This window comes from Sceloporus occidentalis, unplaced genomic scaffold, assembly GCF_023333645.1.
Source record: "Sceloporus occidentalis isolate IW3139 unplaced genomic scaffold, rSceOcc1.0.p SCAF_253, whole genome shotgun sequence".
Classification (NCBI taxonomy): domain Eukaryota; kingdom Metazoa; phylum Chordata; class Lepidosauria; order Squamata; family Phrynosomatidae; genus Sceloporus; species Sceloporus occidentalis.
Window position 1 is genome coordinate 531,657 of NW_028317233.1, and position 72,089 is coordinate 603,745.

The window sequence follows — 72,089 nt, forward strand, 5'->3', positions numbered from 1 at the left end:
CAGTGTCCAGTGTGCAGTGCGCAGTGTCCAGTGCGCAGTGTCCAGTGCTCAGTGTCCAGTGTGCAGTGCCAGTGCCCAATGCCCAGTGCGCAGTGTCCAGTGCGCAGTGTCCAGTGCGCAGTGTCCAGTGTCCAGTGCGCAGTGTCCAGTGTGCATTGTGCAGTGCGCAGTGTCCAGTGTCCAGTGTGCAGTATCCAGTGGACACTGCACACTGGGCACTGGACACTGCACACTGGACACTGGACACTGCGCACTGCACACTAGACATTGCGCACTGCCCACTGGACATTGCGCACTGCACACTGCACACTGCACACTGGACACTGAACACTGCACACTGGGCACTGAACACTGCACACTGGACACTGCACACTGGACACTGCGCACTGCACACTGGGCATTGCGCACTGCACACTGCACACTGGACACTGCACACTGGACACTACACACTGGACACTGCTCACTGGATACTGCACACTGCACACTGGACACCACGCACTGGGCACTGGACACTGCGCACTGCACACTGCGCACTGGACACTGCACACTGCACACTGCACACTGGACACTGGTCACTGGACACTGCACACTGGACACTGCGCACTGGGCACTGCACACTGCACACTGGACACTGGACACTGCGCACTGCACACTGGACATTGTGCACTGCACACTTGACACTGGACACTGCACACTGGACACTGCACACTGGACACTGGACACTGCACACTGGACACTGGAAACTACACACTGGACACTGCACACTGGACACTGCGCACTGGGCACTGGGCACTGCACACTGGACACTGCACACTGGACACTGCACACTGCACACTGCACACTGCACACTGGGCACTGGACACTGGACACTGCACATTGGACACTGGACACTGGACACTGCACACTGCACACAGCACACTGGACACTGCACACTGCACACTGCACACCGGACACTGCACACTGCGCACTGGACACTGGACACTGCGCACTGCACAATGGACACTGGACACTGCACACTGCGCACTGGACACTGGACACTGCACACTGGACATTGCGCACTGCACACTTGACACTGGACACTGCACACTGGACACTGGACACTGGACACTGGACACTGCACACTGGACACTGCGCACTGGACACTGCACACTGCACACTGGACACTGCACACTGGACACTGGACACTACACACTGCGCACTGCACACTGGACACTGGACACTGCGCACTGCGCACTGGGCACTGGACACTGCGCACTGCACACTGGACACTGCACACTGCACACTGCACACTGCACACTGGGCACTGGGCACTGCACACTGGACACTGCGCACTGCACACTGGACACTGCACACTGGACACTGCACACTGGACACTGCACACTGCACACTGGACACTGCACACTGGACACTGGACAGTGCGCACTGGACACTGGACACTGCGCACTGGACACTGGACACTGCGCACTGGACACTGCACACTGCACACTGGACACTGCACACTGGACACTGCGCACTGGACACTGCACACTGGACACTGCACACTGCACACTGGACACTGGACACTGGACACTGCACACTGGACACTACACACTGCGCACTGCACACTGGACACTGCACACTGGACACTGGACATTGCGCACTGCACACTTGACACTGGAGACTGCACACTGCACACTGGACACTGCACACTGCACACTGGACACTGCGCACTGGACACTGCACAGTGGACACTGCACACTGCACACTGGACACTGCACACTGGACACTGCACACTGCACACTGCACACTGCACACTAGACATTGCGCACTGCCCACTGGACATTGCGCACTGCACACTGGACACTGCGCACTGGACACTGCACAGTGGACACTGCACACTGCACACTGGACACTGCACACTGGACACTGGACACTGCACACTGCACACTGCACACTGGACACTGCACACTGGATACTGGATACTGCGCACTGGACACTGGACACTGGACACTGCACACTGCGCACTGGACACTGGACACTGCACACTGGACACTGGACACTTTACACTGGACACTTTACACTGGACACTGCACACTGGACACACACACTGGACAGTGCGCACTGCACACTGGACACTGCGCACTGCACACTGGACACTGCGCACTGCACATTGGGCACTGCACATTTGACACTGCACACTGCACACTGGACACTGGACACTGCACACTGGACACTGGACACTGCGCACTGGACACTGCACACTGCACACTGGACACTGGACACTGGACACTGCGCACTGAACACTGTGCACTGCACACTGCACACTGGACACTGCGCACTGCACACTGGATACTGCACACTGCACACTGCACACTGGACACTGGATACTGCGCACTGGACACTGGACACTGGACACTGCACACTGCGCACTGGACACTGGACACTGCGCACTGGACACTGGACACTGCACACTGGACACTGCACACTGCACACTGGACACTGCGCACTGGACACTGGACACTGGACACTGCACACTGGACACTGGGCACTGGACACTGCCCACTGTATACTGCACACTGGACACTGGACACTGCGCGCGACACTGGACACTGCACACTGGACACTGGACACTGCACAATGGACACTGGACACTGCGCACTGCGCACTGGGCACTGGACACTGGACACTGCACTTTGCACACTGCACACTGGACACTGCACACTGGTCACTGGACACTGCACACTGGGCACTGGACACTGCAGACTGCACACTGCACACTGCGCACTGCGCACTGGACACTGCACACTGGACACTGCACACTGCACACTGGACACTGGACACTTCACACTGCACACTGGACATTGGACACTGGACACTGGCCACTGGACACTGGCCACTGCACACTGGCCACTGGACACTGCGCACTGGACACTGGACACTGCGCACTGGACACTGCACACTGGCCACTGCACACTGGGCACTGGACACTGCACACTGGACACTGCACACTGGACACTGGACACTGCACACTGGACACTGCACACTGGACACTGCACACTGGACACTGCGCACTGGACACTGGACACTGGGCACTGGAAACTGGGCACTGGAAACTGGACACTGGACACTGGACACTGCACACTGGACACTGCGCACTGGACACTGGACACTGCGCACTGGGCACTGGACACTGGGCACTGCACACTGGACACTGGACACTGGACAATGCCCAGTGCCCAGTGTCTAATGTCCGGTGTCTAATGCCCAGTGCCCAGTGTCTAATGTCCGGTGTCTAATGCCCAGTGCCCAGTGTCTAATGTCCGGTGTCTAATGCCCAGTCTCTAATGCCCGGTGTCTAATGCCCAGTGCCCAGTGTCTAATGCCCAGTGCCCAGTGTCTAATGTCCGGTGTCTAATGCCCAGTGCCCAGTGTCTAATGTCCGGTGTCTAATGTCCAGTGTCTAATGCACAGTGTCTAATGCCCAGTGCCCAGTGTCTAATGTCCGGTGTCTAATGCCCAGTGCCCAGTGTCTAATGCCCGGTGTCTAATGCCCAGTGTCTAATGCCCAGTGCCCAGTGTCTAATGTCCGGTGTCTAATGCCCAGTGCCCAGTGTCTAATGTCCGGTGTCTAATGTCCGGTGCCCAGTGTCTAATGCCCGGTGTCTAATGCCCAGTGCCTAATGTCCGGTGTCTAATGCCCAGTGCCCAGTGTCTAATGTCCGGTGTCTAATGCCCAGTGCCCAGTGTCTAATGTCCGGTGTCTAATGCCCAGTGCCCAGTGTCTAATGTCCGGTGTCTAATGTCCGGTGCCCAGTGTCTAATGCCCGGTGTCTAATGCCCAGTGCCTAATGTCCGGTGTCTAATGCCCAGTGCCCAGTGTCTAATGCCCGGTGTCTAATGCCCAGTGCCTAATGTCCGGTGTCTAATGCCCAGTGCCCAGTGTCTAATGTCCGGTGTCTAATGCCCAGTGCCCAGTGTCTAATGTCCCGTGTCTAATGCCCAGTGTCTAATGCCCAGTGCCCAGTGTCTAATGTCCGGTGTCTAATGCCCAGTCTCTAATGCCCGGTGTCTAATGCCCGGTGTCTAATGCCCAGTGTCTAATGCCCAGTGTCTAATGCCCAGTGCCCAGTGTCTAATGTCCGGTGTCTAATGCCCAGTGTCTAATGCCCAGTGCCCAGTGTCTAATGTCCGGTGTCTAATGCCCAGTGCCCAGTGTCTAATGTCCAGTGTCTAATGTCCAGTGTCTAATGCCCAGTGTCTAATGCCCAGTGCCCAGTGTCTAATGTCCGGTGTCTAATGCCCAGTGCCCAGTGTCTAATGTCCGGTGTCTAATGCCCAGTGCCCAGTGTCTAATGCCCGGTGTCTAATGCCCAGTGTCTAATGCCCAGTGCCCAGTGTCTAATGTCCGGTGTCTAATGCCCAGTGCCCAGTGTCTAATGTCCGGTGTCTAATGCCCAGTGCCCAGTGTCTAATGTCCAGTGTCTAATGCCCAGTGTCTAATGTCCGGTGTCTAATGTCCGATGCCCAGTGTCTAATGCCCGGTGTCTAATGCCCAGTGCCTAATGTCCGGTGTCTAATGCCCAGTGCCCAGTGTCTAATGTCCGGTGTCTAATGCTCAGTGCCCAGTGTCTAATGTCCGGTGTCTAATGCCCAGTCTCTAATGCCCGGTGTCTAATGCCCAGTATCTAATGCCCAGTGTCTAATGCCCAGTGCCCAGTGTTTAATGTCCGGTGTCTAATGCCCAGTGTCTAATGCCCAGTGCCCAGTGTCTAATGTCCGGTGTCTAATGCCCAGTGCCCAGTGTCTAATGTCCGGTGTCTAATGCCCAGTGCCCAGTGTCTAATGTCCGGTGTCTAATGCCCAGTGCCCAGTGTCTAATGTCCGGTGTCTAATGCCCAGTGCCCAGTGTCTAATGTCCAGTGTCTAATGCCCAGTGCCCAGTGTCTAATGCCCAGTGTCTAATGCCCAGTGAACAGTGTCTAATGCCCAGTGTCTAGTGTCTAATGCCCAGTGCCTAGTGCCCAGTGTCTAATGCCTAATGCCCAGTGCCCAGTGTCTAATGCCCAGTGCCCAGTGTCTAATGCCCAGTGTCTAATGCCCAGCGTCTAATGCCCAGCGCCTAGTGCCCAGTGTCTAGTGCCCAGCGTCTAGTGCCCAATTCCCAGCGTCTAGTGCCCAGTGCCAAGTGTCTAATGCCCAGTGCCCAGTGTCTAATGTCCAGTGTCTAATGCCCAGTGCCCAGTGTCTAATGTCCGGTGTCTAATGCCCAGTGCCCAGTGTCTAATGTCCGGTGCCCAGTGTCTAATGCCCGGTGTCTAATGCCCGGTGTCTAATGTCCGGTGTCTAATGCCCAGTGCCCAGTGTCTAATGTCCGGTGTCTAATGTCCGGTGCCCAGTGTCTAATGTCCAGTGTCTAATGCCCAGTGTCTAATGTCCGGTGTCTAATGTCCGGTGCCCAGTGTCTAATGCCCGGTGTCTAATGCCCAGTGTCTAATGCCCGGTGTCTAATGCCCAGTGCCTAATGTCCGGTGTCTAATGCCCAGTGCCCAGTGTCTAATGTCCGGTGTCTAATGCCCAGTGTCTAATGCCCAGTGCCCAGTGTCTAATGGCCGGTGTCTATTGCCCAGTGTCTAATGCCCAGTGCCCAGTGTCTAATGTCCGGTGTCTAATGCCCAGTGCCCAGTGTCTAATGTCCAGTGTCTAATGTCCAGTGTCTAATGCCCAGTGTCTAATGCCCAGTGCCCGGTGTCTAATGCCCAGTGCCCAGTGTCTAATGTCCAGTGTCTAATGTCCAGTGTCTAATGCCCAGTGCCCGGTGTCTAATGCCCAGTGCCCAGTGTCTAATGTCCAGTGTCTAATGTCAGGTGTCTAATGTCCGGTGTCTAATGGCCAGTGCCCAGTGTCTAATGTCCAGTGTCTAATGTCCAGTGTCTAATGCCCAGTGCCCAGTGTCTAATGTCCAGTGTCTAATGTCCAGTGTCTAATGCCCAGTGCCCAGTGTCTAATGTCCGGTGTCTAATGCCCAGTGCCCAGTGTCTAATGCCCAGTGTCTAATGCCCAGTGTCTAATGCCCAGTGCCCAGTGTCTAATGTCCGGTGTCTAATGCCCAGTGCCCAGTGTCTAATGTCCGGTGTCTAATGCCCAGTGCCCAGTGTCTAATGTCCAGTGTCTAATGCCCAGTGCCCGGTGTCTAATGCCCAGTGCCCAGTGTCTAATGCCCAGTGTCTAATGCCCAGTGTCTAATGTCCGGTGTCTAATGCCCAGTGCCTAATGTCCGGTGTCTAATGCCCAGTGCCCAGTGTTACAGGGTCACCGTACCCAAGGCTGGGTCCCCCTGTTTGAGGGCTGAGGAATCACCAGTCAGTCCCTCATACGGATAGCACTCAGCTATCCACGGATCATCCAGACCACCATTCGTAGTAAACCAAGAAGAACTCTCTTTATTACAAACACACAGAACTTATATACAATCTCAATGCAATGTGTAACGAACCCAACCCCCAATCCCATCAACCACATCCCATCACAAATCCCATCAGTATACAGGGGATGTATCAGGTGAGGGGATTACAGAATACAATGGGTTCCCCCACCTGTGTTATCCCCCCTGTAGTGCGGGTGCCGTCTGGGCAGACAGGGCTGTGTTGGCTGATTAAGAGCCCCAGCCAGATTATAGGATCGTCTCTTTGAAGGCTGGGGCTGAAGCCACATCAGTCTCTGGGCCGGTTACACAATAAACACAACATAAAACATTACCGGGTCACGGTATACGGAACCGGACACAAAAGTGCTCCATGACCCGGCTAAACTTCATATGACATATGAGCCAGCTAGCCTGGCCCTGTCACAGATCTCCCCCTTGACCAACGGTCCGGCAGACCAGGCAGATCCTCACGGGTCTGCTGCAGGCTGTCCGAGTGGACAAAGTTCAAAGGTGCAGGCCTTAGTTCATGGCCCCCTTTGTCAGAAGCATCCATTGAAGGTGGGCCAGGGCCCTGGTTGCCCAAACGGATAGTCAGTAGTCCTCTGTGAATTGGAGGACGGTCCCAGCTCAGCCAGGGGCACATGGCTATCCCCCTCACCGGGGTAACAGGGGCACCTGGAGACTCTTGCTCCCTAGTCTTGGGAACTGAGTCTGGGGCAGCTGCCAGGCCAGGGTGGTTGCATGGAAGGAAAACCCTGCTGATCGGGCCGGGGGCACTCGGGGAACCAGGGAAACACGTAGAGGTAGTAAGAGTGGCCTCTACCGGGACACTGGAGTGACCTAGGGGACACTCTGGGACAGGAACAGGTGCCCTTACAGGGTTATTGGGCGAGCTAAGCAGCTCTGCGGGGTACTCAGGGGACCCAGGGGAATACTCCGGGGCAGGGACAGGTGCCAATACTGGACCACCGGGAGGGTTAAGCAGACCCTCGATCTTCCTCTCTGGGACAGGTGCCTCTGCCTGGGCACGGGGAGAGTCAGAGGAACACTCTGGGACAGTGACCTGGGCTTCTAGGAGGACACTTGGGGAACCAGGGATCACTTCGGAGAACACAGGGATAGGAACCAGGGCCTGCGCCAGGCTACTGAGAGGACCCAGGGAACTCTGCAGCCCCTCTGGCGTCCTCGCTAGGTTAGGGAACGGTGCCTCTACCGGGTCACCGGGGACTTCAATGGGAACCTCTGGGGCAGTGACCCGGGCTTCTCCCAGGACACTCAGGAAATCAGGGGGACAGTCTGGGGCACTGGCTTCTACGGGCATAGCTAGGGGTTTGGTGAGGGGGGTTGTGCCACTTACTCGGGAGGTGGGGACAGTCATCTCTTCTGCCGGGGTAGAGCAGCCAGGGTTGTTGGTGAGGACTTGGGTCGGAGCTTTTGGCTTCCTCCTCCGCTTCTTCTTGCTGGCAAGGACCTCGGTTCTTCTCGCCAGGGCAGGGGCCGCGGAGTAGGTGAAGAGGACCTCGGTCCCACTCCCGCAAGTTGTAGTACCATGCTCCCAGTCTCCTTGTAACTCCTGGAGCTCCACTCTCCGCAGCAATTCTTTATAGTCCCTCTCGAGCTGCCATTCCTCTTGGACCAGGCAATCCATAACAGTCTCCAGCTCGGGGGGAATAGCATAAACCAGGACTTCTGCACGGTTGTCCCAGATTGTATCCCTGCGGTACTGGCAGGGGCTTCCGAAGGACGAGTCAAATTGGAAGGCATCATATATCAGTCCTGGGTCGACGGGGCTATACAGCATCAGAGGGTCGCTGTGGTCTTCACCTGCTAACTGCTGGGAGAATCCCTGGTAGCGGCTCTGGAGGTCGAGCTCTGCCTATATGAGACCCCTCAATTCGTCTTCCCACTCCGGCAACGGGTTCTCCCCCAGGAGTGGAACTCGTATATCCCACATTGTCCAGTACTGTGCCCAGTATGATTCGAAGTGGGGATGGGAGAAATCATCCCTCCAGTCTGCGGGCGCAGACTCTAACTGCCACTGCTGGTGTTCCAGCTCACACACCTCGGCTGTAACCCGGTCTGTCTCACCCTCTGGTTCTCGGAAGGGTTGGATATCCTGGTATGATATTTTGGGGGTCTGTTCCCCTAGTCTGGGAGATAAAGACCCACTCTGGCTCAGTTCCCGGTGACACATTTTAATCACCGCCGTCACTTGCTCCGATGTAGCCCCTCCTGGGTACAGGGATAGGTGCCATAGAATGTTCTTTTGTAGAGCACTCAGTCCGAGGCTCTCCTCTGGGGCATCCTGGTGCCGGTCCATCTCTCTGCAGTCCGCAATCAGAGTAGCCTTTCCTTTGCTACAAACCTCCAGGAGCTCTCTTGGTGTCTCTCGTCTGCAATCCCAGTTGGTGGTTTGGATTTCACCCAAGTCGTGGGATTCTTCCCACCGCTGCCAACCAATGTTACAGGGTCACCGTACCCAAGGCTGGGTCCCCCTGTTTGAGGGCTGAGGAATCACCAGTCAGTCCCTCATACGGATAGCACTCAGCTATCCACGGATCATCCAGACCACCATTCGTAGTAAACCAAGAAGAACTCTCTTTATTACAAACACACAGAACTTATATACAATCTCAATGCAATGTGTAACGAACCCAACCCCCAATCCCATCAACCACATCCCATCACAAATCCCATCAGTATACAGGGGATGTATCAGGTGAGGGGATTACAGAATACAATGGGTTCCCCCACCTGTGTTATCCCCCCTGTAGTGCGGGTGCCGTCTGGGCAGACAGGGCTGTGTTGGCTGATTAAGAGCCCCAGCCAGATTATAGGATCGTCTCTTTGAAGGCTGGGGCTGAAGCCACATCAGTCTCTGGGCCGGTTACACAATAAACACAACATAAAACATTACCGGGTCACGGTATACGGAACCGGACACAAAAGTGCTCCATGACCCGGCTAAACTTCATATGACATATGAGCCAGCTAGCCTGGCCCTGTCACAGATCTCCCCCTTGACCAACGGTCCGGCAGACCAGGCAGATCCTCACGGGTCTGCTGCAGGCTGTCCGAGTGGACAAAGTTCAAAGGTGCAGGCCTTAGTTCATGGCCCCCTTTGTCAGAAGCATCCATTGAAGGTGGGCCAGGGCCCTGGTTGCCCAAACGGATAGTCAGTAGTCCTCTGTGAATTGGAGGACGGTCCCAGCTCAGCCAGGGGCACATGGCTATCCCCCTCACCGGGGTAACAGGGGCACCTGGAGACTCTTGCTCCCTAGTCTTGGGAACTGAGTCTGGGGCAGCTGCCAGGCCAGGGTGGTTGCATGGAAGGAAAACCCTGCTGATCGGGCCGGGGGCACTCGGGGAACCAGGGAAACACGTAGAGGTAGTAAGAGTGGCCTCTACCGGGACACTGGAGTGACCTAGGGGACACTCTGGGACAGGAACAGGTGCCCTTACAGGGTTATTGGGCGAGCTAAGCAGCTCTGCGGGGTACTCAGGGGACCCAGGGGAATACTCCGGGGCAGGGACAGGTGCCAATACTGGACCACCGGGAGGGTTAAGCAGACCCTCGATCTTCCTCTCTGGGACAGGTGCCTCTGCCTGGGCACGGGGAGAGTCAGAGGAACACTCTGGGACAGTGACCTGGGCTTCTAGGAGGACACTTGGGGAACCAGGGATCACTTCGGAGAACACAGGGATAGGAACCAGGGCCTGCGCCAGGCTACTGAGAGGACCCAGGGAACTCTGCAGCCCCTCTGGCGTCCTCGCTAGGTTAGGGAACGGTGCCTCTACCGGGTCACCGGGGACTTCAATGGGAACCTCTGGGGCAGTGACCCGGGCTTCTCCCAGGACACTCAGGAAATCAGGGGGACAGTCTGGGGCACTGGCTTCTACGGGCATAGCTAGGGGTTTGGTGAGGGGGGTTGTGCCACTTACTCGGGAGGTGGGGACAGTCATCTCTTCTGCCGGGGTAGAGCAGCCAGGGTTGTTGGTGAGGACTTGGGTCGGAGCTTTTGGCTTCCTCCTCCGCTTCTTCTTGCTGGCAAGGACCTCGGTTCTTCTCGCCAGGGCAGGGGCCGCGGAGTAGGTGAAGAGGACCTCGGTCCCACTCCCGCAAGTTGTAGTACCATGCTCCCAGTCTCCTTGTAACTCCTGGAGCTCCACTCTCCGCAGCAATTCTTTATAGTCCCTCTCGAGCTGCCATTCCTCTTGGACCAGGCAATCCATAACAGTCTCCAGCTCGGGGGGAATAGCATAAACCAGGACTTCTGCACGGTTGTCCCAGATTGTATCCCTGCGGTACTGGCAGGGGCTTCCGAAGGACGAGTCAAATTGGAAGGCATCATATATCAGTCCTGGGTCGACGGGGCTATACAGCATCAGAGGGTCGCTGTGGTCTTCACCTGCTAACTGCTGGGAGAATCCCTGGTAGCGGCTCTGGAGGTCGAGCTCTGCCTATATGAGACCCCTCAATTCGTCTTCCCACTCCGGCAACGGGTTCTCCCCCAGGAGTGGAACTCGTATATCCCACATTGTCCAGTACTGTGCCCAGTATGATTCGAAGTGGGGATGGGAGAAATCATCCCTCCAGTCTGCGGGCGCAGACTCTAACTGCCACTGCTGGTGTTCCAGCTCACACACCTCGGCTGTAACCCGGTCTGTCTCACCCTCTGGTTCTCGGAAGGGTTGGATATCCTGGTATGATATTTTGGGGGTCTGTTCCCCTAGTCTGGGAGATAAAGACCCACTCTGGCTCAGTTCCCGGTGACACATTTTAATCACCGCCGTCACTTGCTCCGATGTAGCCCCTCCTGGGTACAGGGATAGGTGCCATAGAATGTTCTTTTGTAGAGCACTCAGTCCGAGGCTCTCCTCTGGGGCATCCTGGTGCCGGTCCATCTCTCTGCAGTCCGCAATCAGAGTAGCCTTTCCTTTGCTACAAACCTCCAGGAGCTCTCTTGGTGTCTCTCGTCTGCAATCCCAGTTGGTGGTTTGGATTTCACCCAAGTCGTGGGATTCTTCCCACCGCTGCCAACCAATGTTACAGGGTCACCGTACCCAAGGCTGGGTCCCCCTGTTTGAGGGCTGAGGAATCACCAGTCAGTCCCTCATACGGATAGCACTCAGCTATCCACGGATCATCCAGACCACCATTCGTAGTAAACCAAGAAGAACTCTCTTTATTACAAACACACAGAACTTATATACAATCTCAATGCAATGTGTAACGAACCCAACCCCCAATCCCATCAACCACATCCCATCACAAATCCCATCAGTATACAGGGGATGTATCAGGTGAGGGGATTACAGAATACAATGGGTTCCCCCACCTGTGTTATCCCCCCTGTAGTGCGGGTGCCGTCTGGGCAGACAGGGCTGTGTTGGCTGATTAAGAGCCCCAGCCAGATTATAGGATCGTCTCTTTGAAGGCTGGGGCTGAAGCCACATCAGTCTCTGGGCCGGTTACACAATAAACACAACATAAAACATTACCGGGTCACGGTATACGGAACCGGACACAAAAGTGCTCCATGACCCGGCTAAACTTCATATGACATATGAGCCAGCTAGCCTGGCCCTGTCACACCCAGTGTCTAATGTCCGGTGTCTAATGCCCAGTGTCTAATGCCCAGTGCCCAGTGTCTAATGCCCAGTGTCTAATGTCCAGTGTCTAATGCCCAGTGTCTAATGTCCGGTGTCTAATGTCCGGTGTCTAATGTCCGGTGCCCAGTGTCTAATGCCCGGTGTCTAATGCCCAGTGCCTAATGTCCGGTGTCTAATGCCCAGTGCCCAGTGTCTAATGTCCGGTGTCTAATGCCCAGTCTCTAATGCCCGGTGTCTAATGCCCAGTGTCTAATGCCTAGTGTCTAATGCCCAGTGCCCAGTGTCTAATGTCCGGTGTCTAATGCCCAGTGCCCAGTGTCTAATGTCCGGTGTCTAATGCCCAGTGCCCAGTGTCTAATGTCCGGTGTCTAATGTCCGGTGCCCAGTGTCTAATGCCCGGTGTCTAATGCCCAGTGCCTAATGTCCGGTGTCTAATGCCCAGTGCCCAGTGTCTAATGTCCGGTGTCTAATGCCCAGTGCCCAGTGTCTAATGTCCGGTGTCTAATGCCCAGTGCCCAGTGTCTAATGTCCGGTGTCTAATGCCCAGTGTCTAATGTCCGGTGTCTAATGTCCGGTGCCCAGTGTCTAATGCCCAGTGCCTAATGTCCGGTGTCTAATGCCCAGTGCCCAGTGTCTAATGTCCGGTGTCTAATGCCCAGTGTCTAATGTCCGGTGTCTAATGCCCAGTGCTAGTGTCTAATGTCCGGTGTCTAATGCCCAGTGCCCAGTGTCTAATGTCCGGTGCCCAGTGTCTAATGCCCGGTGTCTAATGCCCAGTGCCTAATGTCCGGTGTCTAATGCCCAGTGCCCAGTGTCTAATGTCCGGTGTCTAATGCCCAGTGCCCAATGTCCGGTGCCCAGTGTCTAATGCCCGGTGTCTAATGTCCAGTGTCTAATGCCCAGTGTCTAATGTCCGGTGTCTAATGTCCGGTGTCTAATGCCCAGTGCCCAGTGTCTAATGTCCAGTGTCTAATGTCCGGTGTCTAATGTCCGGTGCCCAGTGTCTAATGCCCGGTGTCTAATGCCCAGTGCCTAATGTCCGGTGTCTAATGCCCAGTGCCCAGTGTCTAATGTCCGGTGTCTAATGCCCAGTGCCCAGTGTCTAATGTCCGGTGTCTAATGCCCAGTGTCTAATGCCCAGTGCCCAGTGTCCGGTGTCTAATGCCCAGTGCCCAGTGTCTAATACCCAGTGCCCAGTGTCTAATGCCCAGTGCCCAGTGTCTAATGTCCAGTGTCTAATGTCCGGTGCCCAGTGTCTAATGTCCGGTGTCTAATGTCCGGTGCCCAGTGTCTAATGCCCGGTGTCTAATGCCCAGTGCCTAATGTCCGGTGTCTAATGCCCAGTGCCCAGTGTCTAATGTCCGGTGTCTAATGCCCAGTGCCCAGTGTCTAATGTCCGGTGTCTAATGCCCAGTGCCCAGTGTCTAATGCCCGGTGTCTAATGCCCAGTGTCTAATGCCCAGTGCCCAGTGTCTAATGTCCGGTGTCTAATGCCCAGTGCCCAGTGTCTAATGTCCGGTGTCTAATGCCCAGTGCCCAGTGTCTAATGCCCGGTGTCTAATGCCCAGTGCCCAGTGTCTAATGTCCGGTGTCTAATGCCCAGTGTCTAATGCCCAGTGCCCAGTGTCTAATGTCCGGTGTCTAATGCCCAGTGCCCAGTGTCTAATGTCCGGTGTCTAATGCCCAGTGCCCAGTGTCTAATGCCCGGTGTCTAATGCCCAGTGCCCAGTGTCTAATGTCCGGTGTCTAATGCCCAGTGCCCAGTGTCTAATGTCCGGTGCCCAGTGTCTAATGCCCAGTGCCCGGTGTCTAATGCCCAGTGCCCAGTGTCTAATGTCCGGTGTCTAATGCCCAGTGTCTAATGTCCAGTGTCTAATGCCCGGTGTCTAATGCCCAGTGCCCAGTGTCTAATGTCCAGTGTCTAATGTCCAGTGTCTAATGCCCAGTGCCCAGTGTCTAATGTCCAGTGTCTAATGCCCAGTGTCTAGGAAGCCTCCATCACTGGGGCCACTGGAGAAGCCTGACTGCCAGCCTCCTCCCTATTGACTATGGGCCCTGGGTTTGTAAAGACTTCTGTGGCTACCCTTAGCAGTATCATCTCATCACTGGCTGAGGGGATTATCTCCAGCAGACAGCCAGGATCTGCCACCAGGGAGTGACCACCATTGTTTCAGTTTAATGTTATATAAATCAGTCTCCCCCCCCCCCCTATTGTATTGTTAATCCCGTTACTGCCCCTGTTGTCTCTGGGAGGCAGATTAAGGGGGCAGTTTGTGTCCCAATATCTTGTTTTATGTTAATGTGTGTTTTGCTGGATATATCCAGTCCTGTGTGTGAGAAATAAATCAGTCTTCGTTTGGTTTTACCCTACACTGAGTCTCGGCTAGTGACTGGGGAACCGAAGAAAGTGTGTTGTCCCAGGCTAAGGGAGCACAAGACAGCGGAGGTAGTCGGTCGGGACTAGCCAGCTCCGTGACATTGGTGGCAGCGGTGGGATTTCTTCTTAGTCTGAGGGACACTTACTTTCTACCGAGATTGACCGACAGGACGGCAGACTTCGGTCGCCTTGACAAGGACATGGATGTGGTATCAGAATTCCAGGGGCTGCTGCGGGTCATCCTCTCCTGCTACACCACTGCTTTGCCTACAGAACAATACCAGAACCTGAGGCAAGTGGTTCGACGGTCAGTATGGCAGAGGGCTGTTATACGCCGGGGTCAGTGTCTTCCAAGCTCCGAACAAAAGATTAGAGACCAGCGGGAACTACGGATGTCATTCCTGGGACAGCAACCCCAGGAGCAATGGATATCTGAATTGGACAAGCTGGTCCAACAGGAGGTGGAGCTGGAAGATCACTATAGGGCTCTGCAGTGGTATACAGAGCAAGCATATTGGGGAACTGCGAAAGAATGTTCTCCAGAGGGCTATGACTTTGGTGGCCCGGGATTATTATGGGATAGTCTTCAAGAGGATCCAGACTTCGGCAGCACAGCGGAGTGGCGGATTGAGGACATCCGGGATTTCAGGGAGTGGGACCTCCCAGATGCGCTAGGACTTAAAGGTGATTTAGACTTTTTAATTACGCAGGAGTGGGAACTGGAAAAGGCGTATAAAAAACTGTTCGACCGCGTTCAACAGAATGCCCCGGTGTCCAGGGATTGTGTGGATGTTATTGAGTGGTCACCTGAGGATGTTGACTCAGGCGGAGTGGATGGGACTGCGGTCTCCACCCCTGAGTCAGAGGGATACTGGGCAGCTAATCCAGATCCGATACTGGAGCTGTGCGACTGTGCTCCACAACCAGATCCAGAGATTGTGGATCTAACTGATTTTACATCTGAGGATGTTAACCCAAGAAGGGTGGATAACACTGCGGTCTCCACACCGGGGGCCTCAGAATGCTGGGCAGTCTGCCCAGATCTTAGTCCCAGCTGAAGAGCTGGCAACAGGGCAGAGCGCTGCTGGCTTCTGCCCCACACCTGTAATGATTACAGGGATCCAGGGAGATGTGGCAGCCGGCCCTTCTCCCCAGCGGCAGCTCACATGTCCGGGAGCGGAGGAACTTGTTTTTCCTCCCCAGCGGCAGTGGGAGGAACCGAGAGATGTGACAGCCGGTCCATCTTCCCAGCGGCAGCTCACATGTCCGGGAGCAGAGGAACCGGCCCTCCCTCCCCAGCGGCAGGCCGACCCACAAGATTCCCTAACCCCAGCTGAAGTGCTGGCAACCAGGCAGAGCATCGCTGGCCTCTGCCCAGCACCTACCAAAGCTGCAGGAGTTCAGGGAGATACAGCGGCCGACTCCCCCCCCCCCAGCAGCACAACCTAATTCCAGGACCGGATCAACCAGAACTCCCTCAACGGCAACAGGCGCACCAGGGAGGGGATGCAGGCGGCATCACTCCCCAGCGGTACCCGGGAGATGGCGCAGCCGGCCCATCTCCCCAGCAGCAGCACCAATTTTGGGAGGGCATTAATGGGCCAAATAAACTGACTGACTACGGAGTCAACCCGTTTGGGGTCTCATCCTATGTCAGTCCAATTCGAAGGGGGGAGAATTGTGACGGAAGCCTCCATCACTGGGGCCACTGGAGAAGCCTGACTGCCAGCCTCCTCCCTATTGACTATGGGCCCTGGGTTTGTAAAGACTTCTGTGGCTACCCCCAGCAGTATCATCTCATCACTGCCTGAGGGGATTATCTCCAGCAGACAGCCAGGATCTGCCACCAGGGAGTGATCACCATTGTTTCAGTTTCATGTTATATAAATCAGTCTCCCCCCCCTATTGTATTGTTAATCCCGTTACTGCCCCTGTTGTCTCTGGGAGGCAGATTAAGGGGCGGTTTGTGTCCCAATATCTTGTTTTATGTTAATGTGTGTTTTGCTGGATATATCCAGCTCTGTGTGTCTAAAATAAAGCAGTCTTAGTTTGGTTTTACCCTACACTGAGTCTCAGCGAGTGACTGGGGAACCGGGTGAAGTGTGTTGTCCCAGGCTAAGGGAGCACAAGACAGCGGAGGCAGTCGGTCGGACTAGCCAGCTCCGTGACGCCCAGTGCCCAGCGTCTCACAAGAAGTCAGTTTTAATCATTTATTAAAAACTTTACAAACTACATACAAATTACAACAAACCATAACTGTTCAGTGATGGGTGGAGATATGTGGGGTAGAACTCAGATTCATTTTAGGGTCTTGTTGGCCTCATGCCTGGTGGTGGTGGACCTTTAAATAAGCACAGAAACATTTCAACAACATTCAGCAATTAGCATGGGAGTTTACACATTTCCAAATCATTGTTTACATAGAGAATTTCAAAAGCTCTGGAAAAACATTTGGAAAGCATACAACATTTACCCCAACACTCAACCAGCATCCTAAACAAACCCAAATAAATCAGCCCAATTTCATCATCTCATCCCTCTGTCAGAAATGGGATATTTGGGGGGGGGGATTCCAGGTGCAGACACCTTCATCTAAGGGGTTAACTTTAATCCACACAGCTCAAATCACAAGAAAATACTACTTGGATACAAAAATGGAGGGTTTTATGCTGTGATGATGCCTATGAAGGCTAACACACGGTTACATTGGTAATGATTTGGTGACTGCAGCAAAGGTGGAATAATTGAGACACAACTAGTGACATACAGGGAGTTCTTAGAGGGTGAAATCAAAGGTACATTCCACTTTACAATACTATCACCCAACATACAATTCACAATCCTATGGATTAACTAATCAAAAAGACAATACATACAATTTAAAATCCTATGGATACACAAATTCAAAGACAATACTAACACTTACACATTTACAAACAGACCAGACAATGTAATACACCATTTACAGTTGCTCTTTGATGTGGGCTTCAGGGCTACATTTGCACTTAAAGAAGTCAGTCTGTCCTTCCTGTGACAATGCAAATTCAACTGGCCAAAAGCTGGTTAGTCAGGTCGCTTTAACACCCATAATGACTGAAATTGATTTTTTATTATAGTTATGTTACAATGCTCCTATGGGGTCTGACAGTCTGCATGCTACCTCCACACCATCAAACAGACAACCAAGATTGCAAGAGCAGAGAGTTTGTCATGGACTTAGTTCTACCTCCTCATAACATAAGAGCGCTACAGAACCTGCTGGCACAATCTAATTCAAACAGAGTAAATCAATGACTTGGTTTCAGCAATGATCCCTCTTATTTTTTATTAGTCTAATACATTTATCATCTTTCACATTCAATAACCTTCAAGACTGGGCAATGTCTCCCCAAGTTAGCAGCCAACAACTACTTGTCCATCATGTCAGCCAAGAGCTACTCACCTCTCATTCCAGGGGGAGGTGGCCTCATACCAGGAGGAGGCATTCCCATTGGTCCTCCTCTACCTGGAGGCATACCCATTGGTGGACCCATAGGTGGCCTCATGCCTGGTGGTGGTCCCATCATACCTTCATGAAAAAAGGAAATGCTGAAATTTAATTTGCTTTGCAGCAGTACTTCTAATAGCAGCAACATAGGCCTCAGGGTAATCCTGCTTTTACACTCATCAGTGCAAATCAGAAACAGCATATTGTCATCACCGGCCTATTAGAGCACAACATTACCGCTTTATTCTTACCTGGTGGGGGCGCTCCCCTGCCCATGGGGGGTGGAGGGCCGCCTCGGCCTCCTGCAGAGTATTGCGTAGGTGCCCCAGCAATACTGGCTGTGGCAGCAGCTGCAGCCGCCGCAACATTGCCACGGCTCTGAGGAGTCATCACCTGGGAAGAGGTACAGATTTTGGAACTCAAAGTCAGAGCGCAGGCACCAAATAATCGGCCACACCAAACCAGAAAGATACCATGCAAAACCTGTATCCAGAAACCTTACACGCCACTTTCTCACACACACACACAGAGCGGCTCCATTCATGTCCGCAAATGCAAGCTCTGTAGCTGGCTCATTCTCCATATCGCTGAACTGCAAATGGTCTTGTAGAGTTTACCTGCTGAGAAGGTCCACCCACACCACGTACAGGTCCAGCCAAGCCAGCAGGTGCTTGAGGCATAGGAGTCCCAGCTGGAACACCTCTACCAGCTGCTCTGCCCACACCAGGTCCTCCTGCAGCTCCTGCCAATGGGACCCTTGCAATGCCAGTCTGGAGAAGTAGTAACAGTTAAACTTCCAGGCCAAGTCCTCCAAGCATCAAGTTGACATCTTTTCATTTAGAAATAGGACAACCATGTATAAATAAATGTACTCTATTTACAAGTCTTTCCTATTGAAACAGCAGACTCGCAGCTCTATCTGCTAGGACTTACACTAACAGCCCTTCAGCTACTTTTCAAGCTGACCAACAGGCAGAAATATAAATGCAGTAATGAGGCATTATTATGGTTTCAACACGATAGAGTGCAGGAGTGTCAAGATGGCCCCGCTGTTAAACAAATTGACCTTCCATATGCTTATTTACAACCAAAAGGTCGCATGGGAGTACTTGGAGTAATGGGTTAAGTGCAATGTACTAGAAAGCAAATAGTCTTCACAAAGCTCAATGGCATTCATGAACTCACATCTTTGGGTGGTGGACCTTCAACAGTCATGGATACCAGGTTCTCCCCACGCAGTAGAACAAGTCCCAACACTCGCTTCTCCTCCCGCTCTGGCTGCTTGGAGTTCTTGGGCCTAGAGAGGAAACAAAAACACAGGAGAAGAACTCCATGAGAAAGTTTACCTCTTAATAGGAAAGGGAAAACAGCTTCATCCGACATTTTACAAACCTTACTTTCCATTGCAAAATGTGTATCTAATCCACCGCTAGTGAGACACCACAAGCTCTCCATGAAGCCCGACACGCTACTATTTAGTACTACGCTACGCGCAAAAAGTAGCCGGATCACATGCCTGGGGAAGCACTGTTTTATTGGACGGCCTTTCCACGTAACAAATACTTACTTGATCTTTCTGAATTCATCACAGTCGCAAAGGATGAGGTTCATGTGTTTGTCAAAGGCCTTAAACGTTCCAATAAAGATGCGGCCATCTTGCAGGATACAGCGCATCCTATAGTCAATGTGCTGCAGCATCTTGCTGCTCTTTCCCACCGTCTGCAAGGAAGACAAAAGCTTTCGTTCACATCAAACAGTTAAGAGTACATTGAGGAAAGCCTTATACCGTGGGCCAGTACAAGCCAATTAACCCTCACACAGCCAAGAGGGCATCAGGCAACACTTAAACTATTCTTTGGAAACTGTGTAAGACATCTTGACCAGAACAAGTTCCACGCAAAGCAGTTTAAAGGCGTACATACATTCACAGAACTGCAACCAAGTACAAGACAGTGGGCTAAATGCACCCTTCACCCCCCCCCCCAAAAAAAAAAAAAAAAAGTTTACCGAGGGCGATTGATAAATGGAACAGCTTCCCATCAGAAGCGGGAGCTGCGAAGCCGACCTGGGATAGGCATAAAGCCATCATAATCACAAGACGAGACCAAGGCCCGAGTCTTCAGACGAGGATAAAAGAAGCATATCGAATGGGCCTTATCTGCCGCCAGACCGGATGTTTCCGCAAAATAAGCATGGCAGAGCCCCGGGAAGAGGAGAGACCGGCCGCAGGCAGAACTTAAAGAAACGTTAAACCCCCGTACAGTAAAGCCGGAAAGATACAGTAATCATTAGTGCAGAGCTTGGAAAACAGAGGATTAAGCGCCACACTTAACCTAGAGAAATAGGCATTTTTGGCACTAATGTACAGAGACAAAGTCAAGCGGGAAAACTGAAACGGAGTCCTACGCCGATCTGCAACGCAAACCGAAACCGCCTAAAATCATTTCACCGAAAAATCGCATCACCCCGCAGTCCGTCCTAAAGCCCCCCGTGCAGTACGCCCACACTTACCATGGCTGCGCCGCGGATGCTGCAGATACACAGCCGATCGACGAAACAAAAAATTGCGCCCTGGAACTTCACACTCCAGCGGCGGCCTTTATACCGGAAGAACTGGTCTGTACCGGAAGTAATCACCATAGTATGCGCTGCAGGCCGAGACAATCGGACTGTAGCTCACTTTGGAGAGAGCGCGCCCTCTGTAGGGCGCCAAGAACATTTAGCAATTACCTGCTCTAGTGACAAACTTGACTAATAATTAATATAGAAAGGAATGGAGGGCCACCCTTTTGATTACTAATCAAGATTTGAATTAGTGGCTTAACTCATTCTCAGTCATCAGTGCCAATCATTTGAAAGAAATGTTTTTGTATAAAGTGAAGTCGTCGCCCCCCCCCCCAACCCGCCAAGACATGGTTCTTGCCCTTTTACGTTCCTACTTGTGCAGAGGTCATAAAGTGCGTCTGTTGTTTTTTATGGATAAAATCCTATTGCGTAAATATGAGAAGGAACCCGGAAACAGGCTGGCAACGGTCAGCTGGTGCTGGCACTTTGAGTCTGGTGGCCACCTGATGAGGTCAATGTGACCGACAGCTGGACATGTCTGCCTGCTGTATGGCCTGGCATATCCAGCCGCCGACCACACACTGCGGGCGACTATATGTTGATGTTGGCCAGCAGGCTAGGTGGCCAGTCCATGCCTGGAAAGGACCTCTGGGGTCTTAGAGCTTATGTAGCGCCATAGCCTACTATGTTAGTTGGACCACTAAATGGCATCACAAGCTTCTCTGGCCAAGCTTGGCGTGTCTCATCATCTTCATGTTTGGTGATGGACACATGTTGTATTCTGCACCTCCATGCCTTACTTCTTATCTCCCATAGTGCTGAGACGATGCAACCTTTCTGTGAAGTTCTAACTTTCCATCACAATACATGAGTCACGTCTGAACGTGTCACGTTTCCTCTCAGACTCATGCTTGGTTTTTAAAAACAGACTTTTTGAGTCACTCCTTCTTAGGAAAGACGTGTGCCAGCCAAGGTTTTTGTCCATGAACAGTGGAAACCAGTATCCCTGCCACCAGTCCCAGATTTGGTAGAGTGCCCAAGAGAACCTGAGTGCCCTGTGGCTATTCCTCTCATGTCCCTAATGCAATTGTGTGTTAGACGGTGGCCTACACAAGTAGAAGGGCTCGATGGGCCAGCAACAGAGAACAGTTTCCTAACACCTCGAATATTATGTGACTGAATAATCCCTGGGGACAAGATGGGCGCTCTGCCAAGACAGATGCCAAAGCTTTAACTCCATTTACAAAGTAGGCATTGGCCTGGCAGGAGCCGGGCCCTGCGGGGGAGGGGGCCAGGAGCCGGGACCTGCGGGGGAGAGGGCAGGAGCCGGGCTCCATGGGGTACCCCCACTATTGAGAATGTGCCGTGAGATGCAGGTAGGAAGCAGGCTGGTTTCAATGAGCAGGCCAAGACCTCATATAATGGCCCAAACAAGGCACACTGTGCCACGCACTTTCACTCGCATGGAACACCCTTACAAGAGCACATGAAGGATCCTGTCATGGTGTAAATACAACAACAACAAAAAAGAAAAACGCAAATGCAACCAAGGGAGGAATGCGAGCCAGGCTTTGGCCTTTAGCATCTCACCCCTGTATTACACTATCTGTGATCATATTATGGTGTGGCGAGCAGTGCCTACAAACTGGCCCCTGAGTTATTTAACAAATGCCGGCATGAATGGACACGCTGCGGGGGCCTCCACCACCGGTACAGCAATTACCCCGGGGTGGCTTTGCCTAATGGGATTGTGGAATAGCGCGCCATTATCTCTCTCTCTCTCTCTCTCTCTCTCTCTCTCTCTCTCTCTCTCTCTCTCGGCTACCGGCCCTGCTGCATTGTGGAGACCCGCAGAAAGCAGCTCTGTGACTTCAAGACCCTCAGGCTGTGAAACGATGCCCTATACTGTGTGACACTCGCGCTAGCCAATCAGAGGATTCCATCTAGCTAAATCACGCCTTCTATTCGCTTCCAGCGCTCATTGCTCGAGGTTTGAGTGGCAGACTTACTCTCGTCAATGAACGACCGGCCAGTTTAAGACCCCTCCCCCTCAGGGCGTTACCAAGGCAACGGACTGAAGGGAGCGGCGGAGCCGGGAAGAGGTGAGAAAGGCCCGAAGAAACGGGACCGGTGGGGAGAAGATTGCACAAGGGCAGGCACCGGTGAAGAGGTCGTATAGGGGGGTCCAGAGGTTAGTGAGCCGGCACTAAGGCCGGGAGACATAATAAAGGGACAGGGGTTGGGGAGGGGGTAGTTCTGTGTGACTACACGTACGTATGTATGTATGTCTTTAGTATGTATGTATGTATATGTATATTCACACACACACATATAGTGTAGGAGGAGGAGAAGAAGATAACACGCTCTAGGTTATAATACTCAATGAAGTCATTATTACATACAGGTGCATAGAATAAAATGTATGTATTAAGTTACATGCACTGTGTTATGTCAGTGGCTCTGTAACATGTTACAGTGTCCCCCTAATGGAGTACATATATATATAGATATATATATATAATGTGTGTGTGATTAGATCACATGTTTGCATAATTAATGACCTTTTATTTAGACATTTTATTGAACTAATTAATAATTATACAGAATTCTACAAAGTCCTGGCGTTGCGCGCACTTTCCATTTCATAGCAAGCGATGCGCGCTGTCCTGGCTTTTTAACGTTATTCTCCCCAGCCCTCCTTCCAGATGTGTGCGGGGTGCGCAGCTCTCCCCAAAGGGTGGAGGTTTAACCAATCGGCTGTAAGTCTCCGCTTGGATCTTGCGTGGAAATCTGTGCCCACCCTGCTTCATCACCCCGTCCCACTTCGTATTTTCACTTCCCTCTCGGGCGCTGGGACAGAGCTCACGTCAGCTGTATGTAGAGGAAGGGCAGTCTGACACAGAACTAACATACATCACGGAGAGATCAGGGCAGTACAGTAATACAAATAATGACAAAGTTATTGAAGCACAAACATCCAAAAGGGTCCATAAAGTCTGTTGTTATATTATTACTTTTTTACACTTAATCTGGGACACAAATCTAATATTTCTATAGTCACTTTATTGTTTGCCCTAGTGAAGTTCCTTATATTTTTATTTGCCAGTGTGTGGCAACAATTTTAGAGACATAATATCACGTCATCATAAAGTGACATTGTAATATCACGACATAAGGTGACATTATAATATCATGACATCATAAACTAACATTAATATCATGACATCATAAAGTGACATTATAATATCACAACATCATAAACTAACATTATAATATCACTGCATCATAAACTAACGTTAATATGACATCATAAAGTGACATAATATCACTGCATTATAAACTAACATTATAATATCACTACATCATTAACTAACATTAATATCATGACATCATAAAGTGACATAATATCACTGCATCATTAAGTGACATTATATTATCACTGCATCATAAACTAACATTAATATCATGAGATCATAAAGTGAAATAATATCACTGCATCATAAAGAGACATTATATTAGCACTGCATCAGAAAGAGACATTATAATATCACTGCATCATAAACTAATATTAATATCATGACATCATAAAGTGACATAATATCACTGCATCATAAACTAATATTAATATCATGACATCATAAAGTGACATCATATCACTGCATCATTAAGTGACATTATATTATCATTGCATCATAAACTAACATTAATATCATGACATCATAAAGTGACGTTATAATATCACTGCATCAGAAAGAGACATTATAAAATCACTGCATTAGAAAGGGCCTGATTCTTATTATTCCCTCAGCGCTATTGTTTTCGCACTAAAAAGAAACCCCAGGGCTCCTAAGTTTGCTGTGAGTTTTCCTCAACTTGAGAAACTCGCCAGAACTTGCTGAAGACTTGCGGTGATTCTCCAGGCGATGAGATTCCTTTGTGACAATGGCTATATATATATATATATATATATATATATATATATATATTAGTTAAAGGGACACTTCAGACATCATGGCCACTTTTATGCACGGCTTATGGGCACAAGTTTTTGTGGCGTTGCTTTTGCGAATGCATGGCCAGGGTTCTGCACAAACCCCTTTAGGCGTTTGCCTATCCCCTACTGCAGCTTCTGTGTCCTAATAGCTTTATGCAGTTTTCGTTTTGGAAGAACGTTAAACATTAAAGTATTCACAGAGTCATTTAATATGCGTTCCTATTTAATGAGGGTGTCAGGGACACCAAACTGTCCCTTTTCGTTTGTCGAAGGCCATTTACTTTCATTTTGCCGTTTAGGAAGTAAACCCCCGACTCCGTTTCCTGTATAGCAGAATTTGATTAAATAAAGAATTGGAATAAATAGCGGTTTTCTATAAAAAGGAAAGTGTTTCGGCTCAGATCTGGACCAATCCAAGGAGACCTGGATTCCTAGGCTTTGACATTTGAATGCTCTTTTATATCGATCGCTAACTACGTGCTCGGGATTTTACTTCTGAACCCACCCGGTGAAATAAATGAAAGCCCTCCGGAATAACCGTGCAGGACAGCATTTTACTTATTTGCGGGGCTTTAAGGAGGTAAGATGGGTAGATGCCCCAGGCTCCACAACATGACAGCCACGATTGACTTACGCGGAGACCGTCCCTTCCGTCCCCTTCTACTGCCAGAAGCTACCGCGACCTCCGACCCTGCCTCGGGCAAGAAGACCTCCGTTTACTGCCCTATAGCCGCCATATTCAGTACAAAACCTACCGAGAGATCTCATGGCCTTTCCGACACGTGTAACGCATACAAAGTTGTATGAAAAAAAGTATCTATGTATCATTTTGGACATGCGTGTTGTTTGTCACGACGTAGTATATATGATACGGAGAAGGAATGTGTCTTTGGGTTACGGGTAGTGAAGGAAGTTCATAGATTCCTGTAGCGATACGGCATCTACCATGGAAAAATACCGCATAAAAGAAGGTCTGTCCTTCACAAATGGACATGTCGCACAAGCATACACGCTTATCGGTGGAGGCACGCATTTGCCCATAGGCTCGGAGTGTTCATAATGTCATAATGATCCAGTCCATTCCTCTCCAAACGGGGCGGTAATGATGAGCATATGCAGTCTAGACTTTGGTGTTAGAGTTTTTAGAGTTTTGTATCAGAGTTACAGAAGTGCTGAACATGTATGTTAGATGTCGTTGTCTTGTTTGTTGTGTTCTTTTCATGCATTACCATGTTAACGATATCTCTGTCCCATTAAGAGGGAGACTGCGGGACGGTCCAGCATTTCCACTCCCTGGTGTCGCCGTGCAAACCCCAGCTGTTCCTGCATTCATAGTTAATGAGGGAGACATCTTTAACTACGCATTATTCAGGGCAAACTCAGCCCTTCCTGCAGGAGAAGCTTGCTGGGGTGAAACGTAGTGATATCAGGGAGTTGAAAACTCAGTCAAGGTTCCGCTTTAGTGAATAGACTCGGTTGTGCTGGGAATTTTGTCTCTGCTAATTATGTGTGTCATCTAGATGTTCTTCCCCTCCAGTTAGCTGTTGTGCATGTGTCTTGGTGTGCGTTCCGTGCCGCCTCAGGCAGTTTCAATCACCGTGATGTTTCTTTCCGCTTACAGAGCCGCGGGAGTGATCCAGCAGGCCCGCCGGGCACAGAAGCTGCCGGAAAATGCCTCCTCCGCTGGACATTGTAAAAGTAGCGATCGAGTGGCCGGGAGCCAATGCCCAGCTGATTGAAATCGACCAGGTAAGGAACATTACTGCAGGCAAAAGATTGCCGATTGCTTTGAAGGCGTGGAAGTCTCCGGCTTAACCTTTCTGTTTGATGGCCATAGTGCTTTATGGATGCCAACATGGTTCAATCCCCTCTGCTAGTGGACACCACGGCAGGAGCATGTAACACGGAACCCACAATGCCTGTACCGCGTGTGCAGTACACCAAGCAGTGCCGCCAGTGACCTAAACCCTGGTGTGCCTCACGGACCTCTGAAAAACAAATCTAGGCATTACTGCCCTTTTAAACCATAGCATGCCAACCATGCCATGTGATGTGTTATGTGCTGACCGATACCCTACTGTTCAAAAGTTTGGGGTCATTTAGAAATGTCCTTCTTTTTGAAAGAAACGCTAATTTTGTTCATTAAAATATCATGAAATGCATCAAAAATAGACATTGCTAATAATTTTAATGGAATATTTTCATAGGTGTACAGAGGCCCTTAACCTGCAACCATCCCTCCTGTGTTCCAACAGCACGTTGTGTTCGCTGATCCAAGTTTAAGTTTAACCCCTTCGCGACCTTTGCCGGTTCAGGACCATCATGACAAGAAGGTCACTAAATGACCTTTGACGGTCCTGAACCGTCAAAAAATTAAATAAGCTTAGAAAGTGATCAACGATCACTTTCTTCGCTTAAACGGCGTTACTGTAATGCCTCGATGTCGAGGCATTCAGTAACACCGAGATCAGCATCGGGGGCCATGTCTGGCCCCTCCCCGGGGCGTCAACAGCCGCCATACATTGTACGTTTTAAAAGCGTTTTTAAAAGCGATCGCCTCCTAAACTTAAATGGTGTCGCTGGAATGCCTCGATCAGGAGGCATCCAGTGACACCAAACACTTACCTTTGGATGATCTTCGCCATCAGCAAGATGGCGGCGGCCCGGGAAAAAAAACAATAAAGAAGAAAGAGTTTGCTAGATGGTCTCCAGACCCTCTAGAGAACTCTGTCTCCACTTGCAGGTTGAATACAGGTACTGCATTCAACCAAGCAAGTCAATGGAACCCAGCTTTCTAATCACTATGTGATTAGTAAAATATTCAAAAAAAAAGGGAAAAAAAAAAAGTGCTTATATTTAAAAATAATTATGCAGTGATGTCACTTGATGAACCATCCAGTACCAGCAAAATGTGTAAAAAAAATAAATAAAAAAATAAAGTTTATTATTTTGAGCAAGTGCTAAAATTTCTCAAAAATCTCAACAAAGAGTTAAAATAAAAGCACTTCAGATACCCAAGGGGTGTCTAATATATAAAAAAAAATGGCTGATGGGGTAAATTGGAGTGGCCGAGCTCAAAACGAAAAATGAGCCTGGTCCTTAAGGGGTTAAAAGGCTTATTGATCATTAGAAAACCCTTTTGCAGTTATGTTACAGCTAGAAATGTCCATATTCTCCATAAAAACTGCTAAGTCACCCTAATCCTAATGACTTCAAGAAAAGGTTCAAAGGCAACTCAATAAAATACTCTGTCTGGAACTGAGCCTCTTTTTTTTTTTTTTTTTGCTCCTAACTGTATGGTTTTTTGGGTTAACAGAAGCGGCCTCTGGCATCGATCATCAAGGAGGTGTGTGACGGGTAAGGAACCTTTTGTGGTGGGCTTACATTTATGATAAGAGCACTTGGGTGGGGTTTTGACTGTGAAACTAAACTCCAAGGAATGGTTATGACTCTAAGACCTTATGGGAATTCATTATAGCTGATTGCTTGGTAGGGCCTGCCTGCTTTTGGAATGAAAAAATATTTACAAAACAAATAAAAAATAGAATCAACAGATATTTTTTCTCTCTATGTGTGGAATTATTCTATTGATTTGCCCCTCGTTTCTCTTTGATGAATACCACGAGAGGATACCTTATGAATTGGTATCACGCTATCTTTAGCCAGCTTGGTTGTTGGTGAACGACCTACAATGTGTTGAGTTGGGGTGGGAGAGAGGTCCGAGAAGCAGCATACGCATGCATATGTAACTCTTTTTATAGCATTAATGAATAATTTACTTTTAGGTGGTCCTTGCCTAACCCCGAGTATTATTCGTTCCGTTATGCTGATGGCCCCCAGCTATATATTACAGAACAGGTAAGTGTTTGTTCAGCAGTGGTACGTTGCGTTCATTGCATTGTTACCGTCTTTACATGCGTCTGCATACTTGCTGCATTTCTCCCAACTGGATCTCTGATATTTCAGACTCGAGGCGACATCAAGAATGGAACTATTCTGCGCCTGGCGGTGTCACCAGTGAGTCTTAGGGTTTCTATAATACTCCTTTTTTTCTCTCTTAAAATTCACATGAGACTTGATTGTATTTATATTCTTAACTTCCACATCAAGAAGAAGGTCCTTCCTTGAAAATATTATTTGTAGTGTTTCTAAGCTTCGTTTTCCGTGATATTATCTCACTCCGTTTTCAGCATTTAAGATGTATTCTTCCTCTGTTGATTCTCCACTTAGTCCCGTGCAGCGCGGCAGCTTCTTGAGAGGATCCAGTGTTCCAGTATGGATTCCAGGCTAGATGCCATGAAGGAACTGGCCAAGCTCTCTGCAGACACTACATTTGCCACTGAATTCATCAACATGGAGGGAGTGACAGTACTGACTCGAATGGTGGAGAGTGGCACCAAGCTCCTTTCACAGTCAGTATTACCTTCCCCAAACTCCTTCTCTATTTTCTATATGCTTCCATTGGCCTACATAAACATCCTTGTCATGCCCATCTCTCACTGCCCTTATCATCTTCCTTCCTTTTCCCTTCTCCTCTACTTATTTACTAATACTCTTCTGCCCGCTCCTTGTTAACTCCTGTACTGTGAGGCGGGTGGTTATGAAGTAAACTAGTGGCCAATGTCTCCTGTGCCCTCTCCTTCCCCATTTCTGTTCTTGTTCATTTTTCTTCTCCTGTTTCAGCTCTCACCTCCTTGACACCGTGTTCTCCTATAGTTCCCCGCTTCTTCCTTCCTTCCTTTCTCTTTTTGATCACCCTCTCTGTGTCACAGTTATAGTGAGATGTTGGCCTTCACGCTCACTGCTTTCTTGGAGTTGATGGATCACGGAATTGTCTCCTGGGATTTGGTGTCCCTCACCTTTATAAAACAGGTCAGACACTCCTTGTCTTATGTGCCGGTCTGAGCTCCACTAGTTTGCCTTTTTAGATTTCCAACAGTTTTTTTTTTTTTCTTGTTTCCTTCATAAGATGGCATTCTAACTCGCTCATATATCTCAATATTGCTCCTTAGATTGCAGGATATGTCTCTCAGCCTTCTGTGGATGTTTCAATCCTGCAGAGGTCTCTAGCTATCCTAGAGAGTATGGTGTTAAATAGTCAGGCGTTGTACCACAAGATTGCAGAGGAAATCACCGTGGGGCAACTCATCTGTCACCTGCAGGTGTAAGTCTGCTCCCTCCTGTTCTCATGGCATTCACTCTGTTATGCTCACTGGTATCGTTGGTCATGGTTCCCTTCTATTCTTCCCCAAGATGTAACCAGGAGATCCAGACGTACGCGATTGCTCTCATCAATGCCCTATTTTTGAAGGCTCCAGAGGACAAGAGACAGGTGTGTCACACATCCTTTCTCCGCTTTTCCACTTGTACCACACGCTCCACCTTGCTTTGTCCTGCTGTCCTCTTGTTCATTTTAACCCCTTACGTGCTGCTGGGTTGTCTGCTTTTAACTTGCTTCTCTGCTTCTGTTTGCATGCATTGTGCACTCAGGAGAAACCACAGAATATCATGGATGTTCCTGTTAGTGTGAGTACCACCGTTTTCCATTGTCTTGATATAAACTGGCTTCCTTCTCTCATTTCTTTTTGAATCCATCTTTTACGTGTGTACTCCATGTTCACTTTCTTCTGTTCTATGTTTCTACGTACGTAACCCATGATTTGTTTTCTTTTCTTACGGTAATAGGAAATGGCAAATGCATTTGTGCAGAAGCATCTACGTTCTATCATACTGAATGTAAGTATAGCAAGCGTGTAGCGTTGTGCTTATATGTCGAGTATGATTTGAATAAGGTTATATGGACCTATTTCTATTAACATCCCTGTCTTGATCTCTTACGTTTCTAAGTATTGCTTTACTGGCTCACACTCGCCTTGCTTTTTCTAGCACATTATCAGAGGAAATCGGCCAATCAAGACGGAAATGGCACATCAGCTGTACGTGCTGCAGGTCTTGACGTTTAACCTCCTTGAGGAAAGGATGATGACCAAAATGGATCCTAATGACCAGGTGACAAAGGAACTTCACAATTGCTTCCCCCTTATAGGTTAATAAAATCTGTGACCAATTCCAACTAACGTAACATTGGTGTCCGTGCAAGGGTCTTTAAGGACTTCTTATTGTGTCCCACCTCGCTCCATTCTGCATGTTGTATTCTTCCTTAGATTACATTTTAGAATTGTCATACTTGTCACTCTGTAAAGCCGTCTACATTGGCCTGTTTTCCCTGCTCATTCTCCTTTTGTCTCCCCAGGCTCAGCGAGACATCATTTTTGAGCTAAGGAGAATTGCATTTGATGCAGAGTCTGACACTGGTGGGGTGTCTGGTGGTACTGAGAAACGCAAAGCTATGTACAGCAAGGACTACAAGATGCTGGGTTTCACAGTAAGTTACATTAAATCAACTGTTAAAAATATAAACTGACAAAAAGTAAATGAGATCATACATAGATGGAAATTGTGCACCACAACTTATTTGTAAGAATCCCCCAAAAAACTTTAGCCCCTTTCCCACCCCCTAGCTAAATGCCCTCCAGGAGAGGCTTTTGGCTGAATGCATCTCCCCAGTTCACGTGTATAAAGTCTTATTATTATTATTATTATTATTATTATTGCTCCATTAACTGCCCTTAGATCTCCCTCACTTTCTCAGGGAAACACTTTGCATGGAGGCAGAAATATTGACACAGCTATTTACACGTCTCTTTTTGTTAGAATCATGTGAACCCGGCTCTGGATTTCACGCAGACTCCCCCAGGTATGCTAGCATTGGACAACATGCTGTATTTGGCGAAATTCCACCAGGACACTTACGTACGGGTAAGATAATGCCCTATTATGTTTTCATGTTCTCCCCCTCCTCTCCTTAACCCCTTAATGACAATTGCCGGTTCTGGCACGACACGGAAAAACAAGTCGTTTACGACAAATGACGTGCCAGAACCGGCACGTCTTTAAACGGGTGCAGAAAGCGATCTACGTTCGCTTTCTGCACCCAAACGGCGTTGCTGTAATGCCTCCACCTCGAGGCATTCATCTCTGGCCCCTCCCCGGGGCGTCAACAACCCGGACGCCCGTTTTTAAAGCGTTGATCGCCTCCTAAACTTAAATGGTGTCGCTGGAATGCCTCGATCAGGAGGCGTCCAGCGACACCAAACACTTACCTCTTAACTGCAGCTGCCGGCGATCTTCGCCATCAGCAAGATGGCGGCGGCCCGGGAAAAAAAATAATAAAGATGAAAAAGTTCGCTAGACGGTCTCCAGACCATCTAGAGAACTCTGGCTCCACTTGCAGGTTGAATACAGGTACTGCATTCAACCATGCAAGTCAATGGAGCCCAGCTTTCTAATCACAGTGTGATTAGTAAAAATAAAATAAAATTAATAATAATTAGAAAAAAAATAGTAAAAAAAAAACAGTAAAATGTAAAAATAACTTCCCACTGATGTCACTATCAGGGGAACCTTCAAGTTGAAATTTTTTTTTAAAATTTTTTTAAAAAAAAAAAGGCAAAAAAATAAAATATATATATAAAATATATTTTTGTGAGCAAGTCCTAAAATTAGCACATTAGCTTAAAACAATTCTCGCATGGAAAGAGTTAAAATATTGGCATATTAAATGCCCATGGGGTGTCTACTTTTAAAAAATTTATGATTTGATGGGGTAAATTGAATTGGCCGGGTTCAACAATGTCCCAATTAACACGGGGGGAAGGATGGCCACACATCTAATTTCCAATTAGAAAAATGCACACGTACCAAATGTGGCCTTTTAGTTCCCCCCAAAAATGACAAACCCATGCATGTGGGGTATCACTGTACTCAGGAGATGTTGCTGAACACATATTGGGGTGTCGTGTGACAGCGGCATATACCAGGAGCTGTAAATTCATACATAACATAGGTGTGTGGGGGAAAAATACACACAAAAGAATACTACTGCAAACTTTGAAAAAATTCTGGTGGTAAAATGTGTGCATGCAAAGAGTTAAAATACCAGCATTTAAAATACCCTGGGGTGTCTAGTTTTCAAAAATATATGGTTTTGTTGGGCACACTGAAATGGCCGGCTCAAAGATGTACCAAATAGGGCATGGGCAGTGGATCCCCATATGCCAAAGTTCAACATTGAAAAATGCGCATGTCCCAAATGTGGCCCTTTTGCCCACAAACAGCCAGGCAAAATCATTCATGTGAGGTATCGCTGTACTCAGGAGATGTTGCCGAACACATATTGGGGTGTTTTGTGATAGTGACATATACGAGAACCTTTTAATTCATACCTGAAGTAAAATGTGTGTGTGACAAAACAAATGCAAAAAAATGACTACCACAAAGTTTGACAAAGACTGGTGGTAGATATGGTGCATGGAAAGAGTTAAAATACTAGCATTTGAAATACCCTGGGGTGTCTAGTTTTCACAAATATATGGCTTTATTGGGCATACTGAAATGGCCCGGCTCAAAGATGTACCAAATAGGGCATGGGCAGTTGATCGCCAAACGCCAAAGTTCAACATTGAAAATGCGCATGCCCCAAATGTGACCCTTTTGCCCCCAAACAGCCAGGCAAAATCATTCATGTGAGGTATCGCTGTACTCAGGAGATGTTGCTAAACACATATTGGGGTGTTTTATGATAGTGACATATACCAGAACCTGTTTATTCATACCTGAAGTAAAATGTGTGTGAAAAAACAAATGCAAAAAAAATGACTACCATAAAGTTGGACAAAGGCTGATGGTAGAATTAGTGCTTGGAAAGGGTTAAAATACTAGCATTTGGAATACCCTGGGCTGTCTAGTTTTCAAAAATATATATATGATGGGGTAAATTGCATTGGCCGGGTTCAAAGATACCCGAAATGGCACATGGGGGGAAGAATTACCAGATTTGGAAAAAATGGCTTTGAAATAGCAAAACGCTACCTGTACTTATTGCCCCATAATGTGTAGAAAAAAGCAAAAAAACATAAAAACATTGGGTATTTCTAAACTCAGGACAAATAGTAGAATCTATTTAGCAGGTTTTTTTATTACCTTTTATAGATGAGTAAAATATTTTTCAACTAAAAGTTAGAAACAGTCATTTTTTTCTAAAATTTTCACCATATTTTATACTTTTTTTAATAGTAAATAATATGATACAATCAAAACAATGTCATCTACAGAAAGCCCTTCTTGTCCTGAAAAAAACAATATCTAATGTGTGTGGGTTCAGTAAACGGGAAAGAAGAAAATTACAGCTAAACACGAGCAGCGCAGAAATGTTAAAACGGCCATTGTCACGAAGGGTACAAAAAGTAAAATCAGCCTTTGTCACGAAGGGGTTAATCTTTTCCTCTGCCTCATTTATATACTTGCTTTACATTTTGTTACTACATATTGTAATATAAATTTTTATATTTGCCTTGATGTCTAGGTTGCTTAACCCACATGCCTCTTGATTTAAGATTAGCGTTTCTACAGAAAACTGATAAAATTAATTCTAGTGGCGTTACATGTAGACCACCTAACTTTATAATGAAAAATGCATAACCTTTACAGTTCACAATCCCATGCTGACCAACATAAAAATCTAAGCCTGTATTTATACTGATATCTGGTGTATTTTGGTGCGGGGTCAAGTATCCCAGACATTCTTTGAGAGAACGGTGGTGTTGTGTTTAGATGTAGTTTCATGGCATGGCAGCAGCTACCATCTTGAAATCTATATATAGGCGCTACAGAGTTCTCTTTAAAAAAAACTTTAGGGTTTCTGGGTGTGTGTATCATATATATATTATATATATATATATATATATATATATATATATATATATATATATAATGATGATCACTGTGTTTCTCTCTCCCTTCAGATCGTGCTGGAGAATAGCAGTAGGGAGGATAAGCATGAGTGTCCGTTTGGGCGCAGTGCCATCGAACTGACCAAAATGCTATGCGAGATCCTGCAAGTTGGGGAACTGCGTGAGTAAAAAAAACCTTTTCACGGCGAAGTATTTCAAGCAGCCTACCTTCTCTTCTTGCGTTGTGCGTTGACTCTGGACCCGCTTGTCATGCAGCTAACGAAGGTCGGAATGATTACCACCCGATGTTCTTCACGCACGAGAGGTCGTTTGAGGAGTTTTTCTGTATCTGCATTCAGCTGCTTAACAAAACCTGGAAAGAAATGCGAGCCACTGCTGAGGATTTCAACAAGGTCGGTGCTCCACGCGCACGTTGCATGTGAATTGCACTGCCTTAGAGTACCAAGTTCTTCTTCTTGTAGGATTGATTTCTGTTTCCATTGGATTTCATTATTTGAAAAAGTATACTTGTTACACACAAACGGTGTTCACTATGGCCCTGCGTACACTGCGCAATACAATGAATACATTATATGTATTAAAACCTAACATGTTTATACCAGTTCAAAATGTATAGTAACTTTCTTTTCTAAGGATCTTATTGATTAATTATCTCGTATCTCTGTCCTTTTGCCTTACGTTGCTCATTGCTGTTTGGTTCAGACAACCTTTATTGGGTTGGTTTAGGGAAAGCATTGTTAAAGCTGGCTCTGCCACATACAACCACTGATCTCGGCTTCTACAAAGCAAACAGTTGAACTAAATATCCCCTAAAGAGTTACAGTTTTTAGTTAATCTGTAAAAGTTTTGACGGCAGCAGTTCCTGGAACCGATTGGTCACTTTTTTTTTGACTCAGGTGATGCAGGTGGTCCGGGAGCAGATAACCCGAGCTCTACCCTCTAAACCCAACTCTCTGGAGCAGTTGAAGAACAAACTGCGCAGCTTGAGCTACACTGAGATTTTACGGCTACGTCAATCTGAACGCCTCAGCCAAGATGACTTCCAGTCTCCCCCTATTGTGTGAGTATCCTGCCGTCTTTGTACTTCTCTACTGCCTTCCATGCTGTTCGTCGTGTCTGCCTAAATTCTTACAACGATAAAGTATCAGGCGATTCAACAAACTATTGCCCCAAGTGGTAAATAAACCATAGATTTTATGCTTTGTTTTTCGCTTGACTAATGAACACGCTAGTAGGATTTCCATAAGGGCCATCAAATCTTTCAAATGGTACCCATACTTCCAATGTGTACTTTGTCTCATCTCATTGGTCTTCTTCACACTTTCTCTTTAATCCTCAGTGAACTACGAGAGAAAATTCAACCCGAAATTTTGGAATTGATCAAGCAGCAACGTCTCAACCGCTTATGCGAGGGTAGCAGCTTCCGCAAGATTGGCAATCGCAGGAGACAAGGTGACAACTGTAGCAAAAATCAGAAAATCACAGAATTGTACATAATTCATAAAGGTTCAGAAGAGCCTCAAAACATGGTGCGGCACCACACACACAAGAAAAAATACAAAAAGAAAACAAGAAATTGTGTAGTCTTGATGACTTCCTACAACAAGCGATCCACGTAGACGACAATTCAGTGGAGGATGATGTGTTTAACGGTTAATGAGTAGCACATTACCACCCTCCAAACAGATCTGGGCCAACCAGTCCCTGGCGGCAAATAATTAAAAATTTAACGCATCCAACGCGGTCAAATAACACAAATAGGGCAATCTCACCAGTGGTGGGGGCGGTTATGCAGTCATAGTAAAGCTTATACTAGCGCTGGTAATATCAGGAGCAGTCAGTGCTGGTCATGTCTGTGATTCATAAGAGAAGTGGATACAGATCCACGCTGGGCTGGAGGTGGGATGGGTAAATATCTGTGCAATCATTTCATTTTAATACAGGACATTGTTTCCCGCCGTGCTAACCGGTGGCTTTGACGACTCTTTTTGTTTTTGGGTTCGTTCCAGAGAGGTTCTGGTTCTGCCGCTTGGCTCTGAATCACAAAGTCCTTCACTATGGCGACCTGGAAGAAAATGCACAAGGAGAGGTGCCGTACGAGTCCCTGCAGGAGAAGAGTAAGAACGAGCCTGGAGAATTAACCCATTATTGTGCACGGTGACATTTCTCCCACGCCTCCCATTTGTATGATCATCATTAATGATTAAGTGACTTGCCTTTTGCTCTCTCTCCAGTCCCGGTTGCTGATATTAAGGCAGTTCTCACAGGGAAGGATTGTCCGCACATGAAGGAGAAAAGTGCGCTGAAACAGAACAAGGTGCCAGTAGATCTGTGACATGTCATCGTGTATCCGCCATCTGTACGCATGTATGACTCCCTTCTTTCAATGTTTTACAGGAGGTGTTGGAATTGGCCTTTTCGATACTTTATGATCCGGATGAGACGTTGAACTTCATCGCCCCTAATAAATACGAGGTAATTTCTTTGGAAAAATATAAATGGTTTAGGCAGACCAAAATGAAGATGGTGTGTTGGGATGCCAAGCCGGAGAGCTTGCTGTTAGACCAGTACTTGCCTCATCCTTTCCCTGAGGTCATCTCAAATAGTCCTCTCGTGTCTCCATTATCATTTATTGTTTCCGTATTAGTACTGTATCTGGATTGATGGAGTCAACGCTCTCCTCGGAAGGGAGATGAACAGCGAGCTGACCCGCAGCGATATGGACACCTTGCTCAGCATGGAGATGAAGCTGCGTTTGCTGGACCTGGAGAACATCCAGATCCCCGAGGTGCCTCCTCCCATCCCGAAAGAGCCCAGCAGCTACGACTTTGTCTACCACTACAGCTGAGCCCGTGAACTCGATGGAGAACACGCGCACCCGCTAACTAAGGGAAGGGCCTCGCATTAACCAGCTGTATTACAGGCCACGGTCTGCCTCTGAAGCAGGGGGCTGTCACCAAGAACCGTAAACCACCCACCATCCGTTCGCTCAGTCTCCAGCGGCGCTCCTGCTAGCTAGGTCTCTGTAGTAGTTCTCTGATAATCCGGAGCACAGTAGCAGAGAGTTTATTAACGTGCATGTGCGATGCTCTCGTTTACATTCGTCTCCTGTCATTTGTACTCATCTGCCCCGGAAACATTAAAAGTCAGACCAGTATTGAGTGGGGTAAAAAAAAACAAAACCTGACACGAGTTTGGACCGATGTAATTCAGCCTTTGCCTTAAAGTTTGTTCGGCCACTTTAGAGCGCAGCGAGTAGCCGCTTCTGGCTGTGGCCGTAATTGCATAGTTCCTAGAATAGAGCACAATCAGGCCTTGTTGTGACATTCAGATAGATACAGGAAAAGAATTCTCTACGAGCCGTTTATACTCTGCCCTGCATGTAAAGGGTTAATGGCAGCTGTTCTGCGTATGTAGGGACTTTCTCCTCCAGGTACGAGCCGTGCGACCCGCACATGTAAATAGTCCTGTATGTAAACGATACAAAAAAATCAACCTGCCATCCAGAATGTGTAATATTACTAATAAATAAATATTTCATGTGAAGTTTTTATGCGTGCAGCTTTAAGAGTATTCTGTGCATGCGCCGTTGCCCCTCTCTGCCATGCCCACGGCGTTTATAATAAATATGATATAATATATGTGATATGTATGTCACAGATTATGAGTTCAGATACTTGTGGGAATCTGGGAATGAAAGGAGAATGCACGAAAATGTTCAATTCTGTTGGTTTCTAAGAAAAAAGTTGGTCGGGCTGAGATTGTTAAAAGGCTCCTGTGATCGGCGAATCTCGTCCCGTTCTCAATAGAAGAGAGCTGGGCTATCTTTCCTGCCCTTCCAAAAGCTGAATATTATTACCGACATCACAGCAGCTCCTGGAAACGGCCATGTCACGAACGCACTCTACTCCAAGTGTGCGCGTGACTTGGTTCTGGTGGTAAAAGGGTTAAAATTCACTATCTGTCTGCCCTAGACCGGAAATAGTGATAAAAATACAAATATCCAACCTTAATACCACCTGCAATTAACTATAATGATATAACAAATATCAAAATAACGCTGCTGCCACCACCAAGACAATTTATAAATGGGGCGCCTTGGTCCCCCAAGCGAATTAGACTAAAAACCCACACAGTATATTTTAACACAATAATTATGTGACTTTAGATTACTAATAAACTGGTCTAATCAGGTAACGTGAGTCTTTACCAGACAAAGGCAGAACTTAATAAAGGAATATTTATTATGAACAAAAAAATCACAGTGCATACAAAAAAAATGATAAACAGATTATTTACACCAACAGATAAAATAAAAAGGAGAAAATTACAGAAAACCTAACTACTCACATGAATGGTAAAGTAACAGTTTTTCTGTCCGTAGGGCTCCGACTTACTCAAAATTAGATCTTGGCCCCTAGTAAGCACACTGACCAATCTTCTTTCATTAACTTTATACTCTTTCCCAATTCATCTCGAGTTTCCAAGCCGGCCCAGAGGTGGTATAAGCGGAGGGGAAGAGGTACCATAAGTGACCTCCCCCTCGTGTGGTGGAAACATATCAGTCCTAATAAATAACTTATTTTCATTTTACCGTCCCTCCTGTGCTTGCCACAGCCATAATTCATGCATTTATGAATTTCCAGGGACCAAAGTAGGGGGGCCAATTATAAAACGGTACATATACACTATATATATTTATATACATATACATACACACGTTAGACGTGCATTTTTAACTACATGATATGCACTTATCTGTTTGAAGTAAAGAGAGTGATTGAAATATGATTTAAAAATAACAGCTAAAGTGACAGTTATTTCTCATTCTTTAATATTAGCCCCTGCTGACAATATATATAAATATTAGACCCTGCTTCCGATATATATTAATATTAACCCCTGCTTTGGATATATATTAATATTAGCCCCTGCTGCAGATACATACTTATATTATACCCTGCTGCCGATATACATAAAAATTATACCCTGCTGCCAACATATATTAATATTAGCCCCTACTGCTGATATATATTATTAGTCCCTACAGCCAATATTTATTGACAATAGGCCCTGCAGCCAATATATATTAATATTAGCCCCTGCCGATATATATAAATATTAGACCCTGCTGCCAATATGAATATAAATACTAGACCCTGCTGCCAATAAATATTAATATTAGCCCCTGCTGCCAATATATATATATATATATATATATAACTATTAGCCCCTGCTTCTGATATATATTAATATTAGCTCCTGCTGCTGATATATATTAATATTAGACCCTGCTGCCGGTATATATTATTAGTCCAGGCTTCCGATATATATTAATATTAGACCCTGCTGCCAATATATTTGCCACACTGACTGCAGATCAGGGGAAGACAGTGAGAGTCAGTGCAGCCTTCCCTCCTGACTGCACCGTGACATTGAGAAGTCATCTCCCCTGTAATCATCTCCAGAGTCCCTTTGTCCCCTCATTCACTAAACCATACCGCTCTTTTACTTACACCCTGTAGTTCAGGTATAGATCAAATAAACAACACATGGAAACAACAGCACATGCAACTGAATAAGACAAAAAAAAAACTGTATTTGCAGGTATACATAAATAATGTATGGAAACATAGCGTAGCAGATATAGATCAACTGTCACCTCCACTATTTATTTAAAATATTTTTTTTGCTGGCCTTCATTCTTCCACTGTAACACCGCTGCTCTTCTCCCTCGTGCTCTTCTCCCCGTCAGGCAGTGACAAGCAACTGTTCCGTAAGAGCCCGCCCCCTTCAAAGGGGCGGGACGAAGAGCATCAGTCAGTGATGGGCATGCCGGCTGCAATTGGAGCTTAGTGTGCCGGCACACCGGTAAATGTCCCGGTTTCCCGGCGGTGGGCCGGGTCAATGGTATAGCGTTTCAATTGGGGGGGCACAGCATAATGTAGGGGGGGGCATGGCCCCCTCTGGCGACGCCACTGCACACTTGCTACTTATGACTAAACATCATAGACTTCACAATTCCTTCCAAACTGGTTAAGTGGTGCCGCCATGTTTGTACTCTTTTTGTAGGGTGCGCTTTCCCCGTTCTAGGTATGCACACAAGGAGGTATGATAATGAATATATGAGTTATTATTGATATGTGTTGGATATGACCTGGATATGAAATGGTTTTCCTGACTGATAGTGGTCACTTAGCATATCAAAGAATCCGGTATCTATGAGGGGATACAGGCATATGGTCGTCTACATTTGAACCTAGACAAAGCGGCAGCTCCACTGTAGGATTTCACACCTTGTAGAAGGCCCTGGTTGGAGTCCGAGCTTCAAAGGACAAATTTATCTTACAAGACCTTTTGGCACCACATGCCTGTACAATCAAATTAACCCCTCTCATACTGAAATTGGCCATACCATCTCTCCCAGGTAGCAAGTCCATGTATGCACTACACAAGTTGGTGTGACAGGCCATTTTGGGGTTAATCCTTCATACTGACCCTGTGAAATGAACGGGTAAACTGGTGAAGATGGTTTACTCACCCATATTGAATATGCAGGATGCAGGGCCAAGTTCATTCTTCCTACTGGGACAATTGCCTTGGTGGGTGGGCTGGCATCGATCACGGTCACTAATAAACCCACTGTTTGGTCGATATGCCCCTGCAAAACAATGTGAAGCAGAGAGCGTCATTAACATAACGGTAAGCTGCTTCCAAATAAAACATCTCCCTGTAATATCTTTACCAGGGTGTCCGTCTGGGGCCATACCAGTGACAGGAGAAGGGCAGGGTCTGGATTTTAAACACAATAAATCAATACAAGCTGGGACTGCGCCTGCTTTACAACACCTAAGGTGGGAATTTCGGTGGCCCTTTTTTAAATGGGGGGGCGATGCAGATGGCCCTTTTCGTTGCCAACCACAGTCTTGCCGCTAGAGTTAACTCCTTCATCGCTGGCAACAGGTAGTTTCATATGCCTCTAGAGTGTTTGATCAGGGCCCTCTTCGCCTATTGTTTCTATAAGTGTAACTGTTATGTATGTCTCGTGTCTTGGTTACCCATTGTACAGCGCTGCGGAATATGATGGCGCTATATAAAACAATAAATAATGCGCTTAGGCAAAGTTAGGCGATACAAGGCTAGATGATGGAGAACTTGGTTGGATTTTGGTGCATCTGACGCAGGGACCCTGCGATACCCTCATACCCAGCAAACACTCTACGCGCCTAGAAAACAGGAACATCAGGGGAGGAAAAAGGGATTTTGCTTCCACAGAGATGACTGTCCCTCTTAAAGTGGGACACTGGGGAGCTATAGTTTAATGATGTAACTTATGCCTGATTTGTAAATACAGTTTGCTTTTCATGTATGTTATGAAAGGTACTGAGAAACATTTACTATAATTAACCCCGTATATGCTGAAACCGTCAATAGTTAATGAAGTGTAGCATTCATTCATTGCCTACAGAAGTAACTTCAAGGGCCACAACGTGTTCTTCACCCACGTCATATTCAAAGGGCTTTATGATGACGTTGGAATATAAATATTACACAGGTATAAATGAGCTTCACAACTTTTCAATGGCCCAGGTGGCGGCGTTCCCGGGGAGTTCGGCGCGCTCGAAACGTCCCTACCAAGATGGCGGCAAGTCAGACGTTCTGCTAGTCAGCCGCGCTGCCACAACCAAGAGGGCGCATTGCACAGGACGTTTTACGCGTAAAGTCCCATCATGCATAGCTGACAGAGCCACGTCTTGTTTAAGAAGAGGGACCAGGAGGTCGAGTGGGCGAGTTTAATGCGCCCTCCCGTGCGATGAGCGGCCGCCAGACAGCGACGGGACCCAAACTAGTACGTTACAATAAGTAAGAAGCGTATCACTCCGCCTGCTGCGCAAACTTTAATAAAAAGTAGTAGTAGGAACTGGACTGAAGAGCTAGCAATCTGAGCAGAAAAGTGCTCTGTTGTGTCACGAAGCATTCATAGAGCGGAATCACGGGTGCAGTGTGGCCATACTATGTGTGGCAAATAAACTTCCCACATCATACATTCATAAAATAGAATTAAGTCAACATTCCGTTCCAGCCCAGTGAGCTGATTGGATAATAGAGAAAGATTAATGAGTGCCTGCTGTTATGTATCATTTTATTATGTATGTACATAAATGATGTCATTACACAGCGAATGATGACATGATGAATGATACAGCCCGGTTAGGTTAGTTGTGTAACTCATAGAGTGGCACGGCTCTGTTAGATCATTCACGGCTGTCACGTTATGTTTTTATTGATACAGTAGCCGCATGGGATTCCTGCCGATCCTCCCGCCAGCCGTCAGATCTGGGATGCCGTAGGAGGTTGGCGTGATTTGGTGATGGGGTTCCACTACTGTGCCGTCTTATGGAAGATTCTTCTCACCGTGGGACTGGTCGCCTTCTACTACAGCTTCTCTATCGGGATCACTTTCTACAACAAATGGCTTCTCAAGGTGTGAGCAGCGGCTGGAATTTCCTCCGGCGGTGCCGTGTAGGGTGGCAGCTGGCGCTGTGAGCGGGGCAGATAATGAATCGTTACGCGCCTTTCGTTAGCCCAGCACCAGTTACAATGTTGGGCAGATTAGAGGACAGGTAGGGTGGTGGGATCACTGGGACTAAGTGGCAGGAGATTTTATTTAAGATGTCAGGTCAACAGCCAAAGAGATTGCAGAAAAATGAGGTTGTGACCCCAACCCCCCCCCCCCCCATTAATTATAAAGGTGATGTTTTGAAAGAAAAAACAGTGGCTATTACTAGCATCAAGAGAAATATGTTTAAAAAAAAATATATTGTTTTTTGTAATGTTTTGATGTTTGGATAATATAATGTTTCACTAGACAAACACCTTGACAACTTATCAAACGGTTTGTCAGAATCTAAACTTGGCTAATGATATCTGTAGAGGAAGGGACTTCATTAGCATTGCCATAAAGCATCAGCTCGATGTGGTGATTGAGCCAGGACGGACAAAAATGGCGCCTTCCAGGTCTGCAGATAAAGGAAGTTTATTGGGACAAAATTAGATTGTCAGCACCAACCTACATTACTACATACAGTGCTGTACTTTATGTTGAAGGATACTTTTTTTTTTTTTTTTTTTTTAATGGCAGACTTCATGGATTTGGTGTAAGTCTGATAAATGTAAAAAAATAGCATATGGATTTTAACCTGACACATAGGAAAAATGTATGCTGCAGTGCTGCAACTTAAGCCTAGGGAGCGGCCCATTACAATAATGGCCCACCTTGGACTGTATAGAAAGCCCGTTAAAAATGCACAGTCCAGCCAATAACCCACTTTTGGTGTAAATATTGTCTTTTATCTCTAGATAAAACTACTCTTTGGCTCGTTGTCTTTAAACCAGAGTAGGCCAAGGGAAGCCCCCTTTCCTCTCACCAGTCCAGTGCTAACCAATGTCAGCAGGTTCCCTCCTGCTCTGGGTCTTGTGAGAAGATGTGCAGGGCCACCATTGCGATAGGCCAGGTACTGGTACCAGGCGCGGCCTACCTGTTCTCTAACCAGAGATAAGAGGGAGCCCACTTGGCTGCCGGGAAGCACCCAGCGGTGTCACATGATGTGCATTACTTGACCCCGCAGTAGTAGTAGATACACTGGTGCTTCTTCAGGCCCAACATGCCGAGTCTGAGCGCTGGGATATGGCGTCATTTCCTGGCGCTGAGACGTAGTGCGTGAGGACCTTGAGGGAGCTGCCTGCCTCCTCCTGAGCCAACAAATGTAGGTGTGTGTGTGTTTAAATAAGTATGTTAGTGTGTGTGTGTGTGAGCATACTTACACTAACATGCACACACAGTAAAATACATACAAACTAACATATATAATTACACACAGATACATTAACATTTTTCACACACATGCATACTAGCATACACTACAGTGACATACTTACACAAATACAATAACATACTGTGATCCTGCACCCACACAGGGTACCAAACAGCACGGTCCTCTAGGGTATAAACACCACATCTTAGTTAGGTAATCAACCACCATTTATTTGTAGTCCACGTATGCAGATATTTACAGGATTACATAGTACCCAAATTCCCTACAAACAAAAGCCTAGCTTGTTTGAGCACTTACTAACGTATAACTCCCTCACTACTCAGGGTCTAGAACTAAACAAAACATAATCCCACCAACCTTTTTGATGGTCTCTTTTGTACATAGCAAGCCCTGCTGCTTCCAAACAAACTCTCTTTCTCCCTCTGTCCAACAGGTCAGGCTTTATTGCAGTCAGTGCAGCTAATTACTTGCAGCTGACCAGTGCATTGGAGTCAGCCTAAACTCCTGGCCTGGATCCTGTGTCACTCCAGGTGTATGTAAACTGCAGGTTGGAGCACCAGCCAGCCCTATATGTCATACAAAACCCTGCAAAATCGAGGGGGAATGTATACCCCTTCCACAACAACACCCCGCACCTTGTTACAATACTTACATACACACAGTAACATACTTACATACATACAGTATCATACTTACAGTAACATACCCACACACAGTAACATACTTACATACATACAGTAACATCCATACAGTAACATACTTACCCACACACAGTAACATACATACATACAGTAACATACTTACATACAGTAACATACTTACCCACACACAGTAACATACTGACATACATACAGTAACATACTTACCCACACACAGTAACATACTTACATACATACAGTAACATACATACATACAGTAACATACTTACCCACACACAGATTAACATATACACATACAGTAACATACTTGCACACATATACTAACATACCTCTACACACTTTTGGCTGTAACTCTGATCGTTGTTTCCCGTTTAGAGATTCCATCTCCCTCTGTTCATGACTCTCGTCCATCTCCTGATGATCTTCCTGTTGTCGGCACTCAGCAGGGAACTGATGGCGTGTTACAGCGGCCACGCAAGGGTCACCCTGACATGGTCCGACTACCTCAAAAAAGTGGCCCCCACAGGTATTTCGTGTCCATGCCATTTCTGTTGGGTTACTGTTTTGGATAAATGTGTTAACAGCGAACTTAATTGAGAAAAGCTTTAGGAGAACAATACCCTATTCGATTACCCGAATCCCTTTGTTTACATGTCATATGCCAATATACACATTGGTAACCCTGGAGAATAGCATTAGAGGAAAGATCATATAACATATATATTGAAAGAATATACCCAGTGTACATCAGTATAATTAACATGCTAGACAAGGAAACATGCCACCAGCCACGTGGAATTAGATGCCAGCCTTCTTCAGATTACAGTCTTCCGGAGTGAAACATCTCTGCAGGGCTCTAAACTCTTGCCCCCTTTATTTTGATGGCACCTTAGCCTGTCTTGGCAATGCATGGCAGGAATGGACCAGGGGTACAAATCGGTCACTTTTAGTGGCCACACGCTACGGTCTTCCATTGCCTGGCTAGGTTCTTGCAGATCGTGTCCAGCAGATGACCGCACAGACGGATTTAAGAATGTAGGGTAACCAAAGGCACAGAGGACACCAGACCCGATACATTGACGCATCTCGGGGATTCTGGTTCCAGCCAATAGGGGAGAATGTGTTCAGAGCCGTTGAATTCAAGTTCTGCGTCCCGGTGGACCCCACATTGCCAGCTGGCAGAAATCTGGAATAAGCTGCCGGGGAAATCAGTGTTTGGTTTAAAGAAGTACTGCTTTCCTAGAAAGATAAATTTGACGTGACCGTCCCTGTTTGACCCATCATGGTTTTGAGCTATAATTTCTAGAGTGAATTTCACATAACTTCACAAAATTACAGGTTCCGGCATCATTATTTTTAAGTGTTGCAAATGAGCGACTTGGTGGCTGTCTGACATGCATACCGGTTCTTATAATATGCTGTGAGGACAACAAGCCAATGCCGACCTTTAGGAGAACCAAGCTGGAGTTTATAATGACTATAACTCTGCTTTTAGAGATTTCATTCCTTAAATAAACCTTTTTTTATGGTTTACATAAAAGTTCTACATTTCAGAGGCCCTCAATACGTCTTATTACAAAATGAGCTTAGGTTGCTTTCCAAAAGTAGACATTGACGAGGTAGAGGCATAGAATTAATTCCCATGGAAGCCTTTGTATTCTATGAGTTATCTAGAGACCTTCTTGTTTTCAGCATAAGCCTGTATAACAGTTGAACTATTGCTTTGTCGATGTATTGCTTGATGACTCCCAGGCAAGGTTATTAATAGGAGATTAATAAATGCTGGGATGGAGTAAGATTGTTTGGGGGGTTATGGGGTAAAATGATAGCCCCACAGCATCTGCTTATATTGTGTGTTTTTCAGCTTTGGCCACAGCCCTGGACATTGGACTTTCCAACTGGAGCTTCTTGTACATCACTGTGTCTCTGTGAGTAGAGCGAGAGGGCAACTGGGGCCAGTAGGCTTACTTCTGAGTTCTTTTGCTGGAACTTTATCATGGACAGCGTCCGACCAATACCAAAATGCATCTTCACGTCTTTTGTTCCAGGTACACCATGACAAAGTCTTCAGCTGTCCTCTTCATCCTGTTCTTCTCCCTGTTGTTTAAGCTGGAGGAACCGGTGAGTTGTAAAAGCAAGAAAGGTAGTATAGCAAGTTTAAACCACATGCGAGGCGAGATGTCGCTTTAAATCATATGAAAAGTTAACGGGGGATTCATCAACTACGATTTATTCGCTTCTTTCTACTTTGTGACCTACAATCTGCCTCTAGGCAACACAACTGCACTTTTTAATCAAGTTCTAATGTATTCGCTGTATTCAGGCCGCCTGGATTTCATGAAATATTCACTGCGGATTAATGAGTTTATATAGTTATATGAGCTTTAATTAAGATAAACACACATAAGATGTCACTTACCGTGGACGTGATGGCTGGACATAGGCCCAGTGTGACCGTTCCTTTAAATATAAGCTATTCCTAATGCAGAATTGCACAAATGATTTGAATACAATGTTGTACGCAATCATTGCCATTGTGTTCAGTCTCTGCTTTCAGCATAAGGGCTGATGTAGGTTGCGGCGCAAGATATATCCGCCTTTCCAGTAAATGTTTCTAATTTTTCCCCGCAGATATATTCTACTTCCTTGTTTACCGCTGTCCTGAAATGTACTTACTCTGATTAAAAGTCTATTATCCACCCCTAATGCAAATAGCACACGTTTCTCCTCATTCAAGGATTAATTAATATATTTGCTGACCCCCGCATAAATTGGGGCTTTATGTGAAACAGTTTAATGATTTGTATATGAACAATAGACTTTATTTAGAAAGTAGAATAATGTTGTCTAATTTTACCCAAATGTACACAAATATACCTAATTATTACATTATGGGTTGCTTTGCCAATGCTTCCTTGTTCCATATCCAGAGGAGGTAAGGGGAAGATCATATTGTCGGTGACAGGCCTGGACGTATTCTTGAAGCAGATAGCCGTTGCGTCTATAATTTTAGAGCGAGCTCATAATGTTTCTTCCTGTTTCATATCAGTAGAATCTATACCTTGGCTCTTATTTTGGCTTCCTGAAATAGATTATGGCCACCTGACCATGCGTGGTTCTTTTGTGTTGCATGACCTGTTGTCGCCACCGAGCCACTACCTCCTGCCGTCAGTCGTACTGGGATCGCATTCTGTGTATAGGTCATTCGGAAAATTCTGGTTGAGCTCCCCCCTGACATTTGCCAAGCTCTTTGACCCAGGAGTGTTTTATTTTTAAATGTTGTCCTCCACCCCAGGGAATCAGAGAATTACTTGGAATTATTTCAAAACCAATGACGCCTAAACATGTAGATTTGATGACTTTAAGTTTCCTTCATGCTAGGCTGATATGGCGATCTCGTATCAATCTAATAGACCTGAGCAAGTTCACAGTTTTAGATTCTTATTGTACCTTTTATTATACTGTAAAGCACTAAGTATATATTGGTGGCTAATAATTACAACTATTCATACTAGTGTGACAACATACCAGACAATACCCAACAACAATAAGGCTCCTATTTACATTGTCGCTAGTATGATTGCTACATTTCCTCAAACTAGCCGAGGCTTTTTTCCACTATTTTAGGACTATGTTCATAGCTCCTGCTAAGATGATACAGTTTGTAAACTTCCCTTAGTATGCATCTCATTTGTTTGTGGTATAGAGATGTTATTTTTATGTATTAATTAGCTGTACACGTTGTACTTATTTGAAGATGACACGGCTGAGTTCCCCATGTTGCTTGGTCTTCCACAGAGACCAGGACTAATCCTAGTGGTCCTGCTGATATCAGGAGGACTCTTCATGTTCACGTTCAAGTCAACACAGTTTGACACCAGGGGCTTCTTACTAGTTCTAGCTGCTTCTTGCCTTGGTGGTGTCAGATGGACCCTCACCCAGATCATCATGCAGAAGGCAGAGCTTGGTGAGTATGCCAAAGAATACTTCTTACGACAGAAGATATGAAGCTTTTCAGCAGACACAGGGTGACAAAGCTGGGAGAGATGATGTTTGTAGAAATATGCTCAGCTGCGTCCACACCAACCAGCCTTTTTTTGATCCATCGTCTAGGTTTGCAGAACCCAATAGATACGATGTACCACTTGCAGCCGGTCATGTTCCTCAGCCTTTTCCCTCTATTCGTTGGCATTGAAGGTAAAAACCCTAATAAGTAAGTTGTTTTGTTGGGGGTTATTTCAAATGTGTCCTTGGCTTGGTTGTAGTTGCGGCTGAGCTGTTTTATGGATCAATAATCAAGTCATGGTAGATGGTGTTGAATGTGAGGCCAGTAATGGATCTTCTTGGCAACTAAGCTATAATCAGATGTAGCCACTGTTCAACATATCAACAGCTCAGTTGTCATTGATCACAAACATTAGAAACGTCTGAGATGTGATCCGGTGTCCCACCAGGTCTTCATGTGTCGACATCAGAGCAGCTGTTTCGTTACCACGATGTTAATCGACTGCTGGTTCTTCTGAGTGCTCTCTGTGCCGGGGGATTGCTTGCATTTGGACTGGGATACTCAGAGTTCCTATTAGTGTCCAGGACATCAAGTCTTACTCTTTCCATCGCGGGCATATTTAAGGTAATATATTCAACTACCAACTTCCCAGAAGGTACTTTTACGTGGAAATATACATTCTGCTGGAATTCCTTGTTGAAAGTGAATTTAATAAAGTAACATTTTTTATTAGTAAACTCTGCTGGGATCCTGTGGTGACTATTCCATTAAACACTACCACCTGTTTATAAAGTTAAGTAAATATCAGGTGTACATATCTTCCGGGGTTGGGGAGGAATTGTCTTATTCATTATGCACGTTGTGAGCTGGGATCATGTAACCACACAGTCTTAAGGTTTGAAATACCACATAAGGCTGAAGTATTTTTAGAATTGTAGTCCTTTTTATTAAAAGGTCTGTAAACAAACATAAATAAAACAAACAAAAAGAAAAGCCTTGCTCTCTGAGCACTTACTGACAAACAAAAAACTAACTATCGTTGGACGGCTTACCCGCTACCAACAAAAACATTTAGCACAGACCTTTTTCGTTTAGGAACCGTTCAGCAGATTTGTTTAGGAGAAAATGCAGTCTCACTCACTGCTTGTATGTTTCTCACCTGACTAACTTACAGGGCTCCTTTTTGTAGCAGCCCCCTGCTGCTCATTTGTAACAGGTGAGTAAATCTCTGAACCAGAACTCCTGGACTGGCTGCATCACCTGCTGCAAGTAAACTGTGGAGTGGAGCACTGGCCCTCCCTTCTCTCCAAATGCTCCACCCCAGGGACCCAAACATAACTACAACATTACCATTACTTTGCTGGTAACAAAACATTCTCCCTGGGGTTATCGAATACATTGCACTGCAGTATTTTGTGGGAAATGTACCTGTTATCCACCACAATGCCCTGTTCCCTGTCACAACGTATACAAACAATTAAAAAAAATCTTCACTTTTCTATATGTACAGGAGCTCTGTATTTTGCTGTTGGCGACACAGTTACTGGGCGATGAGATGAGTCTTCTGAATTGGTTGGGGTTTGCAGTCTGCGTTTTGGGTATTGGTCTTCATATCGCTCTAAAGACAAGTCATGCCAGAGGTAATATATATCTATATAAATATATAGCAAACATTTTAGCAAGTGTGCGCATATGGGCAGGGGCTCAAACCCATAACACAGTAATGGTGGTTGAAAATACCCATCAATTTCTTTTGCATTCCTCATTCATGCAAAATAAGGCAAAACTAAAAAAGATGTGGAAATTCGTATTGTTGCAGTACTGGACAGCTCGTGTAGGACTCATTGGTATGCTTTTTATACCCAGCGTATGTAGCATCTACCAAGAGGTCTTTTGTTCTCTTTTTGTTGCTCTATATTTGGAAGTAAACTTTTATGTGCTCCATACAAAATATAAATAAATAAATAAATACAAAAGTTCTTTCCAGCTTTATTTCAAAGAAAGAAAAAAATATTATTCCAGGATGCAAATGGAATCTTCCCCTAATGTTCATTTTAAGATAAGTCAGATAAATCATTTGTGGTAAGGGTATTCCATGATGTTTGTTCCTTACTGTAAATGTAAAGTTTTTCAAACCATCAGTCCTTGCAGTAACACAGAATACCTTCCACCTAAAGAAAGGTTATTATATATATATATATATATATATATATATATATATATATATACACACACCACATTTGCTCTATTATAAGACAAGGGTTTTTCAGAGCAAATGCCCTGAAAAATAACCATCGTCTTATATTCAAGGTCGTCTTATAATCAGACCTCACATAGAGGTCTGACTACAAGACTAAGTAAGATCCAGATCCTCCGCAGTGCTGCAGGGGACCTGGATCCTTCTCTCTGGCAACTGGTGGAGGTCTGTGCGATGCGAGACAACCTCCGCTGCTGCCGGAGCTTCTGTGATGGAGCTCTGGCGTCACATGATCTTCCAGTGCTCATTCATAGAAGCATCGCACAGACCTCCACTGGCTGCCCCCACTACACACCAAGGAATCTGAAGCACGGGGGACAGGTCTAGGGAAGCATCGGTAAGTCGGGGGAGGGTAAGAGTGGCATATGGGGTGGCATATAGAGGTGTATAAGGCATATCTGGGGGCAGATGTCCGTAACAGGTTGGCAAAGGAAATAAAAACAAAAAAATTAATTTTTCTCAATCATAGTTTTTATTACATATGAATTAATATTTACTGGTAAAACTTTTTTCCTAGAGGATAGTCTTATACTCAGGCCTTTTCTTTTTTTCCTAAATTAATATTCAAATTTTGGGGGGTCCTTTTATAATCAGTATGTATAATATGTATGTGTGGGTATATATAGTATGTGTATATATAAATATATATAACTATAGAACATGATAAAGTTTCTGACTTCTTGCCATGAGTTGGTATTTTTCAGCCTATTTATTTTGTTCCTTGGCTTCCTCCAGCAGTAGACAACCACAAGCCACATCGAGTTGGGCTAAGCACAGATACGGAGCTGCTGTTGATGGGACGTGATGATGAAGAAGAGGAAGAGACGCGACTGTTGTAGTAGAAAGTAAAAGAATGGTGTGGGATTCAGGCATGGACCTCACTTTGGGGAAGAATCTCTGAAATCCTGAGAGGGTAAAATACGAGCAAGTTAAAGAGTGTGAGATCTCTCTCCACCATGAAACGGGAGGATTAAAGAGGCAGGTACAGGTCTCCCCTTAAGGAAAATTTGCCTCACTACTTGAACTGCGTGTTGAACCTGCTAAGTTTCGCACAGCACCAAACATCTGCCGCTCTGTATCATGGACACTCGCCCACTCGGTTCTAGAGCCAGAAGACAGATATTGCCTTGTCCCTGATTAAAGGTATAGACTTACATCCCCTTTAACCTTGTTGGCCAGGGGTCCAATAATGAATGCAATATTTCCCAGAGGAAGAGTCTGGTCCCTACTGTGAATGTCGACACTGAACTTGTGAGAGATTTACAAATGGATTCATAAATGTACTACACAAACTACTGGCTTGCAGCTTGTGTTAAAAAACGTGCCGACTCTCACCTTTTGGGTTAGTAATTAACAATCTGACATTTTGTGCTTCACATGTGTTTTAAATTTCTAAGGTGGCTGTGAATGGTTAGAAAAGGCCACATTAAACCTTACACAGGCATGATGTCAGAAGCATCCTTTAACTATGACATCATGTAGGCAATCTGCCTACCTCGTCCACCTTAATTGGCTTCCATCTGCCTCTCAGATACATGAATATTTTAGAGCCATTGTTTTAGGGGAAATTAAACTATGACATGCACCATTAAATCCACCTTACGAGAAACCCAAAACCTTCCATATGACAAAGAATGTGAGAACAGACCCAAGAGCTGCATTTGTATTGCGGCAATATTCATGTTTTTGTCAGAGCCAGATAGCTGGAAGCACTAAATAAAAATGTATTTTTTATAGGGTTTCACAACAGACATGCAGGAACCAGGAAAGTATGATTTACAGATTATGAAAATTATATTCTTGTAAAATGCCCAGAAAGCAGTCATGGCAAACATTGGCAATAAAAAGGAAACCATGAAATGTTACTCTGTGTAATTACTCAGAAAATAGGAGGCACGAGCCCCTCAAGAACAAAGCTGCTTGGATTGTCTGTCGATTTAATTTTAAGTTCCCTTCTGAAGTTCAAATAATGACATCTCGCATCAGACATCTAACTATAAGGGCATCGACCGGCTTGATCAGTGAAAAGGCTCGTTGTGACAGGGCCAGGCTAGCTGGCTCATGTGTCATATGAAGTTTAGCCGGGTCATGGAGCACTTTTGTGTCCGGTTCCGTATACCATGACCCGGTAATATATTATATTGTGTATTATTGTGTAACCGGGCCAGAGACTGATGTGGCTTCAGCTCCAGCCTTCAAAGAGACGATCCTATAATCTGGCTGGGGCTCTTAATCAGCCAACACAGCCCTGTCTGCCCAGACGGCACCCGCACTACAGGGGGGATAACGCAGGTGGGGGAACCCATTGTATTCTGTAATCCCCTCACCTGATACATCTCCTGTATACTGATGGGATTTGTGATGGGATTGGGGGTTGGGTTCGGTACACATTGCATTGAGATTGTATATAAATTCTGTGTGTTTGTAATAAAGAGAGTTCTTCTTGGTTTACTACGAATTGTGGTCTGGATGATCCGTAGATAGCTGAGTGCTATCCGTATGAGGGACTGACTGGTGATTCCTCAGCCCTCAAACAGGGGTACCCAGCCTTGGGTACGGTGACCCTGTAACACTCGTGTCCGTGCAGTTTTTGTTTTTCAGTTCGCTTTGCCCAACAAAGAACATCAAAAATGTATTATTGGTGGCCTCACTTATTGGCCACTGACCATATTTTCTTTAAATTAGTTTAAATAAAACCTGCAGATTCCCCAAGTCTGATCGTGGTGTGAGTACCAGGCCTCATCCAGCAGAAGTATTGAAGACAAAATGAATGCAGTAATGAACGTATAATGTGACAAAGCAGTCGATACTGCAGGACACCAAACCAATACGGGAAGCACCACATCATGAGTCTAAATGTGGACAATCATGGAGGATGGGATGGGGATGGGGACTGAACAGCAGAACCTTAAAAACATCAAGCATAGTATAAACAAGAACAAAGATGGAACAGGGCCAGGAATAAATTTTTTTTTTAATGTAACAATTATTGCATTTTCAGTGAATATGAAATACCAAGGGGTACTGAAATCAAAACAGGGGAGACCAATGGGAAGATACGGTCTAGGTACATAGGAATACAACCAATTGTACACCATATCCAAGGAGATCAGATTCTTAAAATATATGAAAAACAAACCTCTTGACTATCCCCCATTCACCACCCTATAAAATAAAATATACAAGCTAAAACATCAAAAATAGAAAAAAATGAAATGAGAAAGAATGGACGGAAATAAAATTTAAATATATTTTAATGGAAAGAAAAAAAAAATCGTATTGGAGGAATACATTTAAAAAGATAAAGCAAGCAGTGAATTTGGGCTAGGCATGTGGCAGTGAGACTGCTGGAAAAGAGTGATGGAACTAGCTGGTGATAAAATAAATATTCCCCCACCCCGAACAAAAGACGATGGTACTAATCCCACAGGGTGCGCAGATGAGCCCTGCAAAGTGGGCGTCCTCTCAAGTCAAAGCTGTAATTCTTGAAGCCATTATTGTGAAAGTAAAACAGGGGTTCTGTTAGTCAATGAAGCCCATATGTTGTGGGCCTGTCCTTGTGTGACCTCACATGCCCCTTGTTGTATCCCTATAGGAATTCTTAAAATCTTGTAAGCATGAATGATCCATTTAATCTCTACTGACGCCAATTAAAAGGAATATTTAATAAACCTCACCGATTTCATTATTTCAAAATACCCAGAGGGCTTCTCCAAACATCTCTCTCCTCGTTATGAAATAATCTCCAACAAGCAAAGAGTTTTACTCTTTATAAAAATAACTCTAAATTCCGTTGTATAAACAAATCAGATTTAGAGATTTCTCTCCCACGCTCCAATTCTCCAGGTGATCGCATTCTGCTATCTTCCTGTGGGTAAGAGAAGAGGGTAGTTTTAAAGACAAGAACCAACGTGAGTAATAACCCAGGAGTCACCACCACATAACCCATGCCATACCTATAATTTTACAGGAAAGTTGTCCACACGTGTCCGGGCAACACTTTTGGCCAGGCTTGCATTCTGCGTCATCAACACACGACGGGCCACATTTTCCTAAGGCTCCATCCTCCACTTCAGGACAAGTTGTGTTAGCTGTTCAGAAATAAGGATGTTAGTTTGGTACAAGCCAGTTGACCACAAAAGAAGACTCACCCAGTCTTATAGGCTCCCAAACGCTCATTATCTTTCCCCTCTAATTACCGGTATTCTAGACAATTGAATTTGGAATTCCCGTCAGCACCTTCAGCAGTGCCTAAGCTGTGCTCATAGTACGTAGACATCTTTCCTTTTCTCATATACGCACTGATCCTTTGCCAGGAGTTCCACCTCTTGTATAAAGAACTCGATGTTCTTAATGAAAGTTTTTCTACATATCTGCTGAGCTTTAAAAGCACCAGGACTTTAAACCCTCAAAGACAACTTGTACTTTTCCTACTGTTTTTGGTACAAAGTGTCCATCACAAAGTTTGTGGAAATCACTGGTGAATGCAGTGAGCTATCTGCCTGGAAATATGCTGGTGTCTAATCCTGCCAGAAGCTTGCAGGAGAGCTGCATATCTCAACTACCTGATCTAATGAGACATCATGTAGAACACGCAGAAGATGCTCACTGCGGGTTGCCTCTTAAAATGCATAGTTATATCCGGGGATTCAACATTAACATTAGGTTAAAGTTTACATGTCTTTGTTCAGCCATCTATCACACCCTCCCAACAATAAAGGATCTTGTGGCCTGGGGGTCACTTTTTCCTTGTCACATACACATTAAAGACGATGTAGTTCTCCAAATAAAGAACATTATTGTTCCAATAATTGGAGGTTCTAATAATACAACAAAACAATGTATCCAAAGCTTAGGCTGTCGTGTTCCAACGCAACAAGGGCTATGTCACGGCTTCTGTCACAGGCTACTTACAATTTCTATAACAATAGCACAGTATATCTATCTATATATTTATATATCTATAGATACCGTGTATGCACATATATACATATACCATATAGCATTCCAATTTCCCAAATGCATTTCTGTAGCCCAAACCAAATGGTCCTGATGGCCTTCCACTTAAAACCCAACTCATGATTTCCCAACAACAGAACCAACAACCCCTACTTCTACCACTACAATCACGTTGCCTTATAGACAAATGTAACCTCCGATTTCTAAGCTCTTTCTCCTGACTCACATCTTTTACCCACATTTCCATTTTGCCAACTCCTGACTCATTTCTCTGTGTTATCATTTACCTGTAGTCTGGGCTTTTCCCCTTCCCCCACACAGGGAGAACGACAGTAGGAGCGAGATAAAGTGTGCTGTCTTCATGTTGCTGCACTGAGCTGCCTCTGATTTGGAACAGGATTTTATGCATCCAGGTAAGACCAGGAAAGAAGAAATGTCACCTCCTCCTACTTAAGTGTTATCCATTGTCGGCACACAGGAACATTCAGGAGATCTGAAACAATGACGAACGGGTAGTCACATCATGTTGAGAGGTGTGGCAGCAGTTTATTTTAATTCATTATTGTTCATAAACAACAGTTATTCATTAACTAAGCATTCATTCATTCATTCATTCATTCACATACACACACATAAACATACACAGATGTGTGATTGTGTTGATTATGGTTAGCATAAAGGTTATAAAACCTCCACAATACAGAGTCAAGCCCACAAAGTAAAATACACTTAAAGTACATCAATAGGGTCATTGCTAAAACAATCTGCTCTCAAAATGGGCTCTTCTTTGTTAGGTTGATTATTTGATTTGGCATATCCTTAGAAGAATTAAAGGGAAAATGTTTCATCTTCTTATATATATATATATATATATATATATATATACACACACACACATAGGTAAAAAGTGTAAAATAGCAATTTTGCAACTAAGATATTTGTTTTTTTTTTCAATCGACATATTAAACTACTCAGAAAATACCATTGGAGTGTGAGAAGATCTTAAGAGCCCATTTCTTGCTAGTGCTCTCCTTACTCCTGATCCAGGTTGTAATCCTTACCAGCTCACCCAAAGTAGCAGCGGTAGTAGCTACCACGAGCAAATGAGTATACAAGCACTCCCTACTTACATCTGGGTTCATCAATGAACCCACCAGCACCCAGTCCATGTAGCCGGATCAGATGCCTCCTACTAGACATCTTAGGTTGTCAGCCTTAATGGACACGTTGTGTTTTTAACTTAACACAAAGCTGTTTTATAGAGATGTAAGGGAGGTTTCAATATTTTAAGGCTGAGCTATTCCATTACTTAACACAATGGAGTTTAATAACCAAAGGGTGAGTTATGCTTCGGCTATTTGACTTTACTTTACATTATGAAGGTCCAACTCTAGAGACTTTCTGCTGGCCCTGTGTAATGTATAGTTACATTATGTCCTCACACCTTGAATTATGCAATAAAAAAGTAGTGAACTAAGAAAGTAAAAACTCTCCCTTTAATGAATAAACACAATAAAGACATTGCATCGCAACAAAACAATAGATTAAAATGCAAACTATGTAATATTTGTATGTAGAAAAGATAAGTGATCTGACAGATGATGAATTCTTCTTTGAATTGGGACAAGAGTGCTTGACCTCATTTCCCAGACACCCCACCCCAGAGTTCTGAGAATGTCATAAAACGAACCGCGTGTCCATTGTTTAGATACCAGGCAGCGGGCACATCACAGGGATGGTAGTAATTGTGTTACTGGTGAGTTATTCACGTGTTTGTGACCTACCAATACCTTTAAAGTGACTTCAAACACAACAATGTTATGTGTAAAGTAACTACAATTTTTTAAGCATTACTGAGGACATGCATTTCATTAACTAGGACCGGACTGGGGATAATGAGGTGGCCCTGGCACTTGGAGCTGCAGGTCGGGTGAGTATGGAGCTATGCCAGGCAGTGGCCAACCAGGATCCTGCCCAGTGTGCCAGGACTGACCATTCTAGACTCCTGGGAGGGACGTCAGGGCAGGAAAGAGAGACCGAGGATTTTAAGTCTTCTAAGAAGTGGGGAATATGTGAGATCGTAATTAGAATGGTTTGTGTTTGGTAATTAGAAAGGAAACGTTCACAGTAGGTCATATAATGTCTGGTATTCCAGATTTCTGGTATTCCAGATGTAGGATGGGAGTTGGCAATGAGCCTGTGATTATATGGTATATGTGTAATTAATTTATGGTCGTGATAAGATTATTGGACCGATATAATCCAGTTACACACTTTCAGGTAAACGGGGATTATTTTCACACTATTGTTAAACGTGATTGTTTTACATACCTATTACCAGATGTAGTCGGAGTTGGCAATCCATGCGTAATATTTAGTAACTTGTAATACTGGGTTTTATACCCAGAAATTAATCTGTAAAGAGGTAGTATTATAGTTGGTAACTAGCACTTGTTAATTAGTGTAGTTACCTGTAGTATATCTAGAAAAACCAACCTTGATAACCAGCACATTAGCAGCTATGCTCTGTAAAACTTACTAGGAAGCCCTTCATAAAAACCTCAACATCAGTAGGGATTTACTCATCCGAGTGGGAGCTTGGAGTTACTCTTTTGACTTACTGACTTCAGGATGATCTCCTGGTACGGCTAGGAGGTGCTGTACTATACACTCCTTCACTAATATTATATTAATATAGATCTATATTATACATTTCATAAATAAAATGTGCATCCACATGTTATGCTATAGCTAAATCTCTAAGATGAGATAAGGATGCTGTATTTCCTCCTACTTTGTTTAAATGTTGGTGAGTCAGCATTGCAAACTGTGAGTAAGCCCATACATCATATTACTTCATCACAAATTGCACAACCAATGGGGCTGCCAGGAGCCAAAGGATTGAATAGTGCGTCTTCGTGATGGCAATAGAGTGTGTGGGGGTTTTGACTAAGACAGGGAAGATTGTTCATGTCCCCAATAACAGCGATTTTGAGATGGCTTCTCAACGCCAAAGTTAACAAGCAGCAAGCTGAATGTATATTTTTGGCACAGAAAGAAGACCAAGGACTTACCAGCATGAGGGCACACAGAAGAAGACCTGGCTTTGTTGATCGCAAATGGTGGGGTGAAGGGTCCTTCAGCTTGGAGGAAGTGAAAGGGGGACCTCAAATGACCTTGCATCTGTAGGTAATACTAAGCAGCTGAAGCAGAAGTTGAGATCTTTGAGACCAATTTAAGTTTGATTTTACGTTTCTTACATCTGAACAATGTAAGAACCTCCAAAAAACCGTGTGACCGAACCAGCAGAGTGGAAAATAAGCGTGATGGGTTTGTGGATGCCCATAATGGGTTAGTCAACACTCTTAACAAGCTCTCAGATGACATTTCTCAGATGAAATTTGTAGACTTGGAAGACATGTCATATAACAAAATCTAATCAACACGCTTCATGTCATGAAGCCTTACCAAAGATGTATGTAGCATGTGCAATTGTTGGTACCAAAAATAATGAATAAAATAATAATAAAAATAGAAAAGAACTGTCAACCTGTGACCTTTTTAAATCATTTACTGCATGAGCCCACTCATACAGCAGATATAAGGAGTGTGGAAATAGAATACTTTTCCCCCAAAATAATGACTTTTTATCAAGATCCTGAAGTATCATACGCTACCATTTGTCCTCTTGCCCTTTTTGTTGTCGTTGGAGCAACCTTTGCGCCTTTTCTGTACCATAACAAAGTCAAAAGGTGTAAGCAGGACCCGACTGGGTCACTTTAATCATTTCAATGCTGGGGCTGAGACACATCTCCTGACGGCTGACACATTGGGCAGTATCTGTAGTCTCTTTCTCTCATCGCACTTTACCATTTGCAGTATAATAACTCGTAGTAGGGTGTGTGAAGCTTCATGAATTTAATAGTTAACTGTGCACGCTGTGACGACAATAACTTTGCATAAACGTATCCAATAACAGAAGCAGAAAACCATAACAGGACATTTTCTTTCAGCCTCTAATTAGGAAGGATCATATTTTGTAACTGGACCAGCCAGGCAAGTTTAGATTATAACTCTTGTCAGGTCCTTCAATTCATATCATCTAATCTATGGACCTCGCCCTGTAATCAACACGTGTAGCGTTGCAAGAATATAATATGCATGCTGAGTGAATTAATTATTAAAGATAAAAAACAATTTTCCCATATATGTTATACACATAGTAGGGGCTGTCCCTAATGGAGGGGTGGGCCCAGGGGGACTTTTGCGGGCCACCGATTGGCAACATAATGTAACCGCTACACCTTTTCTTCAACTCCTATTCCCTTTTATATGCATTTTATAGTACATACTATTTAATAAATACAGTATTAATAGTTTGCCCTATAAACCTATGCCTCGCTGTTTTTCAATATGCATGCTTTTGGCTTCCCTCCTCATATCAAAGCAGGGGCGTTAGTATTAGGGGAAGCCTGCGGTATTATCCAGATGTCCCCGTGTCTGCAGCCTCCTGTGCAGCTGGAAAGGGCAGATAAATATGCACTGCACCGGTCCAGGTCACATGGGCCCTTTCTAAACTATTGTGAACGGGCAAGGGGAGACAGGAATGTATCAGGGTCACAGTGAAACCGAGGCTGCTGGAGAGGTGAGAGGTAAGTGGGAGCGGCGGTCTGTACACACACACATACATTATATATATATATATATATATATATATATGTGCATGTGAGCATGGCTGTGTAATTGTGTGTGTATGAGTATGTGTGAGATGGAGTGTGTTAGAATGAATGTGCGTGTGTGTTAGGGAGTATGAGTAAGTGTGTGTAATTTGTATAAGAGCGTATGTTGGGGGGAGGGCAAAGAAGGCACAGACAACTTGTTTGGGGGCAAAGGTGGCACAGATAAGCTGTTTGGGGGCACTGACAAGCTGGGGCAAAGATGGTACAAACAGGCTGTTTGGGGGTTAGAATGGCACTGATAAGCTTCTTGAAGCACTCAAGCTGTTAAGGGCAAAGGTGAAAAAGTGGCTTGGTGAAGCTGGGGGGCCACGGGACAATTTTCCTAGCCCTGGATGCAGATGTCCTTTTAACATGTACAATGGAATGTGTAGCCTGCTACCGTATATATACAATGCAAAGATGGTGTTTTCTTATACCTTTTGTTAAAATGAGTACTTACCCAACTGTCTGATCTCTGCAGCTTATCGGGTCCTAGGCTGGCAAGCATCTCCTTCCTCACTGCATCAGATGGATGATGTTCAGGAATCTTGATCCGACTACTGGTGGAGGTCCTCTGCTGACACCTAGTAGCAAATGTTTGGTATTGCATGCAGGCAGATGTGTGGAGGAAAAAAAAAAAAAAAAAAAAAAAAGGTGTTTGGAGCCTTTCCTAATTGCTCATACTCATCACCTTTACATTGCCACCAGTCTGAACCCCCTTACAGTGAGAAGACCCATCAATGATGATTGCACCATACAAACTTTCATACCTCCCTGTTACAGGGTCACCGTACCCAAGGCTGGGTCCCCCTGTTTGAGGGCTGAGGAATCACCAGTCAGTCCCTCATACGGATAGCGCTCAGCTATCCACGGATCATCCAGACCACCATTCGTAGTAAACCAAGAAGAACTCTCTTTATTACAAACACACAGAAATTTATACAATCTCAATGCAATGTGCACCGAACCCAACCCCCAATCCCATCAGCCACATCCCATCACAAATCCCATTAGTATACAGGAGATGTATCAGGTGAGGGGATTACAGAATACAATGGGTTCCCCCACCTGTGTTATCCCCCCTGTAGTGCGGGTGCCGTCTGGGCAGACAGGGCTGTGCTGGCTGATTAAGAGCCCCAGCCAGATTATAGGATCGTCTCTTTCAAGGCTGGGGCTGAATCCACATCAGTCTCTGGGCCGGTTACACAATAAACACAATATAATATATTACCGGGTCACGGTATACAGAACCGGACACAAAAGTGCTCCGTGACCCGGCTAAACTTCATATGACACATGAGCCAGCTAGCCTGGCCCTGTCACAGATCTCCCCCTTGACCAACGGTCCGGCAGACCAGGCAGATCCACACGGGTCTGCTGCAGGCTGTCCGAGTCGACAAAGTTCAAAGGTGCAGGCCTTAGTTCATGGCCCCCTTTGTCAGAATCATCCATTGAAGGTGGGCCAGGGCCCTGGTTGCCCAAAAGGATAGTCAGTAGTCCTCTGTGAATTGGAGGACGGTCCCAGCTCAGCCGGGGGCACATGGCTATCCCCCTCACCGGGGTAACAGGGGGACGTGGAGACTCCTGCTCCCTAGTCTTGGGAACTGAGTCTGGGGCAGCTGCCAGGCCAGGGTGGTTGCATGGAAGGAAAACCCTGCTGATCGGGCCGGGGTTACTCAGGGAACCAGGGAAACACGTAGAGGTAGTAAGAGGGGCCTCTACCGGGACACTGGAGTGACCTAGGGGACACTCTGGGACAGGAACGGGTGCCCTTACGGGGTTATTAGGCGAGCTAAGCAGCACTGCGGGGTACTCAGGGGACCCAGGGGAATACTCCGGGGCGAGGGACAGGTGCCAATACTGGACCACCGGGAGGGTTAAGCAGACCCTCGATCTTCCTCTCTGGGACAGGTGCCTCTGCCTGGGCACGGAGAGAGTCAGAGGAACACTCTGGGACAGTGACCTGGGCTTCTACCAGGACACTTGGGGAATCAGGGATCACTTCGGAAAACACAGGGATAGGAACCAGGGCCTGCGCCAGGCTACTGAGAGGACCCAGGGAACTCGGCAGCCCCTCTGGTGCCCTCGCTAGGTTAGGGAATGGTGCCTCTACCGGGTCACCGGGGACTTCAGTGGGAACCTCTGGGGCAGTGACCCGGGCTTCTCCCAGGACACTCGGGAAATCAGGGGGCCAGTCTGGGGCACTGGCTTCTACGGGAATAGCTAGGGGTTTGGTGAGGGGGATTGTGCCACTTACTCGGGCGGTGGGGACAGTCATCTCTTCTGCCGGGGTAGAGCAGCCAGGGTTGTTGGTGAGGACATGGGTCGGAGCTTTTGGCTTCCTCCTCCGCTTCTTCTTGCTGGCGAGGACCTCGGTTCTTCTCGCCAGGGCAGGGGCCGCGGAGTAGGTGAAGAGGACCTCGGTCCCACTCCTGCAAGTAGTAGTAGTACCATGCTCCCAGTCTCCTTGTAACTCCTGGAGCTCCACTCTCCGCAGCAATTCTTTATAGTCCCTCTCGAGCTGCCATTCCTCTTGGACCAGGCAATCCATAACAGCCTCCAGCTCGGGGGGAATAGCATAAACCAGGACTTCTGCACGGTTGTCCCAGATTGTATCCCTGCGGTACTGGCAGGGGCTTCCGAAGGACGAGTCAAATTGGAAGGCATCATATATCAGTCCTGGGTCGACGGGGCTATACAGCATCAGAGGGTCGCTGTGGTCTTCACCTGCTAACTGCTGGGAGAATCCCTGGTAGCGGCTCTGGAGGTCGAGCTCTGCATATATGAGACCCCTCAATTCGTCTTCCCACTCCGGCAACGGGTTCTCCCCCAGGAGTGGAACTCGTAGATCCCACATTGTCCAGTACTGTGCCCAGTATGATTCGAAGTGGGGATGGGAGAAATCATCCCTCCAGTCTGCAGGCGCAGACTCTAACTGCCTCTGCTGGTGTTCCAGCTCACACACCTCGGCTGTAACCCGGTCTGTCTCATCCTCTGGTTCTCGGAAGGGTTGGATATCCTGGTATGATATTTTGGTGTTCTGTTCCCCTAGTCTGGGAGATACAGACCCACTCTGGCTCAGTTCCTGGTGACACATTTTAATCACCGCCGTCACTTGCTCCGATGTAGCCCCTCCTGGGTACAGGGATAGGTGCCATAGAATGTTCTTTTGTAGAGCACTCAGTCCGAGGCTCTCCTCTGGGGCATCCTGGTGCCGGTCCATCTCTCTGCAGTCCGCAATCAGAGTAGCCTTTCCTTTGCTACAAACCTCCAGGAGCTCTCTTGGTGTCTCTCGTCTGCAATCCCAGTTGGTGGTTTGGATTTCACCCAAGTCGTGGGATTCTTCCCACTGCTGCCAACCAATGTTACAGGGTCACCGTACCCAAGGCTGGGTCCCCCTGTTTGAGGGCTGAGGAATCACCAGTCAGTCCCTCATACGGATAGCGCTCAGCTATCCACGGATCATCCAGACCACCATTCGTAGTAAACCAAGAAGAACTCTCTTTATTACAAACACACAGAACTTTATACAATCTCAATGCAATGTGCACCGAACCCAACCCCCAATCCCATCAGCCACATCCCATCACAAATCCCATTAGTATACAGGAGATGTATCAGGTGAGGGGATTACAGAATACAATGGGTTCCCCCACCTGTGTTATCCCCCCTGTAGTGCGGGTGCCGTCTGGGCAGACAGGGCTGTGCTGGCTGATTAAGAGCCCCAGCCAGATTATAGGATCGTCTCTTTCAAGGCTGGGGCTGAATCCACATCAGTCTCTGGGCCGGTTACACAATAAACACAATATAATATATTACCGGGTCACAGTATACAGAACCGGACACAAAAGTGCTCCGTGACCCGGCTAAACTTCATATGACACATGAGCCAGCTAGCCTGGCCCTGTCACACTCCCAACATTTCAAAATGTGAAAGAGGGTCACTGATACAAGCAATTGCACTTTACAATGTCGCGCTCGCATCACCACTACAATTCCCATGATTCTCAGCCAGCCAGGTGTCCACCATAATGCTGGCTGAGCATCACTGGAAGAGCAGTCCACAGCAGCAGAGATTTTTTTTAAATTAAAAAAGGCTAATGTTAGCCTCCCTCCCAGGACCCTTACACACCCCTGCTCATAAACACATATATATATATATATATATATATATATATATACTGCCTTTACACACATATACACTTCCCTTACACACACCTGCCCATAAAAACACATATACACTGCCCTTACACACACACATACATGTACACTGCCCTTACACACACACACACGCATTTACATTGCCCTTACACATATATACATTGCCCTTACACACACCTACCCATAAACACACATATACACACGTACACTGCCCTTACAGACACATATACTGCCCTTACACACACACATACATACATACACTACCCTTACACAGGCTATGCGCACCCCCCCCCCCAGCTGCACCTGATCTCGCCTCACCCTTCCCGCGAGGCGGGACAGAGACCCAAAATCGGGACTTTCCCACCTAAATCGGGACAGTTGGGGGGCATGGCGGAGTTGGACAGGGCACTCTCCAGGATGTTGAGCACACAGGGTTATGCGGCCACACACCAGGGCCCTGACATAGCAGCGGATGTTATCCAGAACAAAAAGTGATATCCTGCAGGTACCCTGGATCAGGCATGAGACATAGCTCTACAAACGAATGTGCAGGATGCTGCAGGCTGGGAGTAGGGAAGCTAAGCAGAGTACAGGAGAAACATAGCAACCAAGGGATACAGGGAACAAGGAACACAAGGGATGGAGTCAGGAACTGTAGATTTCCAGCTCCGCAGCCTGGATCGGGCGTGACAGTAGGGCCTAGCAGCTGGACTGAACCCCACAGAGACTATAATAGAAAACAAACAATACAGCAGTTTGTATCATCCATGAATGATACAGTAAATTATGCCCAGAGATTGAGAAGAAATAGAATGGTGAAATACATCTTTTGTTTGATAGCATGCAAGATTTTGGTTGCCTTAAGTAGTTTTAGTTAAATATTTAGAACAGAAGTCTCATTACAAGACGTCAAGGAGTTAACAGAAGTGCTTTACTACATTACTACACTGCTGGGATTTTATTCATAAAAAGTTATACCAATAACAAAAGTTATGGCGGGTTAATGTGACGGAAAACCCTTCCACCTAAAAATTAAGGGATAGTATAAGCAGTGGTGGCTGGTGGGTAATTCCAATGGGGGTTCACAATATTTAAATTTTAAAAATGAAATGTACATTTATGACGTAATGTACAGGTTAAAATACATTTCCCTAAATTAACTCTAAAGACCCCATCAACCATAATTGCCCCTAAAATAACCCTAAAGACCTCATCAACCATAACTGCCCCTAAATTAACCCTAAAGACCCCATCAACCATAACTGCCCCTAAATTAACCCTAAACATCACATTAACCATAACTGCTCCTAAGTTAACCCCCACCTCCCCTAACTTTCAGCAGCCCAAATATTAATTTTATACTTACTGTTAGAGGAGTTTCTGAGCAGTGTGGATGCTATAAGGAAAGGGGCGGGGCCAACCATCAGTGTGACTGCAGGGAGGGACCGCCTCTCCACTCGCATCAGTCACTGGGGAGGGCGGGGAGACTCCAGGCTGGGCGGCGAGTATATCGGCTGGGAGAAGACGGCTGGGAACAATCACAGGGAATTCTGGGTAGGCAAATGCAAATAAGGTCAACAATGATCACCTTTTGCCTCTATATCCACTGTATACATGGGTCCCTTTAAGGTAAACACCCGCTGTGCAAGACAGCCTTTAGACAGAACCCGGGTTAAGAGGTGCAGTAGACAGATCATCACTCATGGACAGCTGTTTCGTCCTTAATGGGACTTGTCACCATGAGGTTGTGATACTGGCTTACTATTTGAGGCTTGGAGCAGCACAAGAGATATCAATAACAAAAGCTATGGAGGGTAAAGGTGATGGAAAACCCTTCTACCTAAAATTAAGGGGTAGTAGAAACATGGTTCTGTCCATTTATGAAGTGGATATAGAGGCAAAAGGTGATCATTGTGGACCTTATTTGCATTCGCCTACCCAGAATCCCTTGTGGTTGTGGCAGCACCATGAGATTTCTGGGGGAAAAACAAGCCTTCTGGCTTGTCTGGTAGATGCAGATGAGTGTTTAATAATGCTTCTACTATTCATAAAGTTGAAATAGAACATCCATATAAAACTAATGAGCTTAAATAAATCCGAATTACCCCAACTTTTGTTTTTTTTATAAGATCTCTGGATTGCACAAATAAGAGATGTGCGTTAAAATACATACAATTTCAAGAGCTAAACAAATAATACTTTGAGTGTGCGTGTGGTGACCATCAACACTCTTTAGAATCTTTAGATTATTGAGAGATATTGTGAGTGACCTCAGCAAGATGTTAACAGGCACCCCATGTTTCCCATTCTCCTCCTACTGTTGGGACTTTATGTTAAGTCTTCATTCAGATAAATGTTCTTAAATATTAGGCCTCAAATTCTCCCAACAGTGCATTTTTCTTATTGACCACATGCTCATTTTTTCCCCCAAAGTGTCAGAGCCATAAACGTATAGGAACCTGGCCAAAAAGTAACTGGTCCATGTGTGTGTCATTGGTAGACAAATATGGTTCTACTGAAAGTATGCAGGGCTATAGCTGTACTCGTATATTATGACCTCCTTATAGGCAGGCTCTAGTATTCAACCTTATGTTGTAACGGTTTGCACCGTCATTGTCAAAAGTCGTTATCAACTACTTCATATCTCTGTGCACGATGTAGAACCAACTTAGTTCTTCTTGTAGCAGACTCACCCTGGGGTTGATCTTTTATAATGTACAGTAATATCTGGAAGTGTAAATGTTCAACTCTCCTAGGTTAGTCTTTGGCCATATCAGATCTTCCAGTTGAACAATAAAGCATTCAGCGGCCTGGAGGTTGCTTTTCCTCTCCACGCACACCAATGACAGCCCCATTCTCCAAACATAAAACCATCTTAACTTCCAATAAAAAATTTAAATAACTCACCCCGCAGATCATAGGCTTCCTTGTCCTCCAACATAAAGGAGCAGATGTAATTAAAATGCATTACCTGTGTTTACCTTAGACTTTTACCTCGGAACAACATTTTACCATATCATTTACCAGTTTTCCAAACACAGAAGTAAGACTGTCAGTATACCAGCACTCTTTCATTCTGGAACATACAGGAATTCTGGTCCCCTTTGCCAAGTCCCAAGTGGTCTATAGAGCTCTGACACAACTTAATGTTAAATCACTATAATGTATATTTAAAACAAAAACATGTGAATGTCCTGCATCTCTTTTTGAAATGTGTTTGTGAAGTAGGCCCAATCAGAGGTATTTTGGGAAGTCAGCCATGTTACTCTTCTACAACTTAAAAAAAATCCCTAATACCCAAGCATGTTGGATGTTATTACCGTACTTAACTAGCCCCCAGATATCTATGCACTCACACTCTATCTTATGCACCCGGCTCGATGCAAGTTTTCATGCAACACTACATTACGAAACCCCATTGACCTTCCATAGCAGGCCTTCCTAAATCAGACCAGTCCTGTTTCAACAATTTGGACCAGCCTGGGTTGGAATCACCTCTGTATTCAGTTATACCTCACATATACAACCAGATATCACTTTACATTTTATGTGAAATGTATCTGGGGCTTGCGTGGTCATCCTAGAAGTTGACTATATTGATTTTGGACCTCTCCTGCGTTAATCAGGACATTTACAGCTACCAAGCGATATGCAGGTCCTTCTACAAGAAAAGCTTAAATCAGAAGAGGCAAACAAAACACAAAAGGCATTTTGGGAACTATTTCACAGATCATGATGAACATACCAGTCTCGGGTAACTGTTTGCATATCCTATAAGAACCAATAACTAAATGACGTACGCCTGCTTATTCCTTTACGACATACCTCTCAAGTGTCCCTCTTTTATTGACAAGCATGTTGGGCCCCATCCCCCGATGTCCCTGTTTTCTAGGAGCTCAGAATGTTGCGTATGAGCCTTAAAAGTCGAAAAAACGTATAAATCAAACAGCAGAAAATGTGTTTAAAAATTTAACTTTTTTCTAAACCTAAGTCACTGAAAAACCTATGAGACAAATAATGATTGAAACCAATAAAACAAAGCATGGCCTGTGCGAAGTTTATTATAATTTTCTGAATACATTCATCTAAAGACTGCAAAGCATAATCATACATCTTTAATTACAAATAAATTTGTTCCCAGCTCCCACATAGCCTGCCGAGTAGTACTCGGGCAAATAGTGACTATAGTGTTTTCTTTGTGCCCATGCTGGTTGACAAGAATGCACCTGTGGATGGAAAAGAGAAGAAACCTGATGTTCACGGACTATCACACAAACACCATGTTGAACTAATTTCCATTTGTAAATCAAATACTATTCTGGAACTGATAATCAGTTCCAGAATAGTATTTGTAAATCAAATACTATTCTGGAACTGATTATCAAGTGAGGCGGTGGATACAATCCACTGTGGCAACATAGGCACTGAGATACGCTCGTGATATGCTTTGCGCATGAAAGGGCCATCAGGGGACAGAGGGCTTTGGTTTCAAAATGGAGTATGTCCCTCATAAAGAGGTCCATGTGGGATGCATGAAATTGTGATATCCAATATATGGCCTCACACAGAAAGAACTTTTACATTCTGTGTGAGGCCCTGTGACAGGGCCAGGCTAGCTGGCTCACATCAACAGGTGAACAAAGTGATAAACACCAGGTAGTGAATGAGTGAAAAATAAAATAAATTAGAGTTACTTCCGCGGTACTGCAGCAACCCAGACAACACTCCTCTCAGTGTTCAACAGAAAAAGACACAGGTATAGGGGCGCATGTACATGTGGGGAAGAAAGTAAAAAATAATAGTGCAATATCTCAAACAAATAATAATGAAGAGTGAATGTGTAGTGAATGCACTCACAAAATACTGATGATATACAGGCTCTTCCAAATAAAATATTCTTTATTTCTTCTATTTCTAAAATAAATATAAAAGAGAAACAAAACCAATGGTGCAGAATCCTCCTGTTGTGGTATAGGTAATGTGGAATACACTTACAGGATAGTAGATTTTGCCAGGCACTTCAATTGGTAAAAAATCCGGAGATTATCCATAAAGCAACACTGCTTAAGTGGAATGATTTTCGGGTACTTCTCAACGCGTTTCGCCTTACGGCTTCCTCAGGAGAAAATCAGTAAATTCGGCTTCAGTGAAAAGTTTTGGAATATCCGTGGTCTAAAACCGTCTATTTATAAGTCCCATCTGTGTTCCGTCCGTCGTTTCCTTTTCCGGGTTTGTCGTCACTACGTCGTCGACGTCGTTGTCAGGTAACTGGGACGCTTGTATTATTCATTTCCCGTAAGTCTTTTGCGTCTCCAGGCACTGTAGTCCTTGATGCACTTCTGACTCCTCCCAGTAGGCGTATATAAATCTTCTCCCCACTGCTATTGAAAGCTTAGTGGTCGCACAGGGTTTCAGACTTGATCGTGAATAAAACTTTTCGTAGTGCTCGTTTCAAGAGTATTTTTGGGAGGGGGAGAGAAGGAATATATCAGGGGTCTTGTCGCATCTTTACAATAAGATTTATCGAAGGAAACACAGATAGGTAATGAGAGAGAAAGAAGAAGAAGTGAAAAAAGAGAGAGCTATACTAATGTATATACTTTAAAGATATGTGATATGTATTGGTGGGTATATTTATAGATGCAGATCATATAATTTAATTTTGAAAATATTAATTTTGAAAATATTAATAGTGCTAAAATCATATTAAATTGATCATTCGATATGTAGATTAAGAGGTAATGTCATTAAAATTATTAGACATATTGATGTAATTTAAAAAATTAATTCAAAATAAGTAAAAATAAGTTAGACTAAAAAAACTTTGTTTTAAAAAGATGGATTTAATTTATTTTTTTTATTTTTTTTTTTTATTTTTTTTTTATTTTTTTTTTATTTTATATTGATTTAAAAATTATCTAAAATATAATAACATGTTAAAAATACTATAAATAATATAGATAATATAAATAATATGGAAAGGTAAATGTTGATGATTAATCCATAAGGGTAAGTATATCTAGATCTGTATTAAGTCCTCCTTTTTTATAGGTCTGGAATTTGAAAATCCATTGTGTCTCTTTTTTGGACAAGGCTGAATTTATATCGCCTCCTCTCCAGTGGGTTTTTATTAAGAGAAATTGCACGAATGAAGAAGATTTTGCAAATCAAAGTCACCTCCTTCTAAATAAATTCAAAGAAAGAAATTATCCGAAAGATCTTTTAACAGATAGCCTCCAATTAATACAAAATAAGAAAAGAGAGGATTTGATAAATCAGAACAAAAAATCAACTAGTAAGGATGACTATAATTTTTCCTTTCTAACCCAGTATAACGATAGGGCACCCCACATCAAAAAAGCCTTAAGCAGATGTTGGCCTATCCTGAAGGAGGATGACATATTACAGGGCCACTTACCTGATAAACCTAAAATTATCTATAAGAAACTGGCCAATTTAAAGACCATCTTAGCTCCTAGTGTTTTACCAACCATAGATAAAAAGAAAGATCATCAAAACTGTTTAACGGATAAATCTCCAGGCTTCCACCGATGCGGAAAGTGCAAGGTCTGTAATACATGTAACACTCAACGAAAGAAAATAACAACCTTTAAATGTAATAATACAGGGAAAGAATATCAAATAAAAGAATTTATTCATTGTAATAGTAAAAATGTGGTATATCTACTGGAGTGTAAATGCGGCCAACAATATATCGGCCGCACCTCAAGGGAGATGAAGGTCAGAATATTAGAGCATCTAGGGGGAATACGTAATGGAAATACTAAACACAGTGTACCCAGACACTGTATTTCATGTAAAATGTTCTCACTGCCAGATTTTAAAATCCTGGGTATTGACTTAATAAAAACCCACTGGAGAGGAGGCGATATAAATTCAGCCTTGTCCAAAAAAGAGACACAATGGATTTTCAAATTCCAGACCTATAAAAAAGGAGGACTTAATACAGATCTAGATATACTTACCCTTATGGATTAATCATCAACATTTACCTTTCCATATTATTTATATTATCTATATTATTTATAGTATTTTTAACATGTTATTATATTTTAGATAATTTTTAAATCAATATAAAATAAAAAATAATAAAAAAAAAAAAAATTAAATCCATCTTTTTAAAACAAAGTTTTTTTAGTCTAACTTATTTTTACTTATTTTGAATTAATTTTTTAAATTACATCAATATGTCTAATAATTTTAATGACATTACCTCTTAAT

General features: G+C 45.4%; 3 protein-coding genes across 5 annotated transcripts; 2 read left to right on the plus strand and 1 right to left on the minus strand.

Annotated features, from left to right (window-relative positions):
• Positions 1 to 16,663: 16,663 nt before the first annotated feature.
• On the minus strand, positions 16,664 to 19,608 carry LOC149275967 (small nuclear ribonucleoprotein-associated protein B'-like). Its single transcript, XM_089504054.1, has 6 exons — positions 19,448 to 19,608; positions 19,066 to 19,177; positions 18,498 to 18,650; positions 18,132 to 18,273; positions 17,836 to 17,961; positions 16,664 to 16,734 (listed from the first exon to the last, which is right to left on the minus strand). The coding sequence occupies exons 1-6, from the start codon at positions 19,576 to 19,578 to the stop codon at positions 16,697 to 16,699; spliced, it is 702 nt and encodes a 233-aa protein (XP_089360180.1). The 5' UTR covers positions 19,579 to 19,608; the 3' UTR covers positions 16,664 to 16,696.
• A 6,502-nt stretch (positions 19,609 to 26,110) lies between these two features.
• LOC149275968 (engulfment and cell motility protein 2-like) lies at positions 26,111 to 37,099 on the plus strand. Of its 3 annotated transcripts, XM_089504037.1 has the most exons (21): positions 26,111 to 26,188; positions 27,756 to 27,796; positions 28,225 to 28,297; positions 28,406 to 28,456; positions 28,670 to 28,851; positions 29,212 to 29,311; positions 29,452 to 29,603; positions 29,693 to 29,771; positions 29,930 to 29,965; positions 30,125 to 30,175; positions 30,326 to 30,448; positions 30,693 to 30,824; positions 31,154 to 31,258; positions 34,303 to 34,411; positions 34,507 to 34,643; positions 35,148 to 35,311; positions 35,591 to 35,703; positions 36,261 to 36,368; positions 36,486 to 36,568; positions 36,649 to 36,726; positions 36,899 to 37,099. In XM_089504037.1, the coding sequence occupies exons 1-21, from the start codon at positions 26,111 to 26,113 to the stop codon at positions 37,097 to 37,099; spliced, it is 2,196 nt and encodes a 731-aa protein (XP_089360163.1). The 3 variants fall into 3 exon arrangements, with proteins under 3 accessions (XP_089360163.1, XP_089360164.1, XP_089360165.1); XM_089504038.1 differs by lacking the exon at positions 29,930 to 29,965 and having other exon boundaries at positions 28,670 to 28,865; positions 29,211 to 29,311; XM_089504039.1 differs by lacking the exon at positions 29,930 to 29,965.
• A 5,523-nt stretch (positions 37,100 to 42,622) lies between these two features.
• Positions 42,623 to 51,848, plus strand: LOC149275969 (solute carrier family 35 member H1-like). Its single transcript, XM_089504064.1, has 9 exons — positions 42,623 to 42,736; positions 45,122 to 45,272; positions 46,611 to 46,674; positions 46,795 to 46,867; positions 48,545 to 48,713; positions 48,860 to 48,943; positions 49,201 to 49,376; positions 50,263 to 50,392; positions 51,745 to 51,848. Exons 1-9 carry the CDS (start codon positions 42,623 to 42,625, stop codon positions 51,846 to 51,848), a joined length of 1,065 nt encoding a protein of 354 aa, XP_089360190.1.
• Positions 51,849 to 72,089: the final 20,241 nt, after the last annotated feature.

What these genes read in the sequence shown, in the direction of transcription:
- LOC149275967 (XM_089504054.1), bottom strand. Translation starts at nt 19,578, where the DNA reads ATGCTGCAGCACATTGACTATAGGATGCGCTGTATCCTGCAAGATGGC. An exon ending in AAGGTCCACCACCCAAAGAT is followed by an intron (nt 18,651 to 19,065) that starts GTGAGTTCATGA and finishes CTACTTCTCCAG; the next exon opens with ACTGGCATTGCAAGGGTCCC. An exon ending in ACCTCCCCCTGGAATGAGAG is followed by an intron (nt 16,735 to 17,835) that starts GTGAGTAGCTCT and finishes GCTTATTTAAAG; the next exon opens with GTCCACCACCACCAGGCATG.
- LOC149275968 (XM_089504037.1), top strand. Translation starts at nt 26,111, where the DNA reads ATGCCTCCTCCGCTGGACATTGTAAAAGTAGCGATCGAGTGGCCGGGA. An exon ending in AGCTGATTGAAATCGACCAG is followed by an intron (nt 26,189 to 27,755) that starts GTAAGGAACATT and finishes TTGGGTTAACAG; the next exon opens with AAGCGGCCTCTGGCATCGAT. An exon ending in CTCATCTGTCACCTGCAGGT is followed by an intron (nt 29,604 to 29,692) that starts GTAAGTCTGCTC and finishes TTCTTCCCCAAG; the next exon opens with ATGTAACCAGGAGATCCAGA.
- LOC149275969 (XM_089504064.1), top strand. Translation starts at nt 42,623, where the DNA reads ATGGGGTTCCACTACTGTGCCGTCTTATGGAAGATTCTTCTCACCGTG. An exon ending in TCTATTCGTTGGCATTGAAG is followed by an intron (nt 48,944 to 49,200) that starts GTAAAAACCCTA and finishes GTGTCCCACCAG; the next exon opens with GTCTTCATGTGTCGACATCA. An exon ending in CCATCGCGGGCATATTTAAG is followed by an intron (nt 49,377 to 50,262) that starts GTAATATATTCA and finishes CTATATGTACAG; the next exon opens with GAGCTCTGTATTTTGCTGTT.